At 44.6% G+C, this 70,024-nt stretch overlaps 1 protein-coding gene across 1 annotated transcript; it reads left to right on the top strand.

Moving 5' to 3' along the window:
* The first annotated feature begins 33,025 nt into the window (after positions 1-33,025).
* LOC145399686 (uncharacterized) lies at positions 33,026-37,609 on the top strand. Its single transcript, XM_080272233.1, has one exon. It carries the CDS (start codon positions 33,026-33,028, stop codon positions 37,607-37,609), a length of 4,584 nt encoding a protein of 1,527 aa, XP_080128359.1.
* The last annotated feature ends 32,415 nt before the right edge of the window (positions 37,610-70,024 follow it).

Genomic DNA, 70,024 nt, shown 5'->3' with positions numbered 1-70,024 from the left:
TCCTGAGAGATAAAGGTTCCTCAGGTTGCTCTGTCAAGCAGAGTCTAGTTCGGCCTGAGCAGTATACAGGTCGACAGATCCATGCAAACCTTATTGATGGATCAGTGAGATTGTTCCCTGAGGCATCTATCCAGGTGGCATCTCCATTTTATACTGGTACGACACTTGCAGTTGTCATGCCAGAACCTTTATTTGACCTAATTGTAGACAACATTCACGGAGTCAAGGACAGTTGCTCCGATGATGACGCTACTCAGACTTTGCCTGCTACGGTAACATGAGCCATGACTGAGGCTCCAGACTGTGTCACCCCAGTGATCATTGAATCGCCGCAAGATCTGATGTGTAGTCAACTTGTTGTACAAGAACAACGTTCTGACCCGACACTTGCTGCCGTGCGGAACAAACAAAAGGTTCGAGTGATTAAGTATTCACGGGGAGGTCGAGCCAAGTTCCTTCACAAACAAGGACGGCTCTACAGTGAGTCACGAACACCCGAGGGCGAGGTTCGACTGCAGTTTGTCGTCCCCGCCAAGTACCGCCAAGCAGTGTTAGAATGGGGTCATTGTTCAGCCTCAGGAGGACACATGGGCAAAAGGAAGACCCAGGGCCGTATCCGAGCTGACTTTTTCTGGCCATGGATGGGACGGGACATAGATGAATTTGTCCGTTCCTGCAGTGTGTGCCAAAGTAACACCACTAATCAGGGACATGTCCTTCCTGTGCCATTTGTAACCACACCTGTAATCTCTGAGTCAGTTGAGAGACAGGGTAGTGGTGAAATGGGTGCGGACCTGACGTCTCGCCCTTTGGCCCCACAGGACACATTATGTCCAGGGCCTGTACATACATATCATGTACCGTAGGTTAACGGGGAAGTTCGAGAGAGAACTTCGCAGAGGCGACTCGAGGCTATGGAAGACCCGAGTTTGCACAAGGATTCTCAGCTTCCCGGTACTAATATAAGTACTGTAGGTTAGGGGGGAAGTTCGAGAGAGAACTCCGCAGAGGCGACTCGAGGCTATGGAAGACCTGAGTTTGCACAAGGATTCTCAGCTTCCCGGTACTAATATAAGTACTGTAGGTTAAGGGGGATGTTCGAAAGAGAACTCCACAGAAGCGACTCAAGGGTATGGAAGACCCGAGCTTGCACAAGGATTCTCAGCTATCCCGATATTAATATAAGTACTGTAGGTTAAGGCACAGGTTGAGGACTCGTGTGCAGTTCGAGGCTATGGAAGACCCGAGATTGCACAAGGATTCTCAGCTCCCCGATATTAATATAAGTACTGTAGGTTAAGGCACAGGTTGAGGACCTGTGTGCAGTTCGAGGCTATGGAAGACCCTAGTTTGCACAAGGATCCTCAACTTGCCGACACTAATCGTGTGCTATAATTAATGGTGAACTCGAATGTACGTCGTAGCATGTACTGATTGTTAGGCAGAGAGAGTAATTGTAACGTAATAAGAATTTTGTCTTATTGACACTTTTGATGCTCCACCTTATTGGTTTTGCAGGTACAGCAATGGGTGTAGCAGTTTTGCTGTGCGGGCCAGCTGATCGTCTGCCGCACGCTGCCGCCTCTTCTCCTCTGGCTTCGTCGTCGCCATATTATTATTTACTGTGTCATTTTACACGCAGGTACAGTTACACTACAACTGTCACACCTACACCGTGTATTACATACACCACGCTACACAGCAATTAGTTGTCAGTGTAAATGTAGCGACTTTTCGCTCAGTTTGACCTGAGTAAAGTATTTTCACCGTCGTCACGGAGTTTTTCCCTCAAGCTTGCTTCTATTAACGTAAATACGAGTTTTTTTTTCGCTCAATGGCGACGGCGACTTTCTCCTGTAGCAGGATAGCACACACACCACAATGCGAATCTTGTGTGAATGAGTTAGGATGTGTACATATATATATATATATATATATATATATATATATTTTCCCATAAGGAAAAAATTTAATTTTATAGGGGCATAATGTCACGAATCAATTTCGCGACATTTCCCTTTTGTGAGAAACCACGAACTATTAGTGGAACATTCACTGTGTATCGCTCAGTTAACCGTTTCTCTCTCCATTTCGGGGTATACTTTTCAAAACATTCGTCACTGTTTCAAAAGTGACCGATTTAATACACGTCACTAAGTGCTCTACTGAGCGATACTATTGTTTCTTTATTGTTCGCCCCTGCTTGCCTCAACCTCCGTTGTGCCACCTAGGAGTTAAGCATTAGCAAGAACCTGATATTATTATTAATATTAGTTATTTATTGTCAGGGGTGAAGTAACTTTCTCCAGAGGCTAACAGTACTAGTAATCAGCACTTGTGAGTAATTAGTCTCTGCTGTGTACTGTTGAGAAAGTTTATAAATTCTCGTTCTGAGAAAATCGGCGAACTATGCCAGCGTAAAGAATCATTGCTTGATGTAGCAAGACAATCATTGTCCTTGCTCTTCAATATTATTGAATATTATTATTAATTAAATAATAATTAGCATTTATTTTAAAAAACCCGTGATATCTTAAAAATCCCATGACAATTGGCGACCTCGCCAGGATATTAACTCCTAGCTCTAAAGCTATTCGTGAGATAGTACTCACTCATTCATATTTAGGTATTTATCATCAAAGTTTATAGGCACAAGTTTACTGGTGTTTACCGTTAATCTAGCAAGTGAATTTTGCTTTTTTAATCAATAGAGTACTTTCTCTAGTTTATTCTTGGTAACGCAAGACAATTTTATTCGATCCTGGATACCCTCCATACCCGTTGTGTTAATTATTGAGTCTTCTCAGTTATTTGCATTTTTGCTATAATTTTTGCCAGTTAACTAGATAAGACTGGTCACCACTAGCTTGTGTCTGTATTCTTTACTTGTGTCAGCATTCGTTGCGAAGCAGTGAGTACTCAGTTTCGGTTTGCTTAGTAAATTAGCGACATGGCTACCACGATATTTTTACAGGAAGCCAAAGATATGGGTCTTACAGACTCAACCGAAATTAAGGAGTATATACTCTCACGACATAATCAGGAGCAGCAGCGTGAGAATGATGCCCATGAAGAGCGTAAGATTCAGCGCGAATACGAGCGAGAACAGCGTGAACAACGTGAAAGAGAGCGTGCATATGAACAAGAGCAGCGTGAGAAAGAGCGCAAATACGAGCGAGAACAACGCGAATTCGAGCGTGAACGAGAGAGAGAACGAGAACACGAACGTGCCGAGCGAGAAGCACACGAAAAACATGAACTTGAAGTGCTGAAGCTCAAGCGAGATTCCTTGGCCTCAGACACATCTGGCGCAGTTAATCCAAGCTCCACTAGTGCTCTTCCTACACATGTCCTTGCGAATCCACCTATCAAGCTTCCTTCATACAAGGAAAGCGAGCGAATCGAGCCGTACATTGCTCGTTTTGAGGACATGGCAGACATGTATCAACTGGATGAGGCAGCTAAGCGGATCCAATTTCTTAGTTTATTTGAGGGCCCTGCCCTCGATATTCTCCACAGAATTCATGGAGACAATCGCACGTATGAGATGATGAAAGATGCACTCATTAAGGCGTATGGTTTCACATTAGACGATGCTAGTGTTCAGTTCATGCGAGCTCGTCTCCAAGACAAGGAGACAGCTATTCAGTTCCTCGATTGTCTCACTGCTTATATAAATGAGTGGATGGAGAAAGATGAAACTCCTTCCACGCGTGAGGGGATAATTGACCTTATGCTGCGTACACAGCTAGAGAGGTCGTGGCCTGCTGAGCTCATAGCACAGCTTAAGATCTGCCAGGTGAAAGATGCCAGCCAAATGGCAGAAAAGGCTGACGCATTCTTTACTACATACGGGTATCAAACTTGTAAGCAAAACACCTGGAACAGAAAACCTGATAAATCTGGGAAACCGTCTCAGATTGAACCCCAGCAAAAAGGCCATTCTCAGAATAATGGCCAAGGTCCAAGACCGCAGTGGAAGGACCAGGGGTAAAACACTCAGAAACCTGAGTGGAAGAGGTACAACAAGTACCCTAACCAGCAGCAGTATGAGCCACGCAACCAACCGTCGGGACAAACTTTTTCACCACCAGCTCAAAAGAGGCAGGAAGTGAATGCAGCCTTCATTCGTCAGCAGCAGCACGGTGGTCACGTCCCTACCAGTATGGGTACTTCCCCACAGTTCACTAGTCCCACAGTGACAGTGAACCCCCCTCCACAGATGGCCAATGTTCCATCTTCCGAGTATAATTATCAAGGCACAATGTTTGCCGCATCAATTCAGCAGCCTCATGAGTGGCTAGCTGCTTCCTCCACAGGCCCTCCCACAGGTGACAGTACCTTCCTTGTTCAGCCAGGGTTTGTGGGAGGCATTCCTGTGAAGGTACTGAGAGATAATGGTTCCTCAGGTTCCTCAGTCAAGCAGAGTCTAGTTCGGCCTGACCAGTATACAGATCGACAGATCCATGCAAACCTTATTGATGGATCACTGAGATTGTTCCCTGAGGCATGTATCCAGGTGGCATCTCCATTTTATACTGGTACGACACTTGCAGTTGTCAAACCAGAACCTTTATTTGACCTAATTGTAGGCAGCTTTCACGGATTCAAGGACAGTTGCTCCGATGATGAAGCTACTCAGACTTCGGCTGCTGCGGTAACACGAGCCATGACTGAGGCTCCAGACTGTGTCACCCAAGTGATCATTGAATCGCCGCAAGATCTGATGTGTAGTCAACTTGTTGTACAAGAATAACGTTCTGACCCGACACTTGCTGCTGTGCGGAACAAACAAAAGGGTCGAGTGATTAAGTATTCATGGGGAGGTCGAGCCAAGTTCCTTCACAAACAAGGACGGCTCTACAGTGAGTGATAAACACCCGAGAGCGAGGTTCGACTGCAGTTTGTCGTCCCCGCCAAGTACCGCCAAGCAGTGTTAGAATGGGGTCATTGTTCAACCTCAGGAGGTCACATGGGCAAAAGGAATACCCAGGGCCGTATCCGAGCTGACTTTTTCTGGCCAGAGATCGAATGGGACATAGATTGTTTTGTCCGTTCCTGCAGTGTGTGTCAAAGTAACACCACTAATCAGGGACATGTCCTTCCTGTGTCATTTGTAACCACACCTGTAATCTCTGAGTCAGTTGAGAGACAGGGTAGTTGTGAAGTGGGTGCGGACTTGACGTCTCGCCCATTGGCCCCGCAAGACACATTATGTGAAGGGCATGTACATACATATTATGTACCGTAGGTTAAGGGGGAAATTCGAGAGAGAACTCTGCAGAGGCGACTCAAGGCTATGGAAGACCCGAGTTTGCACAAGGATTCTCAGCTCCCCGATAGTAATATAAGTACTGTAGGTTAAGGGGGAAAAGCGAGAGAGAACTCCGCAGAGGCCACTCGAGGCTATGGAAGACCAAACTTTGCACAAGGATTCTCAGCTCCCCGATATTAATAAAAGTACTGTGGATTAAGGCACAGGTTGAGGACCCGTGTGCAGTTCGAGGCTATGGAAGACCCGAGTTTGCACAAGGATTCTCATCTCCCCAATATTAATATAAGTACTGTAGGTTAAGGCACAGGTTGAGGACCCGTGTGCAGTTCGAGGCTATGGAAGACCCGAGTTTGCACAAGGATCCCCAACTTGTCGAAACTAATCGTATTCTATAGTTAATGGCGACCTCGAATGTACGTCGCAGCATGTACTGATTGCTAGGCAGAGAGAGTAATTGTAACGTAATAAGAATTTTGTCTCATTGACACTTTTGATGCTCCACCTTAATTGGTTTTGCAGGTACAGCAATGTGTGTAGCAGTTTTGCTGTGCGGGCCAGCTGATCGTCTGCCGCACGCTGCCGCCTCTTCTCCTCTGCCTTCGTCGTCGCCATATTATTATTTACTGTGTCATTTTGCACGTAGGTCCAGTTACACTACAACTGTCACACCTACACCGTGTATTACATACACCACGCTACACAGCAATTAGTTGTCAGTGTAAATGTAGCGACTTTTCGCTCAGTTTGACATGAGTACAGGATTTTCACCATCGTCACGGAGTTTTTCCCTCAAGCTTGCTTCTATTAACTTAAATACGAGGTTTTCTCGCTCACTGGTGACTGCAACTTTCTCCTGTAGCAGGATAGCACACACACCACAGTGCGAATCTTGTGTGAATGAGTTACGATGTGTACATATATATATATATATATATATATATATATATATATATATATATATCCACAAATTTTTTCCCATAAGGAAAAAATTTAATTTTGTAGGGGCATAATGTCGCGAATCAAATTCGCGACATTTCCCTTTTGTGAGAAGCCACGAACTATTAGTGGAAAACTCACTGTGTATCGCTCAGTTAACCATTTCTCTCTCCATTTTGGGTTATACTTTTCAAAACATTCGTCACTGTTTCAAAAGTGACCGATTTAATGCACGTCACTAAGTGCTCTACTGAGCGATACTATTGTTTCTTTATTGTTCGCCCCTGCTTTCCTCAACCGTTAGCCACGCCTTCTTCCGGTGGCTTGTGCTTCCTGCCCATACATCGTATTTTGAGGGCAGTCCAGTGTTTGCTTTGACGGAGAGAGGTTCTGTGCTCCAGCAGTGTGAGAGGTCAACCCAAGCTCCACAAGACTACAGCTCCAAGCTCCCACCCTTGATTCGGGTGATACACAGCATTCATCAACCAGTAGTTCTTTTTGTATTTTCCTAGTCTTAACAGTTTAGTTAAGGTGTTTTTCCTAGGCGTAAGAATTTAGCTCGAGTGAGTGAGTGAGTACGATCTCTTTATTTGAATTTATTTGAAGTGTAACGTTAAATTTATTTTTGTAATCAATAAATTTAACAGTTCCTTTTCTTGAGCTTAATGTAATGTAAACTCTTGTTTCATTTCTCCACAATTAAGCTTATTTTCCATATAGCTCCTAGCTTGCATAAACGTTTGCCTTTCATGACTGGTATTTAGGCCAGTCTTGTGTATTAAGCTTAAAATCCGTTGTGCCACCTAGGAGTTAAACATCAGCAAGAACCTGATATTATTATTAGTATTAGTAATTTATTGTCAGGGGTGAAGTAACTTTCTCCAGAGGCTAACAGTACTAGTAATCAGCATTTGTGAGTAATTAGTCTCTGCTGTGTACTGTTGAGAAAGTTTATAAATTCTCGTTCTGAGAAAATCGGCGAAGTAAGCCAGTGTAAAAAATCATTGCTTGATGTAGCAAGACAATCATTGTCCTTGCTCTTCAATATTATTGAATATTATTATTAATTAAATAATATTTAGCATTTATTTAAAAAATCCCGTGATATCTTAAAAACCCCGTGACAATTGGCGACCTCGCCAGGATATTAACTTCTAGCTTTAAAGCTATTCGCGAGATAGTACTCACTCGTTCATATTTAGGTATTTATCATTAAAGTTTATAGGCACAAGTTTACTGGTGTTTATCGTTAATCTAGCAAGTGAATTTTGCTTCATTAATCAATAGAGTACTTAACTCTAGTTTATTTTTGGTAATACCAGACAATTTTATTCGCTCCTGGGTTCCCGCCATACCCGTTGTGTTAATTATTGATTCTTCTCAGTTATTTGCATTTTTGCTTTAATCTTTGCCAGTTAACTAGATAAGACTGGTCACCACTAGCTTGTGTCTGTATTCTTTACTTGTGTCATTAGCATTCGTTGCGAAGCAGTCAGTACTCAGTTTCGGTTTGCTTAGTTAATTAGCGACATAGCTACCACGATATTTTTTCAGGAAGCCAAAGATATGGGTCTTACAGACCCAACCGAAATTAAAGAGTATATACTCTCACGGCATAATCAGGAGCAGCAGCATGAGAATGATGCCCATGAAGAGCATAAGATTCAGCGAGAATACGAGCGAGAACAGCGTGAACAACGTGAAAGAGAGCGTGCATATGAACAAGAGCAGCGTGAGAAAGAGCGCGAATACGAGCGAGAACAACGCGAATACGAGCGTGAATGAGACAGAGAACGAGAACACGAACGTGCCGAGCGAGAAGCACGCGAAAAACAAGAACTTGAAGTGCTGAAACTCAAGCGAGATTCCTTGGCTTCAGACACATCTTGCGCAGTTAATCCAAGCTCCACTAGCGCTTTTCCTACACATGTCCTGGCGACTCCACGCATCAAGCTTCCTTCATACAAGGAAAGCGAGCGAATTTAGCCGTACATAGCTCATTTTGAGGACATGGCAGACATGTATCAACTGGATGAGGCAGGTAAGCGGATCCAATTTCTTAGTTTATTTGAGGGCCCTGCCCTCGATATTCTCCACAGAATTCTTGGAGACAATCTCACGTATGAGATGATGAAAGCTGCACTCATTAAGGCGTATGGTTTCACAGTAGACGACGCAAAAGTTCAGTTCATGCGAGCTCGTCTCCAAGACAAGGAGACAGCTGTTCAGTTCCTCAATCATCTCACTGCTTATTTAAATGAGTGGATGGAGAAACATGAATCTCCTTCCACGCGTGAGGGGATAATTGACCTTATGCTGCGTACACAGCTAGAGAGGTCGTGGCCTGCTGAGCTCATAGCACAGCTTAAGATCTGCCAGGTGAAAGATGCCAGCCAAATGGCAGAAAAGGCTGACGCATTCTTCACTGCATACGGGTATCAAACTCGTAAGCAAAACACCTGGAACAGAAAACCTGATAAATCTGGGAAACCGTCTCAGATTGAACCCTAGCAAAAAGGCCATTCTCAGAATAATGGCCAAGGTCCAAAACCGCAGTCGAAAGACCAGGGGCAAAACACTCAGAAACCTGAGTGGAAGAGGTACAACAAGTGCCCTAACCAGCAGCAGTATGAGCCACGCAACCGACCGTCGGGACAAACTTTTTAACCACCAGCTCAAAAGAGGCAGGAAGTGAATGCAGCATTCATTCCTCAGCAGCAGCACGGTGGTCACGTCCCTACCAGTATGGGTACTTCCCCACAGTTCACTAGTCCCACAGTGACAGTTAACCCCCCTCCACAGATGGCCAATGTTCCATTTTACAAATATAATTCTCAAGGCACAATGTTTGCCGCATCAATGCAGCAACCTCATGAGTGGCTAGCTGCTTCCTCCACAGGCCCTCCCACAAGTGACAGTACCTTCCTTGTTCAGCCAGGGTTTGTGGGAGGCATTCCTGTGAAGGGCCTGAGAGATAAAGGTTCCTCAGGTTGCTCTGTCAAGCAGAGTCTAGTTCGGCCTGAGCAGTATACAGGTCGACAGATCCATGCAAACCTTATTGATGGATCAGTGAGATTGTTCCCTGAGGCATGTATCCAGGTGGCATCTCCATTTTATACTGGTACGACACTTGCAGTTGTCATGCCAGAACCTTTATTTGACCTAATTGTAGACAACATTCACGGAGTCAAGGACAGTTGCTCCGATGATGACGCTACTCAGACTTTGGCTGCTGCGGTAACACGAGCCATGACTGAGGCTCCAGACTGTGTCACCCCAGTGATCATTGAATCGCCGCAAGATCTGATGTGTAGTCAACTTGTTGTACAAGAACAACGTTCTGACCCGACACTTGCTGCCGTGCGGAACAAACAAAAGGTTCGAGTGATTAAGAATTCACGGGGAGGTCGAGCCAAGTTCCATCACAAACAAGGACGGCTCTACAGTGAGTCACGAACACCCGAGGGCCAAGTTCGACTACAGTTTGTCGTCCCCGCCAAGTACCGCCAAGCAGTGTTAGAATGGGGTCATTGTTCAGCCTCAGGAGGTCACATGGGCAAAAGGAAGACCCAGGGCCGTATCCGAGCTGACTTTTTCTGGCCAGGGATGGGACGGGACATAGATGGTTTTGTCCGTTCCTGCAGTGTGTGCCAAAGTAACACCACTAATCAGGGACATGTCCTTCCTGTGCCATTAATAACCACACCTGTAATCTCTGAGTCAGTTGAGAGACAGGGTAGTGGTGAAATGGGTGCGGACCTGACGTCTCGCCCATTGGCCCAACAGGACACATTATGTCCAGGACCTGTACATACATATTATGTACCGTAGGTTAAGGGGGAAGTTCGAGAGAGAACTTCGCAGAGGAGACTCGAGGCTATGGAAGACCCGAGTTTGCACAAGGATTCTCAGCTTCCCGGTACTAATATAAGTACTGTAGGTTAGGGGGGAAGTTCGAGAGAGAACTCCGCAGAGGCGACTCGAGGCTATGGAAAACCTGAGTTTGCACAAGGATTCTCAGCTTCCCGGTACTAATATAAGTACTGTAGGTTAAGGGGGATGTTCAAAAGAGAACTCTGCAGAGGAGACTCAGGGGTATGGAAGACCCGAGTTTGCAAAAGGATTCTTAGCTCCCCGATATTAATATAAGTACTGTAGGTTAAGGCACAGGTTGAGGACCCGTGTGCAGTTCGAGGCTATGGAAGACCCTAGTTTGCACAAGGATCCTCAACTTGCCGACACTAATCGTGTGCTGTAATTAATGGCGACCTCGAATGTACGTCGTAGCATGTACTGATTGCTAGGCAGAGAGAGTAATTGTAACGTAATAAGAATTTTGTCTTATTGACACTTTTGATGCTCCACCTTAATTGGTTTTGCAGGTACAGCAATGGGTGTAGCAGTTTTGCTGTGCGGACCAGTTGATCGTCTGCCGCACGCTGCCGCCTCTTCTCCTCTGGCTTCGTCGTCGCCATATAATTATTTACTGTGTCATTTTACACGCAGGTACAGTTACACTACAACTGTCACACCTACCACGTGTATTACATACACCACGCTACACAGCAATTAGTTGTCAGTGTAAATGTAGCGATTTTTCGCTCAGTTTGACCTGAGTAAAGTATTTTCACCGTCGTCACGGAGTTTTTCCCTCAAGCTTGCTTCTATTAACGTAAATACGAGTTTTATTTCGCTCAATGGCGACGGCGACTTTCTCCTGTAGCAGGATAGCACACACACCACAATGCGAATCTTGTGTGAATGAGTTAGGATGTGTACATATATATATATATATATATATATATATATATATCCACAAATTTTTTCCCATAACGAAAAAATTTAATTTTGTAGGGGCGTAATGTCACGAATCAAATTCGCGACATTTCCCTTTTGTGAGAAACCACGAACTATTAGTGGAACACTCACTGTGTATCGCTCAGTTAACCGTTTCTCTCTCTATTTCGGGGTGTACTTTTCAAAACATTCGTCACTATTTCAAAAGTGACCGATTTAATGCACGTCACTAAGTGCTCTTCTGAGCGATACTATTGTTTCTTTATTGTTCGCCCCTGCTTGCCTCAACCTCCGTTGTGCCACCTAGGAGTTAAGTATTAGCAAGAACCTGATATTATTATTAATATTAGTTATTTATTGACAGGGGTGAAGTAACTTTCTTCAGAGGCTAACAGTACTAGTAATCAGCACTTGTGAGTAATTAGTCTCTGCTGTGTACTGTTGAGAAAGTTTATAAATTCTCGTTCTGAGAAAATCGGCGAACTAAGCCAGCGTAAAGAATCATTGCTTGATGTAGTAAGACAATCATTGTCCTTGCTCTTCAATATTATTGAATATTATTATTAATTAAATAATATTTAGCATTTATTTTAAAAAACCCGTGATATCTTAAAAATCCCATGACAATTGGCGACCTCGCCAGGATATTAACTCCTAGCTCTAAAGCTATTCGTGAGATAGTACTCACTCATTCATATTTAGGTATTTATCATTAAAGTTTATAGGCACAAGTTTACTGGTGTTTACCGTTAATCTAGCAAGTGAATTTTGCTTTATTAATCAATAGAGTACTTTCTCTAGTTTATTCTTGGTAAGGCCAGACAATTTTATTCGCTCCTGGGTACCCTCCATACCCGTTGTGTTAATTATTGAGTCTTCTCAGTTATTTGCATTTTTGCTTTAATCTTTGCCAGTTAACTAGATAAGACTGGTCACCACTAGCTTGTGTCTGTATTCTTTACTTGTGTCAGCATTCGTTGCGAAGCAGTCAGTACTCAGTTTCGGTTTGCTTAGTAAATTAGCGACATGGCTACCACGATATTTTTACAGGAAGCCAAAGATATGGGTCTTACAGACCCAACCGAAATTAAGGAGTATATACTCTCACGGCATAATCAGGAGCAGAAGCGTGAGAATGATGCCCGTGAAGAGCGTAAGATTCAGTGAGAATACGAGCGAGAACAGCGTGAACAACGTGAAAGAGAGCGTGCATATAAACAAGAGCAGCGTGAGAAAGAGCGCGAATACGAGCGAGAACAACGCGAATACGAGCGTGAACGAGAGAGAGAACGAGAACACGAACGTGCCGAGCGAGAAGTTCACGAAAAACATGAACTTGAAGTGCTGAAGCTCAAGCGAGATTCCTTGGCTTCAGACACATCTGGCGCAGTTAATCCAAGCTCCACTAGCGCTCTTCCTACACATATCCTTGCGACTCCACCTATCAAGCTTCCTTCATACAAGGAAAGCGAGCGAATCGAGCCGTACATTGCTCGTTTTGAGGACATGGCAGACATGTATCAACTGGATGAGGCAGCTAAGCGGATCCAATTTCTTAGTTTATTTGAGGGCCCTGCCCTCGATATTCTCCACAGAATTCATGGAGACAATCGCTCGTATGAGATGATGAAAGATGCACTCATTAAGGCGTATGGTTTCACATTAGACGATGCTAGTGTTCAGTTCATGCGAGCTCGTCTCCAAGACAAGGAGACAGCTATTCAGTTCCTCGATTGTCTCACTGCTTATATAAATGAGTGGATGGAGAAAGATGAAACTCCTTCAATGCGTGAGGGGATAATTGACCTTATGCTGCGTACACAACTAAAGAGGTCGTGGCCTGCTGAGCTCATAGCACAGCTTAAGATCTGCCAGGTGAAAGATGCCAGCCAAATGGCAGAAAAGGCTGACGCATTCTTTACTTCATACGGGTATCAAACTCGTAAGCAAAACACCTGGAACAGAAAACCTGATAAATCTGGGAAACCGTCTCAGATTGAACCCCAGCAAAAAGGCCATTCTCAGAATAATGGCCAAGGTCCAAAACCGCAGTGGAAGAACCAGGGGTAAAACACTCAGAAACCTGAGTGGAAGAGGTACAACAAGTACACTAACCAGCAGCAGTATGAGCCACGCAACCAACCGTCGGGACAAACTTTTTCATCACCAGCTCAAAAGAGGCAGGAAGTGAATGCAGCCTTCATTCCTCAGCAGCAGCACGGTGGTCACGTCCCTACCAGTATGGGTACTTCCCCACAGTTCACTAGTCCCACAGTGACAGTGAACCCCCCTCCACAGATGGCCAATGTTCCATCTTCCCAGTATAATTCTCAAGGCACAATGTTTGCCGCATCAATTCAGCAGCCTCATGAGTGGCTAGCTGCTTCCTCCACAGGCCCTCCCACAGGTGACAGTACTTTCCTTGTTCAGTCAGGGTTTGTGGGAGGCATTCCTGTGAAGGTCCTGAGAGATAATGGTTCCTCAGGTTGCTCAGTCAAGCAGAGTCTAGTTCGGCCTGAGCAGTATACAGATCGACAGATCCATGCAAACCTTATTGATGGATCACTGAGATTGTTCCCTGAGGCATGTATCCAGGTGGCATCTCCATTTTATACTGGTACGACACTTGCAGTTGTCAAACCAGAACCTTTATTTGACCTAATTGTAGGCAACTTTCACGGAGTCAAGGACAGTTGCTCCAATGATGAAGCTACTCAGACTTCGGCTGCTGCGGTAACACGAACCATGACTGAGGCTCCAGACTGTGTCACCCCAGTGATCATTGAATCGCCGCAAGATCTGATGTGTAGTCAACTTGTTGTACAAGAATAACGTTCTGACCCGACACTTGCTGCCGTGCGGAACAAACAAAAGGGTCGAGTGATTAAGTATTCACGGGGAGGTTGAGCCAAGTTCCTTCACAAACAAGGACGGCTCTACAGTGAGTGACGAACACCCGAGGGCGAGGTTCGACTGCAGTTTGTCGTCCCCGCCAAGTACCGCCAAGCAGTGTTAGAATGGGGTCATTGTTCAACCTCAGGAGGTCACATGGGCAAAAGGAAGACCCAGGGCCGTATCCGAGCTGACTTTTTCTGGCCAGGGATGGAACGGGACATAGATGGTTTTGTCCGTTCCTGCAGTGTGTGTCAAAGTAACACCACTAATCAGGGACATGTCCTTCCTGTGCCATTTGTAACCACACCTGTAATCTCTGAGTCAGTTGAGAGACAGGGTAATTGTGAAGTGGGTGCGGACCTGACGTCTCGCCCATTGGCCCCACAAGACACATTATGTCAAGGGCATGTACATACATATTATGTACCGTAGGTTAAGGGGGAAGTTCGAGAGAGAACTCTGCAGAGGCGACTCGAGGCTATGGAAGACCCGAGTTTGCACAAGGATTCTAAGCTCCCCGATAGTAATATAAGTAGTGTAGGTTAAGGGGGAAAATCGAGAGAGAACTCCGCAGAGGCGACTCGAGGCTATGGAAGACCAGAGTTTGCACAAGGATTCTCAGTTCCCCGATATTAATAAAAGTACTGTAGGTTAAGGCACAGGTTGAGTACCCGTGTGCAGTTCGAGGCTATGGAAGACCCGAGTTTGCACAAGGTTTCTCAGCTCTCCGATATTAATATAAGTACTGTAGGTTAAGGCACAGGTTGAGGACCCGTGTGCAGTTCGAGGCTATGGAAGACCCGAGTTTGCACAAGGATCCTCAACTTGCCGAAACTAATCGTATGCTATAGTTAATGGCGACCTCGAATGTACGTCGCAGCATGTACTGATTGCTAGGCAGAGAGAGTAATTGTAACGTAATAAGAATTTTGTCTCATTGACACTTTTGATGCTCCACCTTAATTGGTTTTGCAGGTACAGCAATGGGTGTAGCAGATTTGCTGTGCGGGCCAGCTGATCGTCTGCCGCACGCTGCCGCCTCTTCTCCTCTGCCTTCGTCGTCGCCATATTATTATTTACTGTGTCATTTTACACTAAGGTACAGTTACACTACAACTGTCACACCTACACCGTGTATTACATAGACCACGCTACACAGCAATTAGTTGTCAGTGTAAATGTAGCGACTTTTCGCTCAGTTTGACCTGAGTACAGGATTTTCACCGTCGTCACGGAGTTTTTCCCTCAAGCTTGCTTCTATTAACATAAATACGAGGTTTTTTCTCTCACTGGCGATGGCGACTATCTCCTGTAGCAGGATAGCACACACACCACAGTGTGAATCTTGTGTGAATGAGTTAGGATGTGTACATATATATATATATATATATATATATATATCTATATATATATATATATATATATATATATATATACACAAATTTTTTCCCATAAGGAAAAAATTTAATTTTGTAGGGGCGTAATTTCACGAATCAAATTCGCGACATTTCCCTTTTGTGAGAAGCCACGAACTATTACTGGAAAACTCACTGTGTATCGCTCAGTTAACCGTTTCTATCTCCATTTCGCTGTATACTTTTCAAAACATTCGTCACTGTTTCAAAAGTGACCGATTTAATGCACGTTACTAAGTCCTCTACTGAGTGATACTATTGTTTCTTTATTGTTCGCCCCTGCTTGCCTCAACCGTTAGCCACGCCATCTTCCGGTGGCTTGTGCGTCCTGCCCATACATCGTATTATGAGGGCAGTCCAGTGTTTGCTCTGACGGAGAGAGGTTCTGTGCTCCAGCAGTGTGAGAGGTCAACCCAAGCTCCACAAGACTACAGCTCCAAGCTCCCACCCTTGATTTGCGTGATACACAGCATTCATCGACCAGTATTTCTTTTTGTATTTTCCTAGTCTTAACAGATTAGTTAAGGTGTTTTTCCTAGGCGTAAGAATTTAGCTCGAATGAGTGAGTGAGTACGATCTCTTTATTTGAATTCATTTGAAGTGTAACGTTAAATTTATTTTTGTAATCAATAAATTTAACAGTTCCTTTTCTTGAGCTTAATGTAATGTAAACTCTTGTTTCATTTCTCCACAGTTAAGCTTATTTTCCATATAGCTCCTACCTTGCATAAACGTTTGCCTTTCATGACTGGTATTTAGGCCAGTCTTGTGTATTAAGCTTTAAATCCGTTGTGCCACCTAGGAGTTAAGCATCAGCAAGAACCTGATATTATTATTAGTATTAGTTATTTATTGTCAGGGGTGAAGTAACATTCTCCAGAGGCTAACAGTACTACTAATTAGCATTTGTGAGTAATTAGTCTCTGCTGTGTACTGTTGAGAAATTTATAAATTTTCATTCTGAGAAAATCGGCGAAGTAAGCCAGCGTAAAGAATCATTGCTTGATGTAGCAAGACAATCATTGTCCTTGCTCTTCAATATTATTGAAGAATATTATTAATTAAATAATATTTAGCATTTATTTTAAAAACCCCGTGATATCTTAAAAACCCCGTGACAATTGGCGACCTCGCCAGGATATTAACTCCTAGCTCTAAAGCCATTCGCGAGATAGTACTCACTCGTTCATATTTAGGTATTTATCATTAAAGTTTATAGGCACAAGTTTACTGGTGTTTACCGTTAATCTAGCAAGTGAATTTTGCTTTATTAATCAATAGAGTAGTTAACTCTAGTTTATTCTTGGTAAAGCCAGACAATTTTATTCGCTCCTGGGTACCCGCCATACCCGTTGTGTTAATTATTGATTCTTCTCAGTTATTTGCATTTTTGCTTTAATCTTTGCCAGTTAACTAGATAAGACTGGTCACCACTAGCTTGTGTCTGTATTCTTTACTTGTGTCATTAGTATTCGTTGCAAAGCAGTCAGTACTCAGTTTCGGTTTGCTTAGTAATTTAGCGACATGGCAACCACGATATTTTTACAGGAAGCCAAAGATATGGGTCTTACAGACCCAACCGAAATTAAGGAGTATATACTCTCACGGCATAATCAGGAGCAGCAGCGTGAGAATGATGCCTGTGAAGTGCGTAGGATTCAGCGCGAATACGAGCGAGAACAGCGTGAACAACAGGAAAGAGAGCGTGCATATGAACAAGAGCAGCGTGAGAAAGAGCGCGAATACGAGCGTGAACGAGACAGAAAACGAGAGCACGAACGTGCCGAGTGAGAAGGACACGAAAAACATGAACTTGAAGTGCTGAAGCTCAAGCGAGATTCCTTGGCTTCAGACACATCTGGTGCAGTTAATACAAGCTCCACTAGCGCTTTTCCTACACATGTCCTGGCGACTCCACCCATCAAGCTTCCTTCATACAAGGAAAGCGAGCGAATCGAACCGTACATAGCTCGTTTTGAGGACATGGCAGACATGTATCAACTGGATGAGGCAGGTAAGCGGATCCAATTTCTTAGTTTATTTGAGGGCCCTGCCCTCGATATTCTCCACAGAATTCATGGAGACAATCGCTCGTATGAGATGATGAAAGCTGCACTCATTAAGGCGTATGGATTCACAGTAGACGATGCTAGTGTTCAGTTCATGCGAGCTCGTCTCCAAGACAAGGAGACAGCTGTTCAGTTCCTCGATTGTCTCACTGCTTATATAAATGAGTGGATGGAGAAAGATGAAATTCCTTCCACGCGTGAGGGGATAATTGACCTTATGCTGCGTACACAGCTAGAGAGGTCGTGGCCTGCTGAGCTCATAGCACAGCTTAAGATCTGCCAGGTGAAAGATGCCAGCCAAATGGCAGAAAAGGCTGACGCATTCTTTACTGCATACGGGTATCAAACTCGTAAGCAAAACACCTGGAACAGAAAACCTGATAAATCTGGGAAACCGTCTCAGATTGAGCCCCAGCAAAAAGGCCATTCTCAGAATAATGGCCAAGGTCCAAACCGCAGTGGAAGGACCAGGGGCAAAACACTGAGAAACCTGAGTGGAAGAGGTACAACAAGTACCCTAACCAGCAGCAGTATGAGCCACGCAACGAACCGTCGGGACAAACTTTTTCACCACCAGCTCAAAAGAGGCAGGAAGTGAATGCAGCCTTCATTCCTCAGCAGCAGCACGGTGGTCACGTCCCTACCAGTATGGGTACTTCCCCACAGTTCACTAGTCCCACAGTGACAGTGAACCCCCCTCCACAGATGGCCAATGTTCCATCTTCCCAGTATAATTCTCAAGGCACAATGTTTGCCGCATCAATTCAGCAGCCTCATGAGTGGCTAGCTGCTTCCTCCACAGGCCCTCCCACAGGTGACAGTACCTTCCTTGTTCAGCCAGGGTTTGTGGGAGGCATTCCTGTGAAGGTCCTGAGAGATAATGGTTCCTCAGGTTGCTCAGTCAAGCAGAGTCTAGTTCGGCCTGAGCAGTATACAGATCGACAGATCCATGCAAACCTTATTGATGGATCAGTGAGATTGTTCCCTGAGGCATGTATCCAGGTGGCATCTCCATTTTATACTGGTACGACACTTGCAGTTGTCATGCCAGAACCTGTATTTGACCTAATTGTAGGCAACATTCACGGAGTCAAGGACAGTTGCTCCGATGATGACGCTACTCAGACTTCGGCTGCTGCGGTAACACGAGCCATGACTGAGGCTCCAGACTGTGTCACCCCAGTGATCATTGAATCGCCGTAAGATCTGATGTGTAGTCAACTTGTTTTACAAGAAGAACGTTCTGACCCGACACTTGCTGCCGTGATGAACAAACAAAAGGGTCGAGTGATTAAGTATTCACGGGGAGGTCGAGCCAAGTTCCTTCACAAACAAGGACGGCTCTACAGTGAGTGACGAACACCCGAGGGCGAGGTTCGACTGCAGTTTGTCGTCCCCGCCAAGTACCGCCAAGCAGTGTTAGAATGGGGTCATTGTTCAACCTCAGGAGGTCACATGGGCAAAAGGAAGACCCAGGGCCGTATCCGAGCTGACTTTTTCTGGCCAGGGATGGAACGGGACATAGATGGTTTTGTCCGTTCCTGCAGTGTGTGTCAAAGTAACACCACTAATCAGGGACATGTCCTTCCTGTGCCATTTGTAACCACACCTGTAATCTCTGAGTCAGTTGAGAGACAGGGTAGTGGTGAAGTGGGTGCGGACCTGACGTCTCCTCCATTGGCCCCACAGGACACATTATGTCCAGGGCCTGTACATACATATTATGTACCATAGGCTAAGGGGGAAGTTCGAGAGAGAACTCCGCAGAGGCGACTCGAGGCTATGGAAGACCAGAGTTTGCACAAGGATTTTGAGCTTCCCGGTACTAATATAAGTACTGTAGGTTAAGGGGGAAGTTCGAGAGAGAACTCCGCAGAGGCGACTCGAGGCTATGGAAGACCTGAGTTTGCACAAGGATTCTCTGCTTCCCGGTACTAATATAAGTACTGTAGGTTAAGGGGGAAGTTCGAGAGAGAACTCTGCAGAGGCGACTCGAGGCTATGGAAGACCCGAGTTTGCACAAGGATTCTCAGCTTCCCAATATTAATATAAGTACTGTACGTTAAGGGAGAAAATCGAGAGAGAATTCCGCAGAGGCGACTCGAGGCTATGGAAGACCCGAGTTTGCACAAGGATTCTCAGCTCCCCGATATTAACATAAGTACTGTAGGTTAAGGCACATGTTGAGGACCCGTGTGCAGTTCGAGGCTATGGAATACCCGAGATTGCACAAGGATTCTCAGCTCCCCGATATTAATATAAGTACTGTAGGTTAAGGCGCAGGTTGAGGACCCGTGTGCTGTTCGAGGCTATGGAAGACCTGAGTTTGCACATGGATCCTCAACTTCCTGACACTAATCGTGTGCTATAATTAATGGCAACCTCGAATGTACGTCGTAGCATGTACTGATTGCTAGGCAGAGAGAGTAATTGTAACATAATAAGAATTTTGTCTCATTGACACTTTTGATGCTCCACCTTAATTGGTTTTGCAGGTACAGCAATGGGTGTAGCAGTTTTGCTGTGCGGGCCAGCTGATCGTCTGCCGCACGCTGCCGCCTCTTCTCCTCTGCCTTCGTCGTCGCCATATTATTATTTACTGTGTCATTTTACACGCAGGTACAGTTACACTACAACTGTCACACCTACATCGTGTATTACATACACCACGCTACACAGCAATTAGTTGTCAGTGTAATTGTAGCAACTTTTCGCTCAGTTTGACCTGAGTACAGGATTTTCACCGTCGTCGCGGAGTTTTTCCCTCAAGCTTGCTTCTATTAACGTAAATACGAGGTTTTTTCGCTCACTGGCGACGGAGACTTTCTCCTGTAGCAGGATAGCACACACACCACAATGCGAATCTTGTGTGAATGAGTTAGGATGTGTACATATATATATATCCACAAATTTTTTCCCATAAGGAAAAAATTTAATTTTGCAGGGGCGTAATGTCACAAATCAAATTCGCGACATTTCCCTTTTGTGAGAAACCACGAACTATTAGTGGAACACTCACTATGTATCGCTCAGTTAACCGTTTCTCTCTCCATTTCAGGGTATACTTTTCAAAACATTCGTCACTGTTTCAAAAGTGACCGATTTAATGCACGTCACTAAGTGCCCTACTGAGCAATACTATTGTTTCTTTATTGTTCACCCCTGCTTGCCTCAACCTCCGTTGTGCCACCTAGGAGTTAAGCATTAGCAAGAACCTGATATTATTATTAGTATTAGTTATTGATTGTCAGGGATGAAGTAACTTTCTCCAGAGGCTAACAGTACTAGTAACCAGCATTTGTGAGTAATTAGTCTCTGCTGTGTACTGTTGAGAAAGTTTATAAATTCTCGTTCTGAGAAAATCGGCGAAGTAAGGCAGTGTAAAGAATCATTGCTTGATGTAGGAAGACAATCATTGTCCTTGCTCTTCAATATTATTGAATATTATTATTAATTAAATAATATTTAGTATTTATTTTAAAAAACCCGTGATATCTTAAAAATCCCATGACAATTGGTGACCTCGCCAGGATATTAACTCCTAGCTCTAAAGCTATTCGCGAGATAGTGCTCACTCGTTCATATTTAGGTATTTATCATTAAAGTTTAGAGGCACAAGTTTACTGGTGTTTATCGTTAATCTAGCAAGTGAATTTTGCTTTATTAATCAATAGAGTACTTAACTCTAGTTTATTCTTGGTAACGCCAGACAATTTTATTTGCTCCTAGGTACCCGCCATAGCCGTTGTGTTAATTATTGCGTCTTCTCAGTTATTTGCATTTTTGCTTTAATCTTTGCCAGTTAACTAGATAAGACTGGTCACCACTAGCTTGTGTCTGTATTCTTTACTTGTGTCATTAGCATTCGTTGCGAAGCAGTCAGTACTCAGTTTCGGTTTGCTTAGTAAATTAGCGACATGGCTACCACGATATTTTTACAGGAAGTCAAAGATATGGGTCTTACAGACCCAACCGAAATTAAGGAGTATATACTCTCACGGCATAATCAGGAGCAGCAGCGTGAGAATGATGCCCGTGAAGAGCGTAAGATTCAGCGCGAATACGACCGAGAACAGCGTGAACAACGTGAAAGAGAGCGTGCATATGAACAAGAGCAGCGTGAGAAAGAGCGCGAATACGAGCGTGAACGAGAGAGAGAACGAGAACACGAACGTGCCAAGCGAGAAGCACACGAAAAACATGAACTTGAAGTGCTGAAGCTCAAGCGAGATTCCATGGCTTCAGACACATCTGGTGCAGTTAATCCAAGCTACACTAGCGCTCTTCCTACACATGTCCTGGCGACTCCACCCATTAAGCTTCCTTCATACAAGGAAAGCGAGCGAATCGAGCCGTACATAGCTCGTTTTGAGGACATGGCAGACATGTATCAACTGGATGAGGCAGCTAAGCGGATCCAATTTCTTAGTTTATTTGAGGGCCCTGCCCTCGATATTCTCCACAGAATTCATGGAGACAATCGCACGTATGAGATGATGAAAGATGCACTGATTAAGGCGTATGGTTTCACAGTAGACGATGCTAAAGTTCAGTTCATGCGAGCTCGTCTCCAAGACAAGGAGACAGCTGTTCAGTTCCTCGATTGTCTCACTGCTTATATAAATGAGTGGATGGAGAAAGATGAAACTCCTTCCACGCGTGAGGGGATAATTGACCTTATGCTGTGAACACTGCCAGAGAGGTCGTGGCCTGCTGAGCTCATAGCACAGCTTAAGATCTGCCAGGTGAAAGATGCCAGCCAAATGGCAGAAAAGGCTGACGCATTCTTTACTCCATACGGGTATCAAACTCGTAAGGAAAACACCTGGAACAGAAAACCTGATAAATCTGGGAAACCGTCGCAGATTGAACCCCAGCAAAAAGGCCATTCTCAGAATAATGGCCAAGATCCAAAACCGCAGTGGAAGGACCAGGGGCAAAACACTCAGAAACCTGAGTGGAAGAGGTACAACAAGTACCCTAACCAGCAGCAGTATGAGCCACGCAACCAACCGTCGGGACAAACTTTTTCACCACCAGCTCAGAAGAGGCAGGAAGTGAATGCAGCCTTCATTCCTCAGCAGCAGCACGGTGGTCACGTCCCTACCAGTATGGGTACTTCCCCACAGTTCACTAGTCCCACAGTGACAGTGAACCCCCCTCCACAGATGGCCAATGTTCCATCTTCCCAGTATAATTCTCAAGGCACAATGTTTGCCGCATCAATTCAGCAGCCTCATGAGTGGCTAGCTGCTTCCTCCACAGGCCCTCCCACAGGTGACAGTACCTTCCTTGTTCAGCCAGGGTTTGTGGGAGGCATTCCTGTGAAGGGCCTGAGAGATAATGGTTCCTCAGGTTGCTCTGTCAAGCAGAGTCTAGTTCGGCCTGAACAGTATAAAGGTCGACAGATCCATGCAAACCTTATTGATGGATCAGTGAGATTGTTCCCTGAGGCATGTATCCAGGTGGCATCTCCATTTTATACTAGTACGACACTTGCAGTTGTCATGCCAGAACCTTTATTTGACCTAATTGTAGGCAACATTCACGGAGTCAAAGACAGTTGCTCCGATGATGACGCTACTCAGACTTCGGCTGCTGCGGTAACACGAGCCATGACTGAGGCTCCAGACTGTGTCACCCCGGTGATCATTGAATCGCCGCAAAATCTGATGTGTAGTCAACTTGTTGTACAAGAATAACGTTCTGACCTGACACTTGCTGCCATGCGGAACAAACAAAAGGGTCGAGTGATTAAGTATTCACGGGGAGGTCGAGCCAAGTTCCTTCACAAACAAGGACGGCTCTACCGTGAGTCACGAACACCCGAGGGCGAGGTTCGACTGCAATTTGTCGTCCCCGCCAAGTACCGCCAAGCAGTGTTAGAATGGGGTCATTGTTCAGCCTTAGGAGGTCACATGGGCAAAAGGAAGACCCTGGGCCGTATCCGAGCTGACTTTTTCTGGCCAGGGATGGGACGGGACATAGATGGTTTTGTCCGTTCCTGCAATGTGTGTCAAAGTAACACCACTAATCAGGGACATGTCCTTCCTGTGCCATTTGTAATCACACCTGTAATCTCTGAGTCAGTTGAGAGACAGGGTAGTGGTGAAGTGGGTGCGGACCTGACGTCTCGCCCATTGGCCCCACAGGACACATTATGTCCAGGGCCTGTACATACATATTATGTACCGTAGGTTAAGGGGGAAGTTCGAGACAGAACTCCGCAGAGGCGACTCGAGGCTATGGAAGACCCGAGTTTGCACAAGGATTCTGAGCTTCCCGGTACTAATATAAGTACTGTAGGTTAAGGGAGAAGTTCGAGAGAGAACTCCGCAGAGGCGACTCGAGGCTATGGAAAACCCGAGTTTGCACAAGGATTCTCAGCTTCCCGGTACTAATATAAGTACTGTAGGTTAAGGGGGAAGTTCGAGAGAGAACTCTGCATAGGTGACTCGAGGCTATGGAAGACCCGAGTTTGCACAAGGATTCTTAGCTCCCCGATAGTAATATAAGTACTGTAGGTTAAGGGAGAAAATCGAGAGAGAACTCCGCAGATGCGAGTCGAGGCTATGGAAGACCCTAGTTTGCACAAGGATTCTCAGCTCCCCGATATTAATATAAGTACTGTAGATTAAGGCACAGGTTGAGGACCCGTGTGCAGTTCGAGGCTATGGAAGACCCAAGTGTGCACAAGGATCCTCAACTTGCCGACACTAATTGTGTGCTATAATTAATGGCGACCTCGAATGTACGTCGTAGCATGTACTGATTGCTAGGCAGAGAGAGTAATTGTAACGTAATAAGAATTTTGTCTCATTGACACTTTTGATGCTCCACCTTAATTGGTTTTGCAGGTACAGCAATGGGTGTAGCAGTTTTGCTGTGCGGGCCAGCTGATCGTCTGCCGCACGCTGCCGCCTCTTCTCCTCTGCCTTCGTCGTCGCCATATTATTATTTACTGTGTCATTTTACACGCAGGTACAGTTACACTACAACTGTCACACCTACACCGTGTATTACATACACCACGCTACACAGCAATTAGTTGTCAGTGTAAATGTAGCGACTTTTCGCTCAGTTTGACCTGAGTACAGGATTTTCACTGTCGTCACGGAGTTTTTCCCGCAAGCTTGCTTCTATTAACGTAAATACGAGGTTTTTTCGCTCACTGGCGACGGCGACTTTCTCCTGTAGCAGGATAGCACACACACCACAATGCGAAGCTTGTGTGAATGAGTTAGGATGTGTATATATATATATATATATATATATATATATATATATATATATATATATATATACATATATATATATATATATATATATATATATATATATATATATATTTATTTATCCACAAATTTTTTCCCATAAGGAAAAAATTTAATTTTGTATGGGCGTAATGTCACGAATCAAATTCGTGACATTTCCCTTTTGTGAGAAGCCGCGAACTATTAGTGGAACACTCACTGTGTATTGCTCAGTTAACCGTTTCTCTCTCCATTTCGGGGTATACTTTTCAAAACATTCGTTACTGTTTCGAAAGTGACCGATTTAATGCACGTCACTAAGTGCTCTACTGAGGGATACTATTGTTTCTTTATTGTTCGCCCCTGCTTGCCTCAACCGTTAGCCACGCCTTCTTCCGGTGGCTTGTGAGTCCTGCCCATACATCGTATTTTGAGGGCACTCCAGTGTTTGCTCTGACGGAGAGAGGTTCTGTGCTCCAGCAGTGTGAGAGGTCAACCCAAGCTCCACAAGACCACAGCTCCAAGCTCCCACCCTTGATTCGGGTGATACACAGCATTCATCGACCAGTATTTCTTTTTGTATTTTCCTTGTCTTAACAGTTTAGTTAAGGTGTTTTTCCTAGGTGTAAGAATTTAGCTCGAGTGAGTGAGTGAGTACGATCTCTTTATTTGAATTCATTTGAAGTCTAACGTTAAATTTATTTTTGTAATCAATAAATTTAACAGTGCCTTTTCTTGAGCTTAATGTAATGTAAACTCTTGTTTCATATCTCCACAGTTAAGCTTATTTTCCATATAGCTTCTAGCTTGCATAAACGTTTGCCTTTCATGACTGGTATTTAGGCCAGTCTTGTGTATTAAGCTTAAAATCCGTTGTGCCACCTAGGAGTTAAGCATTAGCAAGAACCTGATATTATTATTAGTATTAGTTATTTATTGTCAGGGGTGAAATAACTTTCTCCAGAGGCTAACAGTACTAGTAATCAGCATTTGTGAGTAATTAGTCTCTGCTGTGTACTGTTGAGAAAGTTTATAAATTCTCGTTCTGAGAAAATCGGCGAAGTAAGCCAGTGTAAAGAATCATTGCTTGATGTAGCAAGACAATCATTGTCCTTGCTCTTCAATATTATTGAATATTATTATTAATTAAATAATATTTAGCATTGATTTTAAAAAGCCAATGATATCTTAAAAACCCCGTGACAAGCCACCACTTGTAGGCCCGGGCGAATTCAAAATAACACACAATCACAAAAGTGACGCCCTGCAGTATGATCCCTTGCTCCCAAGTGTCACGAAAGTGACACCCTGCAGTTAAGGGGTTAAAGAGAGAGAGAGAGAGAGTGAGAGAGAGAGAGAGCGCTGGATTAAATCTCGGCAATCGACATTCCCTTCTGGGGAGTTAAAAAAAACATCACACTCCCGTTTTCATTACTGCCCACAAAAGCAACTTCTCCCAAGTCACATTTAGTGATTATTCTTTTTTGGTATTAATAGTAGGTCATCTAACGTCAGAAAGGCTGAATTTTCACACAATGTAATCAAAGTTACAATAAAATGATAACTTTGCAGTGGATAAGTAAGGAGTCAGTATGGTTACACAGGCGCCTGCAGACAAATGAAGAGAGATCCATAGCTGAGTTTAAACATATAATTTCACACTGTTTTCTCTTCATTTAACCTTTATATTTTTCTTTTTTTAGGTTGATCCTATATTTACGCAATCTTCATGAGAGGGTGAAAACGTTTGGAATGGGTATATGGAAGGATGAAGTGAATCTATTTCTTTCCCAGGAAGGGTGGTGGGTATGTCGATCGCCGAATTTGCACCAGCTGGAAAAAAATTGCTGTAGTACTGTAATACATGCACCAAAATATCATAAATCACTTAGGATTAGGCTTATGAAGTAGGTGATTTACTGTGAAGTTAGCTTTCATAATCACATCAGCAACAATGTGAGTGGTTTGTCAAATTAAAAATCACTTTATATTAATATAATTATCTATTACACAACGGAAACGATAATTTTGTTGACCAATGAATCGGTTGCCCAGCACATTTGAGAAGGATTAATAAGTCTTTAAAATGTAGTACGGCATATACCACCCATAGTCTGTAAGGTAAAATTATGCAAGAAAATATAAGAAACACTACTTCCACCCATTCACTAGACTAGATAACTGCTATTCCTTCTATAACCATTTTTTTATACATTAAAGCATTTTCCAAACAAAGTTGGGTAACTTTCAACTAGAGGAGGAAGCCAGAACCAAAACTAACTCCTATAACATAATATTCCTTTTTTAACTATAATCAAGCAAACACCTACGAGACCAGAAGTGGACACCAAGCGTGCAATGTATGGGGCTGGATATCTATCCATGGAGTGGGAAATATTACGTGAGTAGAGGGATAGTTCACAGCCTAGAAGTATTTGGAAGTTCTTAAGGAAATTTTCCTTCATTCCCTGCAGGAGCGACATCCCTTCCCACCAGGTCCCATCATATTCGCCCATGATCGGTGCCCATTTCACTTGGCACGTGCAGTCCAGGAGTGGTTTGCTACACAGGAAAATCTTCAGCTCTTGGACTGGCCTACCAAGGGTTGAAAGTGTCTGGGCGAATATGGTCAACACATAGGAGCCAGAAAGTGAGAGGACAGCCAAGCGGTTGATGGAAAATATGTGGTGAGAATGGGAATCTCTGCGGGCAGAGCTGTACATTGTGAGAAATGTCTCCAGCATGCCTGGTAGACTCCGTGATGTTATTGTGCAGGAGGGAGGATGGACCCATTACTAAACACATCAGTAAACTGTCTATGATCTGCAGTCTCAATTTTCCTTTTTCATATTGTATTGTTACAGATTACCAAATGCTCCTAGTACTGTATGTTGAGAGATTCAGGTAATACTGTTGAAGCGAGCCTAAAGTAGGACTGGCCTAAGTTTGCGGCTGTGGTGTGGCCCGTACCTGTGCACAGTGTTGCCACGTTTTCTATACCGTTATCTCTCTCTCTCTCTCTCTCTCTCTCTCTCTCTCTCTCTCTCTCTCTCTCTCTCCTGGCGGGAGATGTGAGCCACCCTGAGTACTTTTGATTCTTTTATAAGTTGTTTATAATTGAGCTTTCATTTGTTAATTTGGTTTTGTTATATTTAGTGATATTTATCATTTTTTGTATACGGCGACAGATGACCCGTTATTGCAGTACCATGATTGATTTTCATTCATTCATTCTCTTTTCCCTTCCTCCATCTCTCTCTCAGCCTGACAATGCCTCCACCACCACCCTCCCCCCCGTCATGCCGACAGTGCATTCAACCTTGCCCCTCTCCTGCCTGCCTCTCTCTCTCTCTCTCTCTCTCTCTCTCTCTCTCTCTCTCTCTCTCTCTCTTTTATTGCAAGAGACATTTTGGATATTTTCTTTTACATAATATTGTATATATTGTAAATTTGACATCATTTCCACACCACCCCTGAGATCAAGGCCACCGACTGGGTGTGGAAGTGTTGCCGCTCGCGAGTGAATAATGTTTTTGTTTTTTATTTCAGTATTGGCATATGCCTACTATTTTGTCCTACATATTAGCTTATGATTATAAATGTGATTATTCCTCGCATTAAAAATTACGGTAAAAGCCAGTAAATGTGAGCATTTTTCCCTAGCAACACCTGTACAAGCTATGCTTGGGTCTATGGAGGTACATACTTTACCTTAGGCCAGACTGGGTGTGTCTGTGTTGCCACTCACAAGAATTATATGATTTAATTCTTTTACTTTGGATATTGGTATGTTTCTTCTTTTTTCAGGCTCACTATCTTATATCCATGACTGTAATATTATTAACCACCCTAAAACTACGCTAAAAAATATTAAAAGTAACTACAATTTCTTTTAGCAATACTGTACAATATGTATGCCATGTTTCTGTTACTGTATAAATATTTTATGCATAATAAGATTACTGTTGATTCATCCATCAAAATACACAAGTGTAAGTTTTATTCATCTGAATTTATCGTATTTGTGTTGCCTTGTACATAAATAGCTTCCGTTTCACATCGCAAGTTGGGGAAACGTGGCACCATTGTACACAGGTGCGGGCCACACCACAGCCGCAATCTTAGGCGAGTCCTACTATAGTAGCTCAGTCAGTAGAGCGCTGACTCGCTGTCCATAAGGTCGGGTTTGGGGCAAAGTGGTGGTATGGTCTTTGATGCCTACACGATTTTATATATATATATATATATATATATATATATATATATATATATATATATATATATATATATATATATTTACTGAAGACAAAAGTAGGTCTATTCTGTATACCTTGGCCGTGAAACATGAATACTGTGGGTATCTTATTGGAGTGGTAGTAAAATTTTAATGATAAAATTCTTTCTCCTCTAGCGGGTGGCAAAATCCACTGGTATGGCTATTCTGGCTAAATACATGACCATTTTATTAATGTTAGTGATAATCTCACGGTTATCGATCTGTCAGCCATTTCTGATGTTGCTTACCAATACACACACCAATGCCATTGGTTTCAGTTGCCTGGTGCTATATTGTAATATTCTATCCAAGTCTGTTAATTGAACAATATAATGAAACTGAGTGTCTACAAATACCTGATTATAGTTTTATAGCTTGATTTTTACTAGATTCATTACATAGCATACACAGTATAAACGGATTGCTGGAACCGAAATGTCTGAGCACAATAACGCAGTATGGTAGTGTAACGGGTTAGAGATGAAAGTGAGATATGTGGAGGGAAGTGTAGTCTGGTAGATACTGAGCTGATCAAGGGGTGCTGAAGTTGTCTGATCATGTGGAATTTATGGATAGTAGGACTGTGAAATGGATAAAAGAATCACAGGTGGAAGGCACAACAGAGTGAAGGAGAACGAAGAGATGGACAAACACCGAGAGACAGGCTTTGTGTGACGGAAGTTTTTCAGATATTATGAATTTGATGACACTAGCCCAGAAGGACTAGGCCGATACGGCAATGCTGTCTTAAGATCCTCCAATATATTACAAGTATGCCGGGAATCGAACCCGGGACTCTTAGATGAAAGCCAGGCAGCAATCCACTACACCACGACCAGGTAAAAGTTATCCCACATTATCACAGTCTTCTTTTCCTCTCTTAAAAAACACCGTTATACTTTTTCCCAATGTGGAACAGTTTCAATAGCGACTTCACTTCCTTGTCTTACCTACTGTAAATTGCATTCCGGGCATTGTTTCTGCATCATAATTTTCATGTATTTATAGTGATATATATATATATATATATATATATATATATATATATATATATATATATATATATATTTATAGATAGATAGATAGATAGATAGATGGATTTTTGGATAGATAGAGATGCAGATAGAGATATGGGCAATATATAGATAGATATATAGATAGATATGATGTAGGTATATATATAGATATATAGACTGATAAGTAGATAGATAGATAGGACGAATATGTTCATCCTCCATTATATGTTGCGTTACCCAAGTCTTACTTTGGCCAGCGTCTCATTCAGTAAAGCGAGCCTGCTTTGGACCAACAGCACCCCTGAACATGCACAACGAAGCATCCAACTCCCTGCTTGGTCCCAGCACCATCACATTAAATTAAGCACAAACTACAGGCACATGTTCAATTACATTACATCTTTTATATAACATAAGCACTGCACAGATCATAGCATTGAAGTTGTCAGTACCTGACCACTATGCCGGGGTTCATCCAACGTATTCGCGTCATAATACGACGATGCAAACAAACACAGTGGTGCCACATCTACCAAGACGCCGTGAGTCGGTGTAGTACTTAGAAGTGAAGCCGATTGTACATGAGCATAAAAAACTGACTTCAACTGAATGGGTTGGAAAGCACAACGTTGCAACGTAGAGGAAGTGTTTGTGTCCAACAAGGCCATCTTACACTCATCTACATCTGACGGTATAACGACAAAATGGATAGCAGGATATACATGGAAATCAAGAAAGGAAGCCTTACACTTCTCAAACTCTTCCACAGTCGTTTCTGCTATATTCTCTTTGTCATCCGACATAACTAGCAGCTCTGGTCCCTCATTCAGAATGACAAGTGTGCCTTACACTTCTCAAACTCTTCCACAGTCGTTTCTGCTATATTCTCTTTGTCATCCGACATAACTAGCAGCTCTGGTCCCTCATTCAGAATGACAAGTGTGTTGTTAGTTGTAGCAAAAGGGAAAGGAATGAACCGTCATGCGTTGTGTGTAATAGCATTCCTCATAGGTACCAATATCACGATGCCATCATGGGTCAACTGGGCCTCAAACAACGGGTAATAATAGTCCAATTGACTCAGCAAAAAGTGGCGTAAGTCCATGCTTCCACATAGCTACGTCAAGAGCATTGGTTAGAATATGAGTAGGACGCAATTAAGCATTAACCCTGTTCAAACTTGCATCGATTAAGCTGTCCACCATATTGGCTGCATGCGACTCCAAAGCAATGACTGACTCATCGAGAACATGTAAGTACTCAGTGATTAACACTAAGCTAGTTAGGGTTGGTAGGTTGGTTTGGATGTTGTTCACAACTCCTACGAGATGGTTGGTAGTCTCAGTTATCTTGTTAGCTTTGTTAGTGAACTCATCTAATTGTTCATACTTGTGTACAATTAGCCTGTTATTTGCCTTAGCCGCCAATGCCAAATCATGCATCTGTCTGCCCAATTGCACTAAGTCCTTGTCTAGTGCTGTACCAAAGAGCTTTTGAGACAGGATGCCTATAGGGTCCACAAGTCCTCTATTAGTACGTGCATGGACATGCTGGGAAAGATCAGAATCAGCATTAGGTAATGCAACGTGTAATTTAGTGAGCCTGTCTGTGAACCTATCTATATGTCCAGTTTGAAGCTTGACTATGCTATGCAAGGTTGGTATGAAAGCACTGTTGTCCGAGGTCGTCAGCTGTGGGTTCAGGTCAAATAAGTTTTCTATTCCCAACAGTTGTTGTCTGAGGTGGAAAAATCCCTCGAAGACCTCCCTAACAGTATCTGGAGCTCGGAGATAGCCTTCCATTGGATAGTAGACGCATACTGCATCCTCTACTACCACGACTTCTCCAAGTGGGCTCTTCAGGACTCCTGGCATTAGTGCAGTCGTGTCAATGTCCGACGTCGATCCATAAGTCTACCCCAATGTCACGTGGACGCATATTTTGTGTAGGTAATTGTTCCCCTTCGCGCCACGTGTATAACTAGCTAGTTAAGGTGTTTCTAAATTAACGAACTGGCGACCCAATGAAGTTGTGGTAGGCCTGCATATAAGCCCAGGCGCAGAGGCTCGGCTCTCTCTCTCACTCTGTTTCCCTGTCAGTGACGCCGGCTAGCTCTGGGTCGTCCAGGTTTAAGGTTTGTGTATGTCCTTGGTTAGGGATGTAGGATGGACTTTAGCAAGTTTATGCTCTTGTCCAGTAGGCAGGGTGATGTTTTGTGTTTTGTTTTCCCACTGTTGGTTGTAAGTTAAGGTAGTTTAATAGATTATGTTAATTTTGTACGTGGTGTTTTGACTCTCCTTAAATGTTCATATGCTAAAGTAACTCCAGATCTAAGTAATTCAATATGGTCTTGTCGTACACTCAATTATCATTCTATCGTGGTTTTACTCAGGCCGTGCACCCTGTCCACTTGGTGATTGGGTAGTTTGCGACAAATGGGGGCCTGTCCGGGATTGAATATGTATACTAGCCTGTATATTTAGCTACATTACACGTTCCTGTGTACTCCCTGTGCATTGCAATTTAGCCTTTAGCAACAACTGTTTCCCTCATATTTGAGTTTGCTTTATGAAACAAGTGTTCTCCCTGGTAGTCCTAATTGTGTGCACTAGTGTATACGCGTGTAGCTAATTCCTGCTCAGTTACCTCATTCAAGAGCTGTGTTCCGTTCACGAAACTGTTCCTAGAGTGTTGTTGCTTTACAACTCTTTGTTTGTTCTACTCTGTCTGGGCATATGGGTCATGTATATTGTATGATCTATATTATTTGATAGTGTGGTGTATAGTGTTTTGTGGAGTTTGTTGTCTTAGCTCCATACACACCACTATCGCTATATTTACTATACCAGTTGTTTTACTTTGATCTATTAGGAGATTATTACGTACCCACGTACAGCAGAGATTAGTACTCCCACTTTACTGGTGACATCGTATTCCCCACGTAATTTTTGTAGTGTGTGTGTGCGCGCTACGTTTCCGTGTGTGGTGGAAGGTTTATTGTCCCACTAGGTGAAGTGGTTTACTGATATTTGAGTGATTACACTATCTAGCTAGCTAGCTTATTTTCGTTGTCCTTCCCTTCTCGCCGCCATCATGTTTGTGTTGGAAGATTTTGTTTCTAATCCTACAGTGACTGCCCTTTCTAGGTTAACCAAGGTTCAGTGGGAAGCGTTGGCAGCTTATTATAAGCTTGAGCTTCGTCCTAGGTTGAAGAAAGATGATATAAAGCAGTTAGTACTAGCACACATGGTGAGGGAGGAAATTTTCAGTGAGGAAGAAGTGAACATGTTGGAACATCCTAGTGATTTGATGGCTTTGAGGAAAATTGAGCTGGAGGAAAAAAGGCTTGAGGTTGAGAGGATGAAAGCGGACAATGACAGAATCCGTCTCTCTCGTAGTCCCACATCGCCTGAGTGTGAGCCAGATTCCTTCAAAATTGCTGCAGTATTAAAGTTTGTTCCTAAATTTAATGAGGAGGATCCAGAAGATTTTTTCACCCATTTTGAGAAGTCGGCTGAGCTCCATTCTTGGCCCCAGGATAAGTGGGTGTTGCTAATACATAGCTCATTTACTGGTAGAGCTCAGGAAGTGTTTACCGCACTGGATGCCACTCAAATTGAAGATTATTATTTTGTAAAAAAAACTGTATTGCATGCATACAAGAAAGTGCCCGAAGCTTATCGGCAACAGTTCCGCCGTTGCCGTAAGACAGAGGGACAGACTTATGTAGAATTTATCCGCCGCAAACAACGACTTTGTAAAAAATGGGTTGAGAGTGAGTTGACTAGTTTGACAGTTGAGGGCTTGCTGGAGTTGTTTGTGCTGGAGGAAGTGAAATCTTGCCTCCCAGCTAGAGTAAGGTCACATGTGGAGGAAAAAGGGTTATGTACGTTATCTGAGGCTGGCATTGCTGCCGATCATTTCTCCCTAACTAATAGTGATCCCTTCCACAAGTACAGGTTGACTGCTCCCCAGCATAAGCCAGCCAGCACTTCACAGAGTGAACGGCCCCTGAATAAGAAGCTGACGGAGTCCCAGGGACCTTCCTTTAAGGTTGATCCCACTGGTGAGTGCGCTGGTGAGGAGACTCGTGGAGTTACTAATCCAGACGTGAAGAGGTCTCTCTTCTGTAGGTACTGTAAGAAGCCTGGCCACATCATCAAAGGCTGTAGGAAGTTGGCCAGTAAGTACAGCCCCACCCAGGGCAATGCAGTTCTCCATGCCAGTGCACTCACCCAACCAGTGGAGGTGAGCGACCCACAGGTTAGTGATTTACTTGTTTCGGGGCCATGTGAACATTCAGGTGATTCCCTTAAAGTACCCCCATCATTTAAACCATTCTGCTCAAGAGGTGTAGTATCAAAACATGAGTCCAGTAGATTCTCTGCTCCTCTTGTTGTGTTGCGTGACACTGGATCTGATCTATCTTTCATTTTAAAGGAAGATGTTCCCAATTTTGATTGTTATACAGGTGAGACTGTACTAGTGTCTGGTCTGCCAGGAGAGGCTAGATATCCCCTTTGCTCAGTGTATCTTCGGTCTGTGTTTGTCACAGGTCCAGTAACACTAGCTGTAGTAGATCACCTCCCCGTTGGGAACATTTCAGTATTAATTGGCAATGATTTAGCTGGTTCCCAGGTTACTGCTAACCCCATGGTTTCAGACAAACCTGTTGATGTCAACAACACTACTGACCTAGAGTTGAAGCACCCTAATCTCTTCCCAACTTGTGCTGTTACTCATAGTCAGAGCCAGAGGTTGTTGGATCCACATACCCCTGCTGTAGAGCCAGAGGAAAACACACCCGAGGGAGATGTTTCCCTTGCGGAATTGTTTGACGATACACTCAGTAAGTCTAGTTCTGGTCTCCTTGACTTTGGTAGCACCCCTATCACAAGGGAGAGATTAATTCAGGAACAGTCTAGTGACCCCGAATGTAAGTTGTTTCTTGCACAGCTTACTGAAGGTAATGAAATAGATGAGGTTCCACACTGTTTTTATCTCAATTTGGGGGTGTTGATGCGTAAATTCAGACCACCTAAGGCTCCTGCCAATCACACGTGGGAGACAGTCCATCAGATCGTCATCCCAAAATCTCTACGTATTGAGATATTGAAGGTGGCACATGATGGGGTGGGTGGACACCTGGGAGTCCGTAAGACTTACCACAAGATTTTGTCTCATTTTTACTGGCCAAAGTTGATGAAAGATGTTAGTACCTATTGCCGTACCTGTCATGTGTGTCAGATTAGTGGCAAACCAGGCACTGAAGTCAATCCTGCACCCCTTCAGCCCATTCCTGTCATGAAGGAGCCCTTTAGTAAGGTAATTGTTGATTGTGTGGGCCCTCTCCCAAGGAGCAAACGCGGGAATCAGTATTTATTAACCATAATGGATGTTGCCACTCGTTACCCTGAGGCCATACCTCTCCGTAGTATCACTAGTAGGAATGTTGTCAGGGCCCTGATCAAGTTCTTCACACAGGTTGGGTTACCTGCCATCGTGCAGTCCGACCAAGGGTCTAACTTCACCTCCAGGCTGTTTCAGCAAGTGATGAGGGCCCTGGGAGTCCGTCAGTGTAAGTCAACCGCTTACCATCCCCAGAGTCAAGGAGCCCTGGAACGTTTCCATTCTACCATTAAGACTATGATACGTACTTATTGTTTGGAAACGGGTCAGGATTGGGATGAGGCTATTGATCTTTTATTGTTTTCAATTAGAGATAGTGTAAATGAGAGTCTAGGCTTCACCCCGTTTCAACTCATTTATGGACACCAGGTCCGTGGTCCTCTCAAAGTCTTGAAAGAATGCTGGTTAAATGACGAGAGTACTGTACCGATTGCTGCATATGTAACTCAGTTCCGCTCCAACTTGCAGCGTGCCTTAAAGTTTGCCCATTCTAATCTCAGTCATGCTCAAATACGAATGAAAGACAATTATGACAAAATTCACAAGGCACAATCCCGCATTTTTCATGTTGGTGATCAAGTTTTAGCTCTGCTACCAGTACCAAAGCAGCCTCTTCAGTCTCGGTACTCTGGGCCATATCATGTTTTGAAGCGGGTTGGAGACCTTAATTATATCATTGCTACGCCAGAGAGGCGGAAGAAAAGGCGAAGTGTCCATGTCAATTTGTTGAAAATGTATCACTCTCGTGACCAATCACAAGGAGGGGAAGTGGAACAGGTCACCTTAACAGGAACTAGAGTAGTGGAAAAGTCAGAGGAAAATGACCCTACACCATTCGTAGGCAGTAAGCTGTCAAATCGTGAAATTCTAACAAATCTTATGAGTAAATTAGAGCATCTTCCCCCCACCCAGGCAGGCGATATTGACTGTCTTCTACAGGAGCATCCAGACCTCTTTGGTGACACCCCTCGGCTCTGTACCCTGCTGCCCCATGATGTGGATGTTCAAGGAGCCCCTCCGATCCGACAAGCTCCATACCGTCTCAGTGCCGAGAAGAGGGAATTCCTGCAGTCCGAGGTGCAGAGGCTAAAAGAGCAAGGTTTGATCCGTCCAAGTATGAGTCCCTGGGCCTCACCTGTAGTATTAGTCCCCAAGGCTGGAGGAAGTTACCGCCTTTGTGTAGATTATAGGAAGGTCAATGCTGTTACCCTGCCCGACTCCTTTCCACTACCCAGATTGGATGACATTATTGATGACCTAGGAGTGGCCCGCTACGTCACTAAGCTTGATCTCCTCCAAGGGTATTACCAAGTGCCCTTGACAGAACAAGCCAAGTCAATCTCTGCCTTTGTCACTCCAAGCGGCCTTTGGGAATTTCTAGTTCTTCCCTTTGGCATGCGGAATGCCCCGGCCACATTCCAACGACTAATGAACAATTTGATTGCAGAGTTGCCTGGCGTCCGTGTGTACCTAGATGACTTAGTTGTCTGGAGTGACAATTGGAAGGAACACCTTGAGAGGCTGCGAAAGCTCTTTGATGTCCTGGAGGAGGCCAATCTCACAGTGAACCTCGCCAAGAGTGAGTTTGGGCACGCCCACGTCGTGTTCCTGGGGCATGTGGTTGGGCAGGGCCAGCTAGCCCCTGTTGATGCAAAGGTGGATGCCATCTTACAATATCCACCACCAACTGACCGAAAGTCTACCATGAGGTTCCTTGGGATGGTGGGTTACTATCGTCGTTTCTGCAGGAACTTTGCCCAGGTCGCTGCTCCCCTTACGGATCAACTTAGCTCCAAGAAGACGTTCCATTGGACAAATGAATGTCAGCAGGCATTTGAGGGTTTGAAGGCCCTGCTGGCTTGTGCTCCTGTGCTCCGAACCCCGGACCCACATCGGCCCTTCATCATTAGAGTCGATGCAAGCGATGCAGGGGTGGGGGCAGTGCTCTTGCAAGAATATTGTGAAGTGTTACATCCCATAAGCTACTTTTCCCAAAAGTTTAAGGTTTATCAAAAGGCTTATGCCACCGTTGAAAAGGAGGCTCTTGGAATTGTCATGGCAATAGAAAAATTTGAAGTATATCTGTCCAGTAGCACATTCCCCATCACAGTGTTCACAGACCACAACCCCCTTGTGTTTATTGAAAAGGTCAAGTTTAAGAATGCTCGAGTGCTGAGATGGGCTCTAGCCTTGCAACCGTATAATATAAAACTGCAGCATATTCGTGGCAAGGACAATACCATTGCAGATGCGTTGTCAAGAGTGTGAACAGAGTGTAGGTTCCCTATGATTTACCATGTCATTTACCCATTCTATGTTTTAGGTTTAAGGAATTTTTTTTAATATTGAAGTAAACCTACTTTTGTACCTATAATGTTTGTACATGTTAGAGTAACTTTTTCCGGCTTGGTAAAAAGTTCTTTTTTTTGGGGGGAGGTGTCACGTGGACGCATATTTTGTGTAGGTAATTGTTCCCCTTCGCGCCACGTGTATAACTAGCTAGTTAAGGTGTTTCTAAATTAACGAACTGGCGACCCAATGAAGTTGTGGTAGGCCTGCATATAAGCCCAGGCGCAGAGGCTCGGCTCTCTCTCTCACTCTGTTTCCCTGTCAGTGACGCCGGCTAGCTCTGGGTCGTCCAGGTTTAAGGTTTGTGTATGTCCTTGGTTAGGGATGGTTAGCAAGTTTATGCTCTTGTCCAGTAGGCAGGGTGATGTTTTGTGTTTTGTTTTCCCACTGTTGGTTGTAAGTTAAGGTAGTTTAATAGATTATGTTAATTTTGTACGTGGTGTTTTGACTCTCCTTAAATGTTCATATGCTAAAGTAACTCCAGATCTAAGTAATTCAATATGGTCTTGTCGTACACTCAATTATCATTCTATCGTGGTTTTACTCAGGCCGTGCACCCTGTCCACTTGGTGATTGGGTAGTTTGCGACACCCAAGCAACGCACAAGGAGTATAAATCTGAGCCACGTTTTCTGCAAGAGAAGATACTCCCTTAATCACTCTTGCTGTGGGATCATAGCTTGGTGTGATATTCTTGGATAGGGACAGGTACGAATGACGACATAGATGGCGATGAAGACAGCAGGGACAACACATCAGATGATTGGTTAGTTAGGCCTAGCTCTTGACTTACTGGTTTGATCCTGTCAGCGTGTACTATCTCCTGAGTTCCATTAGCATCATCCCTTATTCTATAAGTACGTCCACGCACTCGTTCCACAATGGTATATGGTCTGCGGAACTTAGGCCTGAGTTTGGAAGTTCTCTCAGTGTTATGGATCATCACCTTCTGGCCTACCTCCAGCATCTTTTCTTGACTACCCTTGTGTTGTTTCGCCATCATCTCCTTTCTTGAGGCTTTTAATCATTTCTGTACTTCACTATGAATACATTGGAACTTTGCAAACTGGACTTTGTTATGATCCTCTTGATTATATACTGGAGTAGGAGGTCCACCTAGCAAATCGTAGGGTAACATTTCCTCCTCCCCATAAAGGGTGTAATGAGGAGACTTCCCCGTTGACGAATTGTCTGAGGAGTTGATGGCCGCCGCTACATGTGGTAACCAGTCTTGCCAGTTATCCTCCAGTGAGTTGATCACTGGTCTCAAGACTTCTAATATCTTCCTGTTTATCCTCTCCACAAGGTCATTGCTCTTGGGACTGTAAGGCATCACAAGGACTTGCTTTACCCCATATGTACGACAGATTTCCTGTAACACTTGGTTATGAAATTCACTGCCATTATCGCCGAGCAATACCATTGGTGTAGAGTAAGGACAGATCACTGAGGTTACAAAAGCATGCGCCATCTCCTCTGCAGTTTTTGTCTGTAAAGGTGCTAAAACAGTGAATCGCAAAAAATGGTCCATTGCCACCAACACATAGCTTGAGCCTTGATGACTCTTTGACAACATTAAGAGATCAATGGAGACTGTATCCCAAGGTTTTTCCAATAGGGGATACTCCAAGATGGGAGTCGGAGGTCCAGTCGTTTCTCGTATTTCTGAGCACTTGACACATTGACTAAGGTGGGCTTCTATGTCCTCCCTCATGGTCGGCCAATAGTTTTTCTTTCTTGCGTCACGTATGCATCTGTTGCGTCTGGGATGACCCACTTGACGAATGTCATGAACCAACTGTAACACAGTTGCTGTAGTGTAGCAGGAACAACCAACAGGGTCCTTCCCTGGGGGTTTCATATATGAAGACCCCGTTGAAGATGGAAGTGAGTCATCGATACCTGAAGCTCAGGTAGACAAGTCTTGTTGCCAGACTCCAAGGCATAAATGACTTGAGACCACATCGTATCCTTATGTTGTTCCACTTTCACCGTGTCCGAGGAATACCCAGAAAGAGGGATATCCTCAGACATGGCAGCAGCAATGTCTCTACTCAGCGCATCAGCAACAACATTTTGACAGCCCGGTAAACACCTGACATTGGGGTCAAACTCCATTACCTTGATGTACCTACGCGCGACCTTACTGTGCATATTCTTCCCCTTGACAAAGCTGCGTATGGGTGCAGTTAGTTAAAACAATTATCCGATAGGCGAAAATAATATTCCGTAAATGTCCTAACGCCCACATGACTGCTAATGTCTCCAAGTGTGTTGCCAAATAATTCTTTTCTGGGGGTCTTACTGCCCTACTGGCATGCGCAGTGGTATGCGTTTTGCCTTCCTCATATTTTTGCTGTTACACCGCTCCCAGTCCCGAACCTGAGGTGTCCATGCACAGGTAAAAAGATTGAGTATAATCAGGAAACACTGCCATGGGTGCCTCTGTCATGGCTTTCTTGAGGTCATTGAAGCTTTTCTCTTCTGATAATCCCCATTTCCATGCAGCATCCTTCTTAGCATCATCAATGGTGATGCAATAGCAGCATATTTGTGGACAAAACTCCTGTAGAAGCCAGTGAGGCCAAGAAACGAGCAAACGTCATCTTTGGACTTGGATGTAGGGAAATTTACCATGGCTGTAACCTTATCTGGAAGAGCCTTGATGCCATTGCCATCAACTAAGTGCCCTAGAAATCTAACACTTGATTTCAGGAATTCACACTTCAATAGCTTGATTTTCAGACCCGCGGATGTTAAGGTTTCCATCACTCGTTTTAACTTACTAAAATGGGTGTCCATGTCCTTGCTCACAATTATTAACCCATTGACTGTGGCTGTAGCATATATGATATCTATCTATCTATTGCCAGACGCCTCAATCCCGTTTGGGGTGGACACAAACAAAACGCCTCCACGTCACCCTGTCCCCCACCATTTCACTGCCCTCCTCCCAACTCACACACCCCTCTCTCATATACCTCTCCACCCCATCCCTCCATCTCATCCTCGGCCTCCGCCTCCCTCTTCCCCCCTCCACCTCACTCACATACACTCTCTTCGTCAATCTTTCACCCTCCATCCTCTCCACATGGCCAAACCACCTCAGTGTGTTCCTCATAACGTTTCCTATCACATCCACATCCACACCACAACGCTCCTTTATATCCTCATTCGTCAACCTCTCTCCATGTGACTCCACAGGCTCCTCTTAAATAACTCATTTCCACTGCTCTCACTCTTGACTTGTGTTTTTCCAACAACGTCCAAGCTTCACTTCCATACGTTAGAGTTGGTATCACAGTACTGTCATGTAGTAACATTTTCACTTCCATGCTCACTTCCCTATTTCTTATCACTGCTGAGTCCAAATGGCTCTGACTGCAGCTGTATCATATATGAATTCCTGCTTTTAAAAATTCAGCCATCGGAAATGGCACGAAATAAATCAGCTAGTAACCCATGGCACCCTATAGAATATTGCCATACATAGATTATGCATTTTTACGAGGAGCAGAGCTCAGCTCAGTTACCTACGAAATGCCGAAGGTAATGGTATGAAATCTCCATGCCACCGCTAGCAGTAGCCCAAGCAAATATTGGATGAATTCTCTGGATGAGCGTAGTGATGATAGTGATACGTTGTTAGATGATTACAGTGATGGTTCAGATGCTGATTGACACCTTATTTGATCGCAAGATTGACACTGACGACACAGTGCAACCATAACACATCGTTCGCCTGGCGCTACCGAACGGGAATATTTATTACTTAACGGACCTGTTTCAGAGGTAATTTTTTTGTTTGCTATATTGAGTTTTATACCGTTGAATTCGGGATTTTTTTTTCTATCTTTTGACAATATTATTTTCTTTTCTAACATTTTTTTCTAAATATTTGAAAAGTGCTGCACACAGAATGTACACCCGCGAACCAAAGTTTCGGTACCCTCCTCGATGGAAGGAAGTGGAAGTCAGGGTTAGAGAGAGGGCAGGTGAACGGACAACCGTGAGTGGTACTTTGGAACTGAGCTACGAGGCGAATAGTGAGAAACCTAATGACACTGGATTCGAAACATTTCCATGCTATTCACCTGCAAAACATTATGCGTTCGTAACATACATACTGTAACATAATATAGACTAATTTGTTATCATGGTGTCCTGTGATACTGACCCATCTGTTTCGGATCCTCATCACACAAATAAAGCACCGAGCCAGTTGTATATAAGTTGCAACTTGTCATTATAACTGCAATCATAATTTTTATGAATGTTATCCCTGGATTGTCTATAGCTATAATAAAGAATGATTGTGAATTTAATGTTGATTTTCACGGTAGTTGTGCGGATGGTTATAAATGTGGCAATTATTTTATGTGGACGACTAAACCACATTGTGATGGGCAGCGGAGAGCATTCGCCAATAATTTACTATAACCAGATGAAATTAGATGCAAACAACACAAAATATTATGAGACAACGAAGACACAGCTGTGGTATCCTGCTCCGCCTTGTTATCAAGGCCTTAACTGGGGCTTCACCTCATACGTGCATTATTTTCCTTCAGTCTCTGCCTCTTTTATTACTCTTACTTCCCGGTATCCTCTTACTGCGAGTCGTCATATTCCTTGGAGGGTTTCTTGCCGTCCGGTCCTATAACCCCTACTGTATTACATTATTCCTCGCATCATCACTCTCAAACAACGTTAGCACAAGACCGCTGAATCTGTTAATACCATTATTGCCACTGCCACTACTACTGTAATCCCCCTTTTCCTATTGTGTCTAATTTCCCTCACAGTACTACTACTGCTGCCCCTATTACTACTCCACTATAAATCTGTATAATACATATGATTGTCCTTATGTCTGTGTATCTGCTAATCATATTGTCCCTGTCCCACCGTCAACAACTCGTCACTTACCCCGCACCGCTACCCCAGTTGCATCCCACCCCCCCTCTCTCCCACCCACCATAAGCTCTATTCCTCCCCCACTCCGAACCATTTTACCCCTCGCCTCCTTCTTGGGCCACCAGGCCTGTTGTTCACCTTTTACCAGTGAATATACGTGGCATGCATTAATAAGAATAATTATAAAATTGACAGCAACAACATACATCTGCAGTATTCCGAACATTACATAATTATAAAAGTCGCAGACCCAAATGTGCCTATATTACGGAGCTCTGATATATTAACCACAGAACCGACCACAGACCGTTCCTATCATTGCCACTGGACCTTACCTGTAGCACTTCACCATAGTAATACAACCCACTGAAGTCCTTTGTGGGAACACTACACATGTTTGGGAAAAATAACAGCACACAACATGCCTACAACCCATTAAAATACACCTGTGACGTTTCACTGACATCCATTAAATTGCCTAGAAGTTAGCGGACAAACAAACACACGGCTGGACATAGATTGAGGCCGGATGTCTCGCATCGGTATATGACAACCTGACAAAACTATTACGATCCTGCTTTGTAGGTGTCATCAGAGTTATAATAATAATAATAATAATAATAATAATAATCGTAGTAGTAGTAGTAGCAGTAGTAGTAGTAGTAGTAGTAGTAGTAGTAGTAGTACTAGTAGTAGTAGTAGTAGTAGTACTAGTAGTAGTAGTAGTAGTAGTAGTAGTAGTAGTAGTAATCAAGTTAATATCCATGATACAGAGGAGGACAAACACCATAATCTCCCTGATAAAACAAGTGAAAACAGCTGTGACATATAAAACCAAACAGTGCCATAATATGCTGTAATGGTAGGGTTATAGTAATACTAAATTAATGTTTGACCGGAACCCAACCTTCTGTCATGGCAAACAGATTCTGCATTGCGTCGACACATGCTATTCCAGTGTGTGTCCTTCTCAGTATCGTGCCTAATAACATGTGATTAATTATTATTATTGTTATTATTATTATTATTATTATTAATATTATTATTTTGTCAGGTCGTTACATACCGATGCGAGACATTCTGCTTCTGTCTGTGTCCAGTCGTTTGTTTGTTTGTCCACTAACTTCTCCTAGGCTATTTGATGGATGTCAGTGAAACATCATATGCTTATTTTAGTGGTTTGTAGGCATGTTGTGCACTGTTATTTTTCCCAAAAACGTGTGGCGATCTAAAAGAGGACTACAGTGGGTTGTATTACCATGGTGAAGTGCTATAGGGAAGGTGCAGTGGTAATGATAAGAACGGTCTGTTGTCGGTTTTGTGGTTAAAATATCAGTGCTCCGTAATATAAGCACGTTTGGGTCTGCAGTTATTAAGTGTAATATTAGGAACACTACAGTACACATCTACGATGTTGTTATTATTATATTATTATCGCCTACCTTTAGAAGGCGGAGCGATCATGTTTTTAACTGCATCTGTGTGTGTGTGTGTGTGTGTGTGTGTGTGTGTGTGTGTGTGTGTGTGTTCCTATTATATCTCAAGAACGGCTTGAACTATCAACATGAAGCCTTCAGCGTATCAAGATATGGCCAAAATCTTGGGGGAGTTCGAAAATGGCAACTCGGGGTCAGAGTCAAGGTCACCAAACTAACTGTTAAAGGTCAACTAGTTTTTATTGCCTGCCTTTAGCACCATTAAATCTCATGAATGGCTTGAGCTATCAACATAAAACCTTCATGGTATCAAAATATGGCCTAAAGTTTGGACTTGGCAAACAGAATATTTTAGAGGGCGATTACCGTTTAGCTCTCAAATGCCTTCTTTTTTATCATTAATGCATGCCATGTATATTCACCGGTAAAGGGGGAACAACAGGCCTTCTGGCCCAAGGATGAGGTGAAGGGTAATGTGGTGTCGGAGTGGGGGAGGAGTAGAATCCATGATGGGTGGGAATTGGAGTAGCGGTGCCGGGTCAGTGACGAGTTGTCGACGGTGGGACAGGGACAATAATTATGATTAACAGATACACAGGCATGAAGACAATCATATTTATTATTATACAGATTTATAGTGGAGTAGTAATAGGAGCAGCAGTAGTAGTACTGTGAGGGATTTTAGACACAATAGGAAAAGGGGGATTACGGTAGTAGTGGCAGTGGCAATAATGGTATTAACAGATTCAGCGGTCTTGTGCTAACGTTGTTTGTTTGGGAGTGATGATGCGAGGAATAATGTAATACAGTAGGGGTTATAGGACCGGACGGCAAGAAACCCTCCAAGGAATATGACGACTCACGGTAAGAGGATACCGGAAAGTAAGAGTAATAAAAGAGGCAGAGACTGAAGAAAAATAATGCACGTATGAGGTGAAGCCCCTGTTAAGGCCTTGATAACAAGGCGGAGCAGGATACCACAGCTGTGTCTTCGTTGTCTCATAATATTTTGTGTTGTTTGCATCTAATTTCATCTGGTTATAGTAAATTATTGGCGAATACCCTCCGCTGCCCATCACAATGTGGTTTAGTCATCCACATAAAATAATTGCCACATTTATAACCATCCGCACAACTACCGTGAAAATCAACATTAAATTCACAATCATTCTTTATTATAGCTATAGACAATCCAGGGATAACATTCACAAAAATTATGACTGCAGTTATAATGACAAGTTGCAACTTATATAGAACTGACTCGGTGCTTTATTTGTGTGATGAGGATCCGAAACAGGTGGGTCAGTATCACAGGACACCATGATAACACAGTAGTCTATGTTATATGTTACAGTATGTATGTTACGAACGCATAATGTTTTGCAGGTGAATAGCATGGAAATGTTTCGAATCCAGTGTCATTAGGTTTCTCACTATTCGCCTCGTAGCTCAGTTCCAAAGTACCACTCACGGTTGTCCGTTCACCTGTCCTCTCTCTAACCCTGACTTCCACTTCCTTCCATCAAGGAGGGTACCGAAACTTTGGTTCGCGGGTGTACATGTAAACAAACAATGATGAAGTGAATGGGTTAATTCATCTAGGTATACTAAGACGTCCTGCCCAATCATGTCACCAAACAACTGATTTATCATCCCCTGAAATGTCAAAGGAGCATCACTCAGTCCAAAAGGCATCTGGAGAAATTCAAAGTGCCCATAGTGAGTGCTAAAGGCAGTGATGGGACGTGACTCTTCGCTCAGCTCCACCTGCCAATACCCTAACGCTCGATCCAGGCAGGTGAACACGGTGTTTCCTTTACCCAGGGACTGTAGTAAGTCTCTAAGGTGCGGAATAGGATAACGATGCAGCACGGTTACCTTGTTCACTTGCCGAAAATCCACACCACCGTCCTTTTCAGGCACCAGAAACAGTGGTGCGTTCCAAGGTAAGGAAGAGGGGTGAATGACTTCATCATGAAGCAACTTCTCAACTTCCGCTGCTTTCCATTGGCTGTGCGGTAGATGGTATGCAGGCACTATATCGGATTTGTACCAGGATACAAACCAATATGATGCTTCACCGAGTCCGTTCTGCCCAGCGGTTCTCCTGGAAGTTCCACTACATTGGAGAATTCTTTAAGAAATGCTAGCAATCGCATTTTATGGTCAACATTGTCTGTTACCTTCACGTATTGTTCTAGCAAATTTCCTCTCCCAAGACGTGTAGGTTCCGACTGAACTGTTGTTTATGATGTAACTACGGGCCTTGATGTGCTATGGTGCCCCCGTAAGGGGGCACCATATCAAGTCGCCTACATAACAACCATCTCTGAGCTTCGCTGTGCCACCACTCATATTTGCGATGAAGAAGGGCATCTTCTGGTCTGGTTCAACACTGCTCAGGGTGGATTCCAGCAACAATGCCTTATGTTTTACAGTCTCTGATGAGCATGCAATATCAGTTCCCTCCGATACATCAGGTACTCAGACAGGAATTTCGCAGACAGTTTGACTGGGTAAGTGGTGATTCCCACTCACTATAGCCCTGACCTGCTTCCAGTCCATACCCTCCGTTTCACGTTCGTCTGGTAATTCCTTTGACGCTTCACTTGTCAGGGTCACAATTGGTTGAATGGATCCATTTTGGATGCCATTAACTCCAGTTTTGGTTGCTGAGGGAACAAGGCCCACAAACTCCTTCCCAATAAAGGAAATGGAATGTCTCTGAGGATGTATAATCATGTTATACTCCTCCATGGACTCAAGGCCTAATAGCCCATCAGCTGACAGAGGGAAGTCCTCAACCACATAAAACGTAGAATGTAATACAGGAGATCGTTTATCTGCCCTCAAGGTCAATGGTACCTGGCTTATGATCTTCATTTTACTCCCTGTCACACCTATCAGAATGACATTGGGTGCTGATAACGTCCAATTTGTATGAGGCATCAAATGTTTGAGCCTCTCCAGCACTTTCTATCTATCTATCTATATACCTAGGCTGCTTCCCCCAAGGAAAGGGGGAAGCAGCACATGCCCCGGTGTCCACTTTCAATGACACCTGGCCTTTCCCTATGATCCAAGGAATCGACAGCAGATCCACTTTTTTTATTGCTGCCACACACGCATCGGTGGATTGTATGATCCTTCGCGTTACTTCTGCGTACGGCCCTGAGCTTCCCCTGAATTAACCTGGTTGCCCAGTTTTTCCCTATTTGCAATGACAATGGGGCAATAGTCCGAAGTTTTTAGAACACTGCCCATTAGGTACATGCCATGCAAAAGGAAAATTCACATGAATTTGCATACCAATACTATAGGTATTCATGTTCCATGGATTAGCATAAGGATCCTGGGATTGAATGCCAATACTTTTAGTATTCATGCCCCTTGGATTAGCATGAGGAACATTAGCAAATTAATGGTATTGTCCCTTGCTGTCCAAAAGTTAGTGGTGTACTGAACATGCCTGAGGTGTAAGTGGGTATGTAAGTGGTTGCATTAACATCAGAGATTAGTGGACCTTGCATATCTGATTGAGTGACAAAGGGTGCTGCTGCAGCCTGTTCCTGAATGTCCTCAGTCTCTTCTACACTGAGTGTGCCTTCAGCGAGACTAGTGGCCATTTCGAAGGTATTTTGATGCTCAGGAACTGTTGAATAAGTATGACCAGAATGCAAATGCAAAGTGTTCAAGTCCTCACTATCCAGTTCCCTAGAAATGTCCTGACTACCTTCAACCCCAAGATGTCCTTCACTCGTATCATCTAAGGTTTGAATATTCTTATTTAAAGTCTCTATCCATTCACAAAATTCTGAGCCTAATTCACTAGACTCTAAGGAAACAGCTCCTTCTTCCGTGATTGGCTTATCTGTATCTCCCTTTAATTTCCATCCCCACTTCTTCACTTTATCCATCTAATCTCTATCAGAAATTATTCCCTTCCCAGTCACAGGAGGTTAAACTGACACAAATAGATTAGTTATGGCTTTAGCAATAGAGAATGGGACAGAGACAAGATATACAGAAAACATATCTATTTAGGGGAAACTGTGAAACCTTTATTTTTACACACATTGCCTAACTAACATGTGTTGCTTAACCCCTACACCGCGGGCATGTTTACCAATGTTTTGCGTGTCCCGCGGGGTTATTCGGGCTCCGACAGACTCTCAAAAAATATTTGCCAAAAATCAGTTATTAGTCCTAGAATATTAAAATCATATATGCTTATGGCACATACCTTCAGCTTTCTCCTGGAATGTTTGATGAGCCTTCGTCCGTTACTGTAGGACTTGTGGAGACCTATGAAGTTGGGTAACGAAGCCTCCACTTTACACTTCCCAACAACCCGTAATATGATTACCACAGCCAGATATTAACACTATAAACACTACTCTACGATTTTCAAGTAGTTTGGGATCCATACTCCAAAAAAAAAAAACACTGTGAAAGCAATGAAAATTACGAGCACGTCTGACCGTCGCTCTTGCGCTAGTTCGCTCTTGGTACTTTGTCATTTATTATTCATAAAACCCATCACACTTTATATTTCTATTACTATATCACACTTATATATATCTGGAGTTTTTCTCCATAAGTTTCCTTCAGCAGTATTAGTTTATTGTCACTGAAGTCATTCAATTTTTCATTCAGTAAAATTCGTAGAGAGCCACGGATTCACTTTCACTGTTATAACATAAAGTATTTGTACTCATATTCTTATATTACTAATTACTTACATTACTATTTACATTTTCTATTGTATTTTCAATATTTACCCTTCTATTTCACTTACACTATGTTAGTCACTGTCACTTTCAGTAAGATAAAACTATAATACACTGTTCAATCATATGTACTGAACATCCATTGCATTCACTTGCCATTTACACATTATTTACACATTATTTCCACATTACTCTCCTTTCCCACTTGCACTTTTAGAAATGCTTCTGGCTGTGGTAACCAAAGAAGTAGGTAACACAGAGGGGAACCTGGCACTCAGCGCACTGCCAAGAGGTGCATTTGTGCTCAGGTGTGCGGCGGGTGGTATATGCACACACCTGACACCTGCGGATCGCAGCCTTCCTTTTACCTGTGGCAGGCATTAGCTTCAGTCTGTGCCGATCCATATACGCCCTCTGCTCAAATCGGTCGGGAAGTGTTACTGGATGGGGCCTTGGAGTTGCTACTGTCACCCTACCATATCTTTCCAGCAGATGCTGGACACAAGTCCTGGTGAACAACCTCAGGGAGAAGGACTTGGGTGGCTTGACCTTCATCTTGTACAGGGTGAAGGCGTTCAGCATCGTCATATCTATGAGATGCAGAAAATCTTTCCTGTACCACCTAGTATTCTTCCTGAGGCAGTCGATCTCACCAATCATCTTGTCGGACTTGTCCACCAGCCGCATGTTGATATTGTAGTCTAACACAGCATCAGGTTTCATCACAGGTTCGCCTGTCCTACGGTCGACCTTCCCACTTTCTGTCATTTCCCCCTTATGTATGGTGGTGAGCATGTGCACGACCCTCTTGTCATGCCACCGTATTGCCAGCATCTTCTCAGACTTGCGTAGGTGCACGTCTCCTCGCTGCGAGGTTCCTGCCTCTGTGAATGTAGGGAAGTGGGCGCGATTACTTTTGACAGTGCCGCAGGAGCCAATGCCGTGCTCTGAAAGGTATTTGGCAAGTTTCGGTGCTGTATAATAGTTGTCTGTATACAGCACATGATTCCCACCAAAATACTTTTCTAGGAGCACTTTCACTACACAGCCTGAGAAGCCAAGGGGGTGTGTTTTATCCAGATCGACAGTGCTGGCTGAATAAATGACGAAGTCAAGGATGTAACCCGTCTTACAGTCGCACAGTACAAAGAACTTGATTCCAAAGCGATGGCGTTTGCTTGGAATGTACTGTACAAACTGAAGACGTCCTCTGAACAAAACCAAGGATTCATCAATGACAACCTTCTGAAAGGGATGGAAGAATGACATAAACTTATCCTTCATTCTGCTCAGAATCTCCCGGATCTTCCACAGTGGGTCGGTTTGGAAAGGTACATCGTTGTCGGCAAAGTGCAGGTTTCCCATGATGTTCCAGAAGCGATCTCTGGCCATGTACTTATTGAAGGTGGGTGAGAGTAGTAAGGGGTCCATGGACCAGTATTCTTCCAACTCATGCTTCTTGGAGTGTGGCATGAGAAGCATGAGGGCAAAGAACACATACAGCTCCTGCACTCCCAGCATGGACCACTGTTGCATCTTGGCTGCACCTGTACCTCTTGCAGCACGTTGTGATTCATACCTGTTGGTCTCATCACATATGTGCTGCATGACTTCATCATCTAGGAAGGCCAAAAGGTAGTCCACACACTCAGCATTATCATCAAGAGTGAAGGCAGGCTGTACTTCTGAGGATCTCTCATCAAAAACTAAATATTCTGGCACAAAATCGGACCCTTCCATCCACGTGAAGGCGTCCAGGATTCCCTGTCATGGCGGTGTAGGGTGGGTGAGGGTTGTGGGTGGCTGTGAGGCAGATTTACCCCGTTCAAGGTCACTCGCACTGACCCTGGGTTGCCGTACAGCACTAGCAGCCCTTACTCTAGTACCGACTCTACTTTTACTTGTCCGGGATTTACCTCTTCCTCTACGGCCTGCCTTCACTGTTGATGCTGGTGGTGACTCCGACGACGAAGACTCCAGAGATAATTCAGCAGATGAAGAGGAAGAAATGAGTGAAGTGGGGCTTGGGGAACAGGGAGGTGAATCAACTCGGGATCATGGTGGGCTGGGTCACACGGGACCATTGTTCTGGGGCTAACACGCCGCCTTTTCACTCCCTTCCCAAATTCATTCCCTTGCTGCACTAACGGCTCCTTTCCCTTGGAGCTAGGGATAACTTCCGACACTGAAGCACTCGTACTAGCACTTTCTGGCACGATTTCCTCACCCGGCTCATCACACGATTCACCCGAATCGTCAAAATCACTATCCATCATCACCATAGACAATTCTGCTAGTTCACTTGCCACTGCAGAGGCACTAAGTCCTTTCCTGCTTCCCTCACAACTTTTTATGGGTGTAGAGGTCACGGGGCCCTTTGCAATGGGCGCAGAAGCGGCAGAAATGGCGGGGCGCAAGTGCGACAAGGTTTGACCACAGGGGAGGACAAGGAACTAAATAAATGCCGCAGCTTATCTGAGAAGGTAAGGGTTGACATTGACACTGAGGCTCACAGCTGCTAACTTACATGCTAATAAATTATTGGTATAAAATCTTGACAATACATAAAGAAATAGGTAGTTCAATGTGAATGTAATGTCACTTAGGCTTCTCCCTTCCTTTCTGATATATATTTTTATTACAGACATAGATTACAAGGCGTAATTCAAAGGGGAAATTACCGTGGTAATGTAGCGAATGAATGCACGTGAGGTGTTGTCAGGTGATATTTAGCCAATTCCTGGTGTATAACACTATCACTTACCTTATTTTTTTTTTTGGTATATATTATTTTGTATAAGTATAGGGCATAGGGCTTATTTCAATGGATGAAATCTGTGGAAAAATCCGGGGGAGATTTGCTTAGCGCAGTGCGGCCTGGGAGGTGAGAGGACAGAGTAATGGAGGGCAGGTAGGGAGGGGAATCAGGAAGGGGGGAAAATCACTAAAATGTCAACAATAGATGGGAGTTCAGATGAGATTTGGAGTGCTGACTAGTGTTGGACATTGGCAGTACTGATAGATGATACAAGCCACCACTTGAAAGCCCGGGATAATTCAAAATAACACAGAATCACAAAAGTGACGCCCCGCGGTACGATCCATTGCGCCCGAGCGTCACGAAAGTGACGCCCCGTGGTTAAGGGGTTAAAGAGTGTATTTCTTGTGGTATTATGCATGTACGGTTGTGTTCATGATTCCTTGGACACATTTGGAGGTATCTGGCATCCTCTTACTACACGACGTAGTATTAATCTATGAATGAAGGCAATGATTTGTGTCATGCCCGCTGATTGGTAACAGAAGCTCAATTCCATTGGTTACCAGTGTAAGAATAAAAAATTACATTCTCAGCATCTCTAGAGTGTACTGTGTGATATTGTCAGTATAATGGTAGTGATATCACATGATTCAGTCGTACTGAGCAGATGTATCAGCATTATTAACATCTACAGTTGGTTACACTGTAGTAATATGAGGAACAGCAGCCAATGGCAACCTATGTTACATCAAGTTGGATTTGCTTCAAAAGATCGAAAAAGAATTTATATTGACCAAATTAAAATAAAGTATTGTTTCTGTGTAGCTAATTGATATTTAAGATGTGCCTCAATCCTTTGTTGCTGTGTCCTAACACTGTTTGACCTAAGGAGCACTGCATCATTTCATACACTTACTGTATAACGGAACCCTGTGTGTGTGTGTGTGTGTGTGTGTGTGTGTGTGTGTGTGTGTGTGTGTTTCCATTGTATCTCATGAACGGCTTATGGAATCAATATGAAACCTCCAGGGTATCAAGATATGGCCAAAATTGTGGCCAAGTTCGAAAATGGGCACTCGGGGGTCAAGGTCAAGGTCACCAAAATGGGTGTCAGAAATCAACTAATGTTTATCGCCAGCCTTTAATACCATTATATTTCATGAATAACTTGAGCTATCAACATGAAACCTTCAGGGTATAAAGATATGGCCAAAATCTTGGACTTGGCCAAATGTATTCTGGCGGGCAATAGCATTCGGCTCCCGAATGCTTCTCTATCATTTCTATTTTATTTGCTTATACATATTTTTTTACGAGAGAGTGGGTCGAACCCAACAGGTTCCTGCACCCTTGTGGCGTCTCGGGTGAGTGTTTGATTAGCATCAGCGGATATCATATGGGCATACCAATCTCCGTTTAGTAATTATTCATTATTAGCGTAACCCTGTATAACTTAGATCGTGGGCTCTCCAAGCCTAACCTGGGAGGGATGGCCATCTCTGTACCTCGCTTCGTACTGTGCACTACATTATTAGATTAAAGACTGCTTTTGAGGTCACCGATCAGTATTTTAATGCACAAATTCAAATCATAACTTAAGTGTGATTCATACACTTATGCAAAGAATTACTATTATCCTGAAATTAAATGCCGGACTGTTCCACAGTTACAGGGAGAAACGAATATAGGACGTATTGGCCACGGAAGTTTGGGCCATGGGAAACCAACCTAGGACGTTTTGAAGTGTGAAGTGTTGTGAACCTTAACTTAACCTTACCTAACCTAACCTAACCTAACCTATGCCCTACCTTCCGTGGCCAAAACGTCTTAGGGTGGTGGCCCATGGCTCAAACGTCCTTGGCCAAAACTTCGGAGCACGGAGAGAAACAATTGTTCAAGCAAGCGACGCTTACATTATCCAAAGCAAACTCTATTGCTTATACTGTATGCTCTACGTGTGCGTGTGTGTGTGTGTGTGTGTGTGTGTGTGTGTGTGTGTTTTGTTATAACACATATTAGATCGCTGCCAATGGAAAATAAATAATTTTTACAATTATGAATCACTGTGAAAAGAACTGACGCTTCTCTCCGTGAAGTTCCAACACACACACACACACACACACACACACACACACACACACACACACACACGGTTCCGTTATACAGTAACTGTATGAAATGATGCAGTACTCCTTAGGTCAGACAGTGGTAGGATACAGCAACAGAGGATTGAGGCACATGTTAAACATCAATTAGCTATGCAGAAATAATATTTTAACTTAATTTGGTCAACATGAATTCTGTTTCGATCTTTTGAAGCAAATTCAACTCGATGTAACATAGGTTGCCATTGGCTGCTGTTCCTCATATTACCACAGTGTAACCAACTGTAGAAGTATGTAAATAACGCTGATACATCTACTCAGTGCGACTGAATCATGTGATATCACTACCATTATACTGACATTATCACACAGTACACTATAGAGATGCTTAGAATGTAATTTTTTATTCTCACACTGGTAACCAATGGAACTAAGGCTCTGTAACCAATCAGCAGGCACGACACAAACCGTTGCCTTCATTCACAGATCGATACTACGTCGTGTAGTAAGAGGATGCCACATACCTCCAGATGTGTCCAGGGAATCATGAACCCAACTGTACACTACCTAGGTGTAAGATGATGCTGAGGTTCACAGTAGATTCGTATTGCAACTCCACACAGTTTGCCAGGTTCTCCGTTTTTTCAACCGAACGATGTTCCCTCTTCTCTCGCCCCGCGGTAACTGGCCTGAGGGATGCTGCACATCAGTTCACACACACTGACCTCTCGCTCTGCCAGGGTTACCAGATGTCCATAGATGACACCACCCGTAACCGCACTGGCCTTGACTGTCTCCACACAGAGATAATCTCACTGAGATCTCGCTCTCTCACACACGGGAACGAGACAATTGACCAGTCTCAGTTAAAAGGCAGAGATAATCTTGAGAGAACGAGAATGAGTTCACTGCTCTTATATTTTTCTGCTCCCACTTTATCTCGCTCCGCAATTAGTCCCATTGCAAAAGTGAAAGTAAGATTTTCTGTTATTCACCTGTAGGATCAACGAGCGGTTTCCCAAGGGTTTCACTGCGCTAATAGAATCCCTTTAGCACCTTTTTGTATCCCAGCACTGGACCACCAATTTTATATGTTCCAGCTTGCATAGGAATCTCGCAGCTGACCACCAACTGGATATATTAGCCGCTTAGGCGTGACTCCACTGAGTTCCACAACTGGCACTTCCCACAACGTCTCTCTGCATCACAGGTGGCGGGAATATTGGTGTTGATCCTGTAATCAGAAGTCTGGTAACGTGTAGGTGAACAGAAACTGGAGCAGATGTGTTTTTATCTCTCTTTACTTGCCACAGAAAGATACAGCTGCAACAACAGAGTATTTTCAGAGTAGTACGTCTCTCTCTTGAAGGCTGAGTGTAATCTGCCACATCTGCCCTGCTCCCCAATGGGAGTGTCCTTAGATCAGCAGTTTTAGAGGTGCCATATCCCCCAGATACTCTGACATGTGTGCATGAGTAGAAGTAAGTTACAACTCTACCATGCACATAATACACCTCAATAGTGTAGTATTAATTACATTAAAATATACCAACACGGTACATGTTTCCTCAAAACCTAAACATATGTACAGTTCATATCTTTTTATCACCTTCCCTTTCCCTCACGTTTACCTTTGAAAATGATGACTTTCGCAGTCTGGCACTCATCTTATTCCCACACGACACTTACACTGAAGTGGTATTTGGGTCTTTATCTCAACACTATGATACATTTTCTCTATATAGTGTTACTTAGCCTATGATTTCATCATCCTTTGTGTAATTCTAACGTACAGTGTGCTGCCTGTTTGATCACGAGCGTGTTCTGCCTCAGTCCCCCCCTTCTGCCGTTATAGTAGAGTAAGTCGTCCTTTCTGTTGTTAAGTGCGGGATTGTCAACTGTTTGTCCCCATGGCTTCATTTGCGCGTCCTTCTTACAAGTTGTATCAAGCTCTGCTGGCCCCTATATAATGAGCTCAGTCTCTACATTAATTGCCACTTAGATCTACTCCTCATTTTGTTCACATCTCTGTCCTCCCCTGTACAGTTATTGTTGTGAGTGCTCAGGAAGTCTCCAACCATCTAGCAGCTGTGTAGTTTGAGTATAACTGTTGTTGCATTTTTTCTTGTGCTGTGTAGCATAGGGTTAATTCTTAGGCCTAGTGAGTTTTTTTTATGATTTATGTAAAGGTTCTTTTTGTTAGTCATTTTTGATAATATTTTGTATCTGTAATAATTTATCTTGCATCAACTGAGCATTACCCAGTGTATTTTCATTTTATCAGGGCTGACTTAGATAAATTTACTCTTGCTAATTTCGTGTTAATAGAGGCTATTGCAGTTAACCATATATTTAACCTGTTTTTTGCCATTACATTATTCTTATGAGTCCTGAATGTTTTGTTGTTAGTTTGAGCACTAAACTTTAACTTGTAATTTTACCTAACTCTTTTGTTTTGAACCTGGAACTTTACGGGACAGTAGTGATTTTTAGTATTCTCACTTAAAGTGTACATTATCTTTCGCCTTTCCGTAATATAAATTTGGCGACCTCTTATCAGGATATTCAGGATATTATCATAAGGATATTGTTTGATATTTTGTGACTGTGATTTATTCATGATGTCTACTATTTCTACACTTGAAGAAGCCAAAGATTTTTTGTCAAATGTGCAAACAGTGTGTGATGTAGAAAACAGAAAAAGAATGAACTTAAGCTTGTTGCTCAACAGTTGGGAATTGCTGTTCGCTCTCATCATTCTAAAGATCAAATTCTTGACATGATTAATGAAAGCTTGTTTAATGTAACTCCTCCAAATGAGCAAACGCAGATTGAATTAGCTAAGTTACGGCTAGCCCTGCAGGAGTCTCGTGCTAAGGAGGCGGAGGCACGTATTCAGGAGGCACAGATACACGCACAAGTTGAACTTGCCAGGATTCAGGCAGACCATGAGTATCGCATGAAACAAGGTGGAACTGGATCATCTAGCTCTGATGATTTTGATGTGGCTAAAAATGTTAAACTTGTCCCTCCTTTTAATGAATCTGATTTAACAAAGTATTTTCAGTTGTTTGAGAGGGTAGCTACAGGTTTTAATTGGCCCAAAAGGTATTTGCCAGTACTCCTTCAAACTGTTCTCACCGGTAAAGCTCAAGTAACTTATGCATCTTTGCCTCAGGATCAATCTGATAATTATGATGTAGTTAAGAGCTTGATTCTTAAGGCCTATGAGCTTGTTCCTGAAGCCTATAGAGTAAAATTTAGGACAACTTACAAGCAAGATAAGCAATCCCATGTTGAGTATGCAAAAATCAAAGAAGATCTGTTAGAGCAGTGGTTAAATTCTGAGACTGTGGATTCTGATTTTGGTAAATTTAAGCAGATGATTTTGCTGGAGGACTTCAAGAGGTGTATTTATAAAGATGTAAGCCTATATCTTGATGAGAGAAGAATAGATAATTTGTCTGATGCTGCAGTTTTAGCTGATGAATATGTTCTCACTCACAAGAGATATTCTAGAGAAAAAGGGAAGCTGAGAGTAAGTACGTTGCCTCTACTCAGAGTACAGGTAACAGGAAGGAGAATAAAGATGATGTTTCTCAGGAAGTAAATACCAGCTTCACCTCTAAGCTTGGTCATACTACGGAGAGATGTTTCAGGAGACAGCGTGATGTGAACAAAAAGGAGTCTTTAAATATTCAGTCAATTGGTCTAGTGTCCACCCTTGAGAGTTCCCAGAATTCTTTAACTGAGTTACCTGAACCTGCTTTGAGAGGTAACTTAAATTCTCATGATGTAGCTCCTCTTTTGAGCAGTAACGTGGGTGACACTCTCAAGAGTTCATGTGCTAATTTCCTGTCTGATGGTTTTGTCAGTCCTCTGGACAGTAATGACAGGAAATCAGTTAAAATATATCGTGACACAGGTGCTTGCCAATCCCTTATGCTGACCAGTGTTCTAGGCTCTAATGTTAATTCCTCTGATGAAACTGTAATCTTACAAGGTGTAGGGAATAATTACTTCTCTGTCCCTCTGTGCAGAGTGAATTTAGAGTCTGGTTTTGTTAATGGTTCCGTTATAGTTGGGTTGGTTGAGACACTCCCAATGTCAGGTGTAACTTTCTTACTTGGAAATGATATTGGTGGAAGTCAAGTGTGTCCAGCTTCTCAGTTGTCTAGTGAGCCAGTGGCTGCGTTCCAGGATTGTGATGTCCCTGATGTGTTCCCTGCATGTGCTGTCACTAGGGCTAAGTCTAAAGTTACTGGTGATTTAGAGGATAATGATGATGATGATGTTATCCTAGCTGACACTTTTCTTGCTAATTTGGACCACTCACCAGACGAGGCAGTACCCCGTAGTGTTGATAATTTGTCTCGTCAAGAGTTGGTTGAGTTGCAGGTTGCTGACCCTGAGTTGAAAGGTCTAGCTAACTCTGCTTACAGTGAAGAAGAGTCAGCCGGTGCTTCTACTTGTTATTATGTAAAGTCAGGAGTACTTATGAGAAAGTGGAGACTCCCAACAGCATCAGCCGACTGAGAATGGGAGGTTGTACATCATGTTGTCATCCCTCGTGTTTGTAGGCAGAATATCATTAGAGTGGCTCATGATTCCAGTTTGGCAGGACACCTTGGCATGAGGAAGACTGTGGCCCGCATTTTGAAACACTTCTACTGGCCAGGTATCTTCAGGGATGTTTCCTGGTATTGTAAGTCTTGTCACACCTGTCAAGTTGTGGGGAAGTGTAATCAGACCGAAAAGGTTGCACCTCTAGTTCCTATTCCTCCTTTTGAGGCGCCTTTCACCCGTGTGTTGGTGGATATTGTGGGCCCTCTTCCTAAGACTTCTTCAGGATTTTCTTATGTGTTGACCCTGATTGATATGGCTACTCGTTATCCTGAAGCCATTTCACTTAGAAATATCTCAGCAAAGAACGTGGTTAAGGAAATGCTGGGGTTCTTCACAAAGTTTGGTCTGCCCAAGGAGGTACAGTCAGACCGGGGAAGTAATTTCATGTCAAATGTTTTCAAGCAGTCTCTGAAAGAGTTGGGCATCACCCAGATCACGTCTTCAGCTTACCATCCCCAGACCCAAGGAGCGTTGGAGAGATATCATCAAACACTCAAATCGATGCTCAAGAAATACTGTTTGGAACATCAGAAAGACTGGGATAAAGGTCTTCCATTCGTTGTGTTTGCCGCAAGAGAATCTTCAAATGAATCACTGGGCTTCTCACCCTTTGAACTACTGTTTGGCCATGAAGTAAGAGGACCCCTTAAGCTACTCAAGGAATGCTGGCTGTCGGAGGAAGATGACGTCAACCTGCTGGAGTATGTGATGAAGTTCAAAGAACGGCTGTCCACTGCTTTACAGCTGGCGAGAGAGAATTTAGGAGCTGCTCAAGAGAAGATGAAGACTTGGTATGATAAGAAGTCCAGGTTACGCCACTTTCAGCCAGGAGATCAGGTTTTGATTCTGCTACCAGTTCATGGGCAACCTCTTCAAGCCAAGTTTAGTGGTCCTTATTTCGTGGAGAAGAAACTCAGTGATGTCAACTATGTCATCGCCACACCAGATCGTAGAAAGAACAAGCAACTATGTCACATCAACATGCTAAAGTTATATCACAGGCGGGACGAAAATAATCCAGTCTGCACTGTAGCTGTTCCACCCGAGTCTGCAAGTGAAGCTCTCCCATGCAGTATGAGCCTGAGTGATAGTTTGGGGAAGAATCCTGATATCATGAATGATCTCCAGACTAAGCTTTCTCATCTACCTCCCGAGGAAAGGCAGGAGTTTTCGGCATTACTGCAGGAGTACCCGCAAGTGTTCCGTGCCACTCCAGGAAGAACCACTGTGTTGATGCATGATGTCGATGTTGGAGAAGCAAAGCCAATTAAATTGCCTCCTTACCGTGTGAACCCAGTGAAAGTTCCTCTCATCCAGAAGGAGCTTGGCTACTTGTTGGACCACAAGATGATTGAGCCCTGTCAGAGCGAGTGGAGTTCTCCTGTCACTCTGGTCCCTAAGCCGGGTGGGTCACAGCGGCTTTGCATTGACTACAGACGTGTTAATCAGATAACTAAAACAGACACTTACCCTCTCCCTCGTGTCGAAGATTGCATAGACAAGATCGGAAAGGCTAGGTACATAAGTAAGTTTGATTTGTTAAAGGGATACTGGCAAGTACCTATGACTGAACGTGCTAGGGAGATCTCATGTTTTGTAACACTAGGAAAGAAAATGTTATTGCAAATTGCTTATCTAGACTTTAGACAGATTATTTTAGAGTAATAAGAAATTTCCTTTGTAAATTTCTTTTTCTTTGTGGGGAGGTGTTACATAGCCTATGATTTCATCATCCTTTGTGTAATTCTAACGTACAGTGTGCTGCCTGTTTGATCACGAGCGTGTTCTGCCTCAGTCCCCCCCTTCTACCGTTATAGTAGAGTAAGTCGTCCTTTCTGTTGTTCCGTGCGGGATTGTCAACTGTTTGTCCCCATGGCTTCATTTGCACGTCCTTCTTACAAGTTGTATCAAGCTCTGCCGGCCCCTATATAATGAGCTCAGTCTCTACATTAATTGCCACTTAGATCTACTCCTCATTTTGTTCACATCTCTGTCCTCCTCTGTACAGTTATTGTTGTGAGTGCTCAGGAAGTCTCCAACCATCTAGCAGCTGTGTAGTTTGAGTATAACTGTTGTTGCATTTTTTCTTGTGCTGTGTAGCATAGGGTAAATTCTTAGGCCTAGTGAGTTTTTTTTGTGATTTATGTAAAGGTTCTTTTTGTCAGTCATTTTTGATAATATTTTGTATCTGTAATAATTTATCTTGCATTAACTGAGCATTACCCAGTGTATTTTCATTTTATCAGGGCTGACTTAGATAAATTTACTCTTGCTAATTTCGTGTTAATAGAGGCTATTGCAGTTAACCATATATTTAACCTGTTTTTTGCCATTACATTATCCTTATGAGTCCTGAATGTTTTGTTGTTAGTTTGAGCATTAAACTTTAACTTGTAATTTTACCTAACTCTTTTGTTTTGAACCTGGAACTTTACGGGACAGTAGTGATTTTTAGTATTCTCACTTAAAGTGTACATTATCTTTCGCTGTTCCGTAACAATATAAATAAACATAATGTGTATAGTAGCAAGAGACATAATTCCAATGTGGAAATTATGTCGGCACCAGAACAAGGGGGTGTTTGTTTCTGCTGAGTGTCCATTGTGATACGGGTGTGCCTGATATTATGTCAGCACTCTTCATTATACATTTGCATTATATAAGGTGATGTCATTCTTTATATATATATATATATATATATATATATATATATATATATATATATATATATATATATACACAGTCACCTAATGGTGCCTGTCCATGCTGTTCGATCTCTGGCAGCTTCCCTATTCAGTCTTTTATCACACTCAGTGACCTCGTCCTACGTCCTTTTCGGTCTACCTGTCGCAGCCCTACCTCAAACATTAACACCTTTCACTTTCTGCACCCAGTTATCATCACCCATCCTCTCCACATGCCTGAACCATCTCAGTCTACCTCTCCTCCCTCTCCTCGTCACAATCCAAGTATGCTCCAGTCCCATCCTACCCCTCAACTCTTCCATCGTAATCCTAGACCAGTACATGCTATATATGAGACGCCCCCTGCTGAAGTGATGCAAGCGACACAAAAAGTTGAGAAAACAGCGTTTGAAAGTTGGTGGACTGGCTCACTCCCGCCTGCCCTTGCCTCACTTCACCTCTAGAGCGGAAGTGAATCATGGAGCAAATCGGTGGCACTAACATCATTTCCAACTCTCATACTCTATTAATCTACTGGTAATACCTGATCCCTTGAAGCACATGGCGCTTTTGTACCTTATATTTAAGGTACCTCCATACGATCTCACTTTTTTTTGGAGTTGCATGGATTAAAAAATGGCATCCTTTACCTATTAATAATCCAGTTGTTTTTAACTGTCTGAATAAGTGGCTCATGAAGACTGAAGGTCTACCCAAGCTATTGCGAGGCAATGACACTGACAATATTACTGAATGTAACTGTGCATGGTCTTATTACCGTACTACTTCGTCACTTAATATGTTCTTGATGTCAATACTTAATAATTTCCTCTTCATAATACAGTGAATATTATTTTCTTATAAATTAAAAAGAAATAGGTAATGTAAAACTCGTAAAGACTTTTCAAAATAATATTTTTCTTTAATGTAGCCATGTACACACAACTTGCATTAAAAAAAAATAATAATAATGACTTCTTTTATAATTTTATTTAAAATGCGTGACTTAAAGAACAGTGCCCCCGAAATATACCGTAGTGCCCCCGACAACAGGGCAAGCAAAATACAGCTCAGTATGCCAGAGGATGTACCGACACCCCCACATGGACCCCACGGGGTAGCCGCCACCAGTCACAACCACTCCCGGCAACAGCGACATATGTCAGCCCGGGCCGTGCACCCCTATGTCACGCAGCCACCATGCCGTCGCTGCCGTAGGAGAAAGACACTACCTTCACAGAGTGGGATTGTTGAACCAGCTAGGGGTGGAGTTGTCATAGGGACTACGGACAGCGCCCCTCCGGTAGAGACAATCTATGGTCGCTCCCATCCTCGTGAGACGATCTATGGTCGCTCCGAAAGTGCTCCGGTAGAGACGATCTATGGTCATTCCGAAAGTGCTCCGGTAGAGACGGTCTATGGTCGCTCCCATCCTCGTGAGACGATCTATGGTCGCTCCGACAGTGTCTTGGTAGAGGCGGCCTATTGTCGCTCCCTTCCTCGTGAGACGATCTATTGTTGCTCCGAGGGTGTGCAGAAAGAGGTAAGGAGAGAGACGTCCCTACGGCAGGACACTAGAGCCCAGGCTTCCTGTCCCAGATTGACCCAGACAGGCCTCACAGCCTCCCCTGGCCTCTGTTCCCTACATCTGGCTCTAGAGGAGACGCACCTGACGGACCCCAGTGGAAGTCGCTGCCGCAGCCCTCCTCTGTCAGCGCCCCTAGACGCTGGAGATCGCAGCCCGCAGTCTCTCTCGGTTCTCCCCAGGACACCCGGGCGCGATCTCCCTACGCCCCCATGACGCCGTAAGGCTCTCACTACAGGCCGAGATTTATCACAGAGGTTCCTGGAGCTATTCGGCCCCAGTCCCGAGGGCCACACTCCTGAGCCCAGCCCAGAAGCCACAGGCAGCCCAGAACGTGAGAGGACGCCCTTACGAGTTATCCCGTGCCCTCTTGGTATGCCTCACATTGGCGGTGCCCCTAGCCCGGCAGGATCGCCGACGACATGTTCCTGCCTATCCCCCTGATGAATACGTGTGATACTGCAGTACGAGTGATTTAGGTTAAGTGTGATATCTCCTAGTATAAGTATTGTGCAGTGACTCCATATAGTGAATATCGGGGCAAATAGGATCACAGTGAGAAGCTAAAGGACGAGTGTGTGGAACAAGATCTGATGAACTATGTTTTTTGAGTGACGTCCCTTTCGTACAATTAGTAAGCCTGTGCTGCATGGAGATTCCCCTGTAATGACATACCCCTATTACTGTGAGCTCTAAAGGAATATTGTGAAAGGCAGTATTAATGGTATTCTCTCCCTCCCCCACGCTACCCATAAATCTAGTTTATCACTCTCTCTCGCTCCAATATCCCGAGTAAGTGTGAATCAAGAACAAAATCAATTACCAAAGTCCCTTGGCTAGTGGAAATCATATAAACTTCATGGCTAATATCTGCCGCTCTCCAGTATTACCATAAGTTTCCCCTAGCCGTCACAAGTCACTCCCCGCACCTCCCCTATCTCCTCCTCGTGAGACTCAACCGCCCCCCCGCGCCTCCCGCGCGCGCCTATGTTCACTGCACTCTTGATACACTAGGATTGATTGTGTTGTCATTACTGTCAGAGAAGCAAGTATCCTACGAGATACACATATCCTAGAGAAGGTTTTATATTGCTATGTATTGTGCTGTAATATTTGCTGATTTGTTCTGTGTCTGATTGTGGTAATATACATGTAAAGGTTGTTGCCTAGAGTTTTTGTGTCCTGCCTCTCTTTATTGCACTAAGCTCCGGTCTCGAAAGAGGACCCCGCTCCACGTTAGGTGTAATTGGAACGAGAAGTCGCGCCTAATTTCACCTAGCATTACACTGGTGGCCAGCGGTGGTTCTAGACCCGGGCGTAAAAGAGAGGAAATCAGGAAATATTTGGCAAAATGGCAACTAAACCGCATGTTCAGTTACCCAAATTTGTCCCCGACCAGTATGATATACACACATATCTGGCAATAATTAAACCCTTACTGGATATTGGCTTTCAAAATGACCAACAAAAAATTGCAGTCACACTACCACTGTTGGGTAAAGCGACGGCGAACATAGCGCCGAAAATCGTCCCAGAACTCACCTGGCAGAACTTTACAAAGTTCACTGTACAAACCATCACCCCATCATTGGGGAAAGTAGTGTCTCTATCCAAATTGGATAGTTTTTCATTCGACGGGGATTTAGATAATACCCTGATACAGGCAAAACGCCTGGTTACTGCTGCCTACCCGGAGGCAGATGAGGAAACCTGGGATCAGCATACATTTAACACTCTGCTCAGAGTACTCCCAAGTGTTGTGAAACAACACTTCACTCTCCATGACCCAACAGGAGACATGGATAGAGATATCAGTTTAATGAGGCGCCTTTTAGCCGTCCATGCCACCCCTTAATGTATCGGCGAAATAAATCAATTCCCCGTTGACCTCATCACCGTCAACCCATGGGAATTTTCTCCATGCTACCACGGATGCCCGATCCACAACATCTGTGAGCAGCTAGAAGCTGCCCAGTGCAGCCAAATGACACGAGGGCGCTTACAAACCTCCCCACCATACGCAAATTCCCCTAAGCCTCAGGGGAAGAAAATACAAAAAAGGAAACACAAAAAGTGCCCCCCCACTGTCCCTGCATCCCACCGCAATGGTGGAGGCCACCTCACATCTCCCCCAGTCTATGCCAGGGGGGAATGTTATCTTTCTTTTTCCTCCCCTCTCACTATATCTTCTGTTCTACCTTCCCCTATTCCTGCCCCTAGTTCTAACCTTCCCACCCCACACACAACTATACCCCCTCAACACAAAACTGGCCTCCCTCTTCACAGGCCTCCTAGGACCCTTTCCTCATCTTCCCCTAACCTACATCCTAAAATCACCCCCCCCTGTCTACTGCCTTCCACCTACCACCCCGCACCACCCACCACCATCACTTCACCACCGCTCGCTTTCCCCGCCCACATGGTTAACTCATTCACCTTCCCTATCACACCCTCCTCCTCATCCCCACCCACCTTTTTTTCCTCGCTCACCTCCCCTACCCCACCTTCAACCTCACCATCCCCACGGACCACCACCTCGTCCCCAATAACCCCACCAGATGCCTCGCCGCCCACCACACCCCGCACCCCACCACTCATCACTCTCTCACGAGCTCAGCCCCCTGCTACCACCTGCACCGCCCCATCCCCAAACATTCAGACAACCCCACGAGGCCGAATCTCCCCACCACCACCGGCTCCCTCTTCTCCTACACCTCACCCTACCTTTCCTCGCCTCCGACGACGCACACCACCTGCCACATCCCACTCCACAGCCCTGCCAAGCCACCACAGTTCCAGCACCGCACACCATCCGCCATCACCCCCACACCCGCACCATCCCCTAGCTTCGCACCCACCGCCCACCCCACACCACAAGCACAGAACCCTGCTACCGCCCAAACCACCCCACCACCAAACACCGGGATGCCACCACAAGATCGCACTCCCTCCTCGCCACCTACCCTCCAAGCCAACTCTCCTGCCACCTCACCACCGCTACCGACCCCACACCCCCAACCTCCCCCTGCTCCCGCACCGCCTGTCACTTCCACATACGAGTGCTATGTTTCCTCCTCGCCATCCCCCTCCATCTCCCCAAGCACCTCAGCCTCCACCGCCTCCACCACCCCCCGCACCTCACCTGACATCTCACCCACCACACCTCGCTCACCCTCACCCCTTCCCTCCGCCGCCTCACCCTTTCCACCCAAGCTCACGTGCCCCGCCCACCCCGCCACCCCCGCAGGACAACCTACTACCACCGCCCTCTCCCCTCCACACCTACGCACGCCCACTCCGACTATCTCACCTTCCACCGCGCCCCCAACGCGCGTAACTGCCCGTGCTAACCGACCCTGCCCACTCCTCACGCCTACTTCCCCACCCACACCCACTCTCAGAACCACCACCACCACCCCCTCAGGCCGACTCTCATGCCCCCCACCCGATACACACACACCCCTACACTGCCCACATCTCCACGACTTCACACCATCAAGCTGCATCAGGCCCAAATCTCCTCTACCTGTACTCCCCAGAGATTCAACGCCACATTACCACGGCACAAAACCCAGCCCTTACCCTCGGTATCCAGCATTCAGCTCCCAACCACACCGACAGCCACACCAAGCAAGATGAGAGTGAAGCGGGCCATATGGGCACCTACCCTTGGCAGGAACCACAGACTCCGTGGGCCACACCACCTGCTAAACCTTCTCCAGTCTACCACCGCCACCTCCACACTCTTCCTCACCTGCGACCCAGAACAAGAAGAAAACCCCTACACTGTCGCCTGGCAAACTGCGCTGCAACACCTCCAGCCCGTGTACACCACCTCCAACACACAAGCGTTCCACCTCCAGCCACGAGGACGTGACTTTTTACAGGGGGAGAGTGGTAAAATGCGTGACCTAAAGAACAGTGCCCCCGAAATATACCATAGTGCCCCCGACAACAGGGCAAGCAAAACACAGCTCAGAATGCCCGAGGATGTACCGACACCCCCACACGGACCCCACGGGGTAGCCGCCACCAGTCAAAACCACTCCTGGCAACAGCGACATATGTCAGCCCGGGCCGTGCGCCCCTATGTCATGCAGCCACCACGCCGTCGCCGCCGTAGGAGAAAGACACTTCTTTCACGGAGTGGGATTGTTGAACCAGCTAGGGGTGGAGTTGTCATAGGCACTCCAGACGGCGCCCCTCCGGTAGAGACAATTTATGGTCGCTCTCATCCTCGTTAGACTATCTATGGTCCCTCCGAAAGTGCTCCGGTAGAGACGGCCTATAGTCGCTCCCATCCTCGTGAGACGATCTATGGTCGCTCCGACAGTGCTCTGGTAGAGACGGCCTATGGTCGCTCCCATCCTCATGAGACGATCTATGGTCGCTCCGACAGTGTCTTGGTAGAGGCGGCCTATTGTTGCTCCCTTCCTCGTGAGAAGATCTATTGTTGCTTAGAGGGTGTGCTGAAATATGTAAGGAGAGAGACGTCCCTACAGCAGGAGACTAGAGCCCAGGCTTCCTGTAACAGTGTGACCCAGACAGGCCTCACAGCCTCCCCTGGCCTCTGTTCCCTACATCTGGCTCTAGAGGAGATGCACCTGACGGACCCCAGTGGAAGTCGCTGCCGCAGCCCTCCTCTGTCGGCGCCCCTAGACGCTGGAGACCGCAGCCCGCAGTCTCTCTCGGTTCTCCCCAGGACACCTGGGCGCGATCTCCCTACGCCTCCATGACGCTGTAAGGCTCTCACTACAGGCTGAGACTTATCACAGAGGTTCCTGGAGCTATTCGGCCCCATTCCCGAGGGCCACACTCCTCAGCCCAGCCCAGAAGCCACAGGTAGCCCAGGACGTGAGAGGACGCCCATACGAGTTATCCCGTGCCCTCTTGGTATGCCTCGCATTGGTGGTGCCCCTAGCCCGGCAGGATCGCTGACGACATGTTCCTGCCTATCCCCCTGATGAATACGTGTGATACTGCAGTACGAGTGATTTAGGTTAAGTGTGATATCTCCTAGTATAATTATTGTGCAGTGACTCCATATAGTGAATATCGGGGCAAATAAGATCACAGTGAGAAGCTAAAGGACGAGTGTGTGGAAGAAGATCTGATGAACTATGTTTTTGAGTGACGTCCCTTTCGTACAATTAGTAAGCCTGTGCTGCATGGAGATTCCCCTGTAATGACATACCCCTATTACTGTGAGCTCTAAAGGAATATTGTGAAAGGGAGTATTAATGGTATTCTCTCCCTCCCCCACGCTACCCATAAATCTTGTTTATCACTCTCTCTCGCTCCAATATCCCGAGTAAGTGTGAATCAAGAACAAAATCAATTACCAAAGTCCCTTGGCTAGTGGAAACCATATAAACTTCATGGCTAATATCTGCCGCTCTCCAGCATTACCATAAGTTTCCCCTAGCTGTCACAAGTCACTCCCCGCACCTCCCCTATCTCCTCCTCGTGAGACTCAACCCCCCCCCGCGCCTCCCGCGTGCGCCTATGTTCACTTCACTCTTGATACACTAGGATTGATTGTGTTGTCATTACTGTCAGAGAAGCAAGTATCCTGCGAGATACACATATCCTTGAGAAGGTTTTATATTGCTATGTATTGTGCTGTAATATTTGCTGATTTGTTCTGTGTCTGATTGTGGTAATATACATGTAGAGGTCGTTTGCCTAGAGTTTTTGTGTCCTGCCTCTCTTTTTTGCACTAAGCTCCAGTCTCGAAAGAGGACCCCGCTCCACGTTAGGTGTAATAGGAACGAGAAGTCGCGCCTAATTTCACCTAGCATTACACTGGTGGCCAGCGGTGGTTCTAGAACCGGGCGTAAAAGATAGGTAATCAGGAAATATTTGGCAAAATAGCAACTAAACCGCACGTTCAGTTACCCAAATTTGACCCCGACCAGTATGATATACACACATATCTGGCAATAATTAAACCCTTACTGGATATTGGCTTTGAAAATGACCAACAAAAAATTGCAGTCACACTACCACTGTTGGGTAAAGCGGCGGCGAACATAGCGCCGAAAATCGTCCCAGAACTCACCTGGCAGAACTTTACAAAGTTCACTGTACAAGCCATCACCCCATCATTGGGGAAAGTAGTGTCTCTATCCAAATTGGATAGTTTTTCATTCGACGGGGATTTAGATAATACCCTGATACAGGCAAAACGCCTGGTTACTGCTGCCTACCCGGAGGCAGATGAGGAAACCCGGGATCAGCATACATTTAACACTCTGCTCAGAGTACTCCCAAGTGTTGTGAAACAACACTTCACTATCCATGACCCAACAGGAGACATGGATAGAGATATCAGTTTAATGAGGCGCCTTTTAGCCGTCCATGCCACCCCTTAACGCATCGGCGAAATAAATCAATTCCCCGTTGACCTCATCACCGTCAACCCACGGGAATTTTCTCCATGCTACCACGGATGCCCGATCCACAACATCCGTCAGCAGCTAGAAGCTGCCCAGTGCAGCCAAATGACACGAGGGCGCTTACAAACCTCCCCACCATACGCAATTTCCCCTAAGCCTCAGGGGAAGAAAATACAAAAAAGGAAACACAAAAAGCGCCCCCCCACTGTCCCCGCATCCCACCATAATGGCGGAGGCCACCTCACATCTCCCCCAGTCTATGACAGGGGGGAATGTTATCTTTCCTTTTCCTCCCCTCTCACTATCTCTTCTGTTCTACCTTCCCCTATTCCTGCCCCTAGTTCTAACCTTCCCACCCCACACACAACTATACCCCCTCAACACAAAACTGGCCTCCCTCTTCACAGGCCTCCTAGGACCCTTTCCTCATCTTCCCCTAACCTACATCCTAAAATCACCCCCCCCTGTCTACTGCCTTCCACCTACCACCCCGCACCACCCACCACCATCACTTCACCACCGCTCGCTTTCCCCACCCACATGGTTAACTCATTCACCTTCCCTATCACACCCTCCTCCTCATCCCCACCCACCTTTTTTTCCTCGCTCACCTCCCCTACCCCACCTTCAACCTCACCATCCCCACGGACCACCACCTCGTCCCCAATAACCCCACCAGATGCCTCGCCGCCCACCACACCCCGCACCCCACCACTCATCACTCTCTCACGAGCTCAGCCCCCTGCTACCACCTGCACCGCCCCATCCCCAAACATTCAGACAACCCCACGAGGCCGAATCTCCCCACCACCACTGGCTCCCTCTTCCCCTACACCTCACCCTACCTTTCCTCGCCTCCGACGACGCACACCACCTGCCACATCCCACTCCACAGCCCTGCCAAGCCACCACAGTTCCAGCACCGCACACCATCCGCCATCACCCCCACACCCGCACCATCCCCTAGCTTCGCACCCACCGCCCACCCCACACCACAAGCACAGAACCCTGCTACCGCCCAAACCACCCCACCACCAAACACCGGGATGCCACCACAAGATCGCACTCCCTCCTCGCCACCTACCCTCCAAGC

This window comes from Coenobita brevimanus, chromosome 50 (assembly GCF_032717465.1).
Source record: "Coenobita brevimanus isolate Jiangsu-jjx chromosome 50, ASM3271746v2, whole genome shotgun sequence".
Classification (NCBI taxonomy): domain Eukaryota; kingdom Metazoa; phylum Arthropoda; class Malacostraca; order Decapoda; family Coenobitidae; genus Coenobita; species Coenobita brevimanus.
Note: the sequence above shows the minus strand (reverse complement) of the source record. Positions and strands in the feature narration are given on the sequence as shown.

Coding starts and splice junctions, on each gene's coding strand:
- LOC145399686 (XM_080272233.1), top strand. CDS start 33,026: ATGTTTGTGTTGGAAGATTTTGTTTCTAATCCTACAGTGACTGCCCTT.